The sequence below is a fragment of the Paramisgurnus dabryanus genome, chromosome 13 (genome assembly GCF_030506205.2).
Source record: "Paramisgurnus dabryanus chromosome 13, PD_genome_1.1, whole genome shotgun sequence".
Lineage (NCBI taxonomy): Eukaryota > Metazoa > Chordata > Actinopteri > Cypriniformes > Cobitidae > Paramisgurnus > Paramisgurnus dabryanus.
In genome coordinates this window covers 27,826,900-27,883,611 of record NC_133349.1, presented here as the reverse complement: position 1 = coordinate 27,883,611, position 56,712 = coordinate 27,826,900, and the positions used below count along the sequence as shown (strand labels likewise).

Sequence of the window (56,712 nt, the reverse complement as noted above, 5' to 3'; positions counted from 1 at the left end):
ATCAATGATTGTCTTATCGGCATGGAGTGTGCGCGCCAGCATTTTAGATAATACAAAACCTACTATGTTATTCCACTCAAAAGTGGCGTATTGATTTAAATAATCTTAAATAATTAAATATAAAAAATTAAACAATGCTAATAGTGTTCCCTCACAACATATAATTTTGCTTATTATTTACCCACTGGATAACTGTTAACTTAAAGGGGCTGTCCGTAAGTTGAGAAATTTCTAACCGTTACTGACACCAGTGGCCGTTAAAGAAACTGCAGCCAGTCTCATGCTCGTTCTCGATGGGCACACTCGTACGAGCATGAACACAACAACCAGAGTTGCCATAGCAACCACAGACAGCTCATTGAGATTCACCAGCATGTTTACAAATGTAAGAAAAGTTACAGTACTGTAAGGTTATTGTTTGACAGAACATATTTTAGCAAAATGTTGCAGTGCTACTTTATATTTTCAACAGAAGTCTACTTCTAAAAGTTTTGTAACACGACACTGTAAAACACACTCCCGACACTCACAATCTTAATGCACTCGTGCTCTGAATAAAGATAATTCATATAAGAAAGTAACTTTTGAAACGGTCCTTTGCTACATGCTATCGTTAGTAGGGATGGCCCGATACCATTTTTTTTTAAAACCGATACGAGTACGAGTATTTACATTAGTGTACTTGCCGATACCGAGTACCGATACCGATATATCTACCGCAAAAGTAGCTAGGCTAAAAAAAAAGAAGACAGAACACTATTTTAGAACACAGATTAGAAGACTGTTTTTATTTTCTTCTCTGCTTGTTTTAACAAGTTTAAAAATAAATAATAATGAGTAAAATAATAAATATAGGCAATTTCAAAAATAAATTATATTTCTGTGTAAACAAAATGCCTCAACACTGGCACTCTTCACAAATCTTCAGTCTTCACAACTGACAAAATATCAATAAAACATATTGTACAGTCAACAACGTCAACTCAAATATATAGCAATGAAACTAATTGCCACCATCTCCAGATTTCAATTTAACAAAATTTGAATGTAACTGTTGCGTAGTCTCAATTAAACATTTACATATTTCAACTAAACAAACATTAATGTAGCTATTGCAGTCTCAATTAAACTACTGCATATTTCAATTAAACATCAATTAAACTTTTTGGAACAGTAACAGTTCCCTTGTTTCAATTAAACAAACATTTCAGTCAGCAATGTGATCTGAACTAGCTTTAAGTGCTTTTTGGGAGAATGAGAGGCAGGTTCTTTTTGATGAACAAAATCATCTCTGCATGATCTGCTGTGATTCTGTTTCTGCTTTCATTCACAATATGTGACACCGAGCTGAACAGCCTTTCACTGTCAACACTACTGCATGGTGCTGAGAGGTATCTGGATGCCATTTTGGCCAGAGTAGGAAACCGCATTTTGTTAACTGCCCAGTATTGTAGTGGTTTGTCTTCTCTGGAAATTGTGGTCTCCCCTAGGTATGTCTCTAATTGTGCAGTAGAACCTACTTGAGCTCTGTTTAGCAAGACCAGTGCCTGCTCATCTGCTATTTCATCAAATATACTGTCCAGGCTGCTGCTTGCCTGGTCCCTGCGTGGTTTTCTGGCAGGAGGTTCATGCAGGTCATGATCCTCCTCTTCTCCAGACGAACTCAACAGCTCACGCATCAGCATCTCCTTGGCATTTGCAGCAGTGTTAGTGTTTGAGAAAAAGCGGTTTTTATACCTATAACAGAGGGAGAAAAAAATTAGGCTCTCTGACAATAGATATGTTTGCCTGCCTACATGATACCACTTTGGCTATTAAAAAAATAACAGCCTAATCAAAAAATGTATTACATGAAAATTAAGTACTAAAATGTACTTTTCAGCAAGACATAGGCAACTTTTAGTTTTCAACCCGCTAACCAGCCTAACACACAGACACCTACACACACACACCTACACACACACACCCACACCTACACACACACACACCTACACACACACTCACACACCTACACACACACGCACACACACAAACAAACACCTACACCTACATAGACACACGCATACATAGACACACACACGCATACACACACGCACGCACAGACACACGCACGCACGCACGCACGCACGCACGCACGCACGCACACACACACACACACACACACACACACACACACACACACACACACACACACACACACACACACCTGGGGTCGAGTAGAGTAGCGATGCTGTAGATAGGTTGTTCTTCCACATCGGAAAATCGCCTTTTGACAGCTGCAGCTAAGGTCCCTTTCATAGTTTTGATGCCATGGTCATCGTCGATCTCTCTAGACAAAAATCTCTGCAGTACAGTGACAGCAGGAATCACATCTGCTGCCATAGCATCAGAAGAGCTCACTTTTCGTGTTAACTCCTCAAACGGACCCAGAACAGTCATCATCTTCTCCAGCAGTGCCCACTGGTGTGCCGTGAGATTATCAGGGAGTTCAAATTCAGACACGAAAATTCCCAGAGCCCGTTTCTGCTCAATCAGAGACTGGATCATGTAAAACGTACTATTCCAGCGGGTCTGTACGTCCTGCTGTAGTCGTTTTGCAGGCTGACCGATCTCTAATTGAATGTCTTCAAGGCGGGAGTAGGCTAGAGGAGAATGTTTAAAATGGCCCACGATTTTGCGTCCGATAGCCAACGCATCAGCTACACTTTTCTGTGACAAAAGGCCCTCGTGGACCACCAGCTGGAGAGTGTGAGCGGCACAAGGTAGGCTGGGGAGTCCAGCATCATTCATTCCCTTAATCATATTTTTTGCGTTGTCTCGTAGCACAACGTGGACAGAGGTTTTCGGAATGCACCAGGTCTGAAGCATCCCATTTAACGCATTCGCTATGGCTTGGCTGGTGTGCGATCCCCGAAATGGCTTTGCTTGTAAGGTGGCTTGGCGAAGAGTAAAGTCGTCATCAAGCCATTGCATGGTTAAACTGAGAAGAGACGTAGGACAGACACTGCTTGACCAAATATCTGTTGTAAAGCTAAAAGCCGAAACATCCCGCAAAAGGCCACTGACGTGCTTTTTCACATCATTAAACACTTTAGGTAGCATAGCGTCTGTAATGTAATGGCGACTGGGAATTTCGTATCGCGGCTCCAGTATGCCAAGTAGATGTCGAAATCCTGTATTTTCAACAACCGACAATGGCTGGTCATCAAGTGCAATAAAGTATGCAATTCCCTCTGTTATTTTTAGTGCCCGTGGATTATCTCTGGACATTTTCTCGCGCTTCTGTAAAACCTGTGTTAATGTTGGCTGCTGAGTTGCTTTAGCTTTACTAAACTGTGCGTATTCAGCGCTATGATGCGTCTTCAGATGTTTAATGAGATTGCTGGTGTTAAACGATGTACTTTCTTTTCCTCCTCTCGACACCTTAGCTGAACATAACTTACAGTCTGCCTTGCTGCTGTCATCATCCCTTATCTTGAAATGAGCCCAAACCGCCGACATTATTCTTTCCTCAGTTTCCCTCTTAACTGACAAAGCACTCGCGGCGGGAAGTTTTGTTTAGCAAAAGGTACGTGGTATCGGTGCGTGGTATCGGCGAATTTTTACGAGTACGAGTACGAGTATATCAGGACAGTATCGACCCGATCCCCAATACCAGTATCGGTATCGGGCCATCCCTAATCGTTAGCATTACACCACAAAATAAATGCTATCGTTAGCATTACACCACAAAATAAATGCTATCGTTAGCATTACACCACAAAAACAATAACATAATATATTACAGATGCCCTGTAACTATGTCTTACCTTTGCAGTAAAAAGGAAACCTGCTCAAGGTCTGTTTTCATACCCAGCGCTGACCGGAGCTCCCTCCAAGAATCAAATGCCAATCCCATGTTTAATCTTGTCTCTTCCCCGACGCCCGTTCACGCACTATTTTGGCCTCACTAGATAAGGATTTTTTTTTAACTTACGAGGAGTTTCCGTGAGTGTCTGGATTGTGCTGGAAGTTGGTTGCTTCTTTCCGTCTACAGAGTCCATTTGAAACATGCTAGCGATTGCCGCTGTTTACTAATGACGGCCGTACGCGTCTATATGGAACGCCCAGGTAGACGAGCACGCGCATGACGTCACATTTTGAATTTCGCGCCAATTCGGACCCGACTCCTTCAAACAGAAAAGAGCCTACAGGCTGATAGAGACAACCGTGGAGGACACTCAAGGTGTCATTCTTTCTATTACATTATGGTTGCCTCATAAATATACAAATGAAAACTCTATCTTAAAGATTTTTTTAAGTAATAAGTTACATTCAGCCCCTTTAAATTAATACTGCAAAAAAATACTACTTATTGTTATATAAAATACTAAATTAATTATCTCTCTCTCTCTCTCTCTCTCTCTCTCTCTCTCTCTCTCTGTTAACTATGGGATATGCTCTGCTGATTTAAATCTGTTTCCTTAAGGAACAAGGATCAAGGAAAGGCAATATTTACAGTACTATTCACAGTTAATGTTTAAAGGCAATATCATCCGTTTTTATTTAAACCATTAGGGGTCCTGTCCATCACTGCTGGAATCTTTGTAAAGTCAATCTCTAACCAGCAAATATAGAATTGTAGTTTGTTTTGCTGGTCAACTGCTCCATCTGCAGAAAAAAATGATCTGGACCCTAAAAAAATGTAACAAGGCATAGATGTGTAATACCATACTAAAATGCTAGCTACGACAACACTTGAACAAACACACAGATCTGCAGTAAAATTTGTTATATTATAAATGTGCCTTTACTGTTTTAACATGACACACTCGATTATCCGAGTGTTTGGAAAGGTTACAGCAATAGCGATATGAACATTATGCTATGACAGGCAACCGCACATCCTAATTGACCTTGACAACATTTGAATTAAATTCATTTGTAAATTATTGTGTAGTATGAAAGCTGTGTTTTTATACAGAAAAACTCCTCCATTAACTTTTATGTTGCATAGTGGATTATATTGCATTAAATGTGTAGATGGAGGTGTTATCAGAAAACGTAGTAAATCCACTCAATCGGAGGAGCTGACCGGAAATTAGTCAGATGAATGCACACAAATTTTACTTAGTTGAACCTCAATATGTTTTCCAGAAATTGGTTTAACGCATCTATCCACTTGAGTCTATCACAGTCTAGCACTGCCATTTGAGAAATATTTTGACGCAGTGGCAACATCATAAATCCCAATGTGATTGATGCAGCTCAGATAGAGGTGCATATTTAATGAGCATTACTTTATTTTTAGTAGAAAATGTAACAAAGGAGCATAACATAATACAGTTGTACATTTAATGAGCATTACTACTGACACCAGAGCTATACTTGCTGAGCAAATTAAAACATCATAGTACAACACAGCAGAATTTTATTATTTGCGAATTTCATATATTCTTGTTAATTTCCATATCATGTCATCTAGAGGCTATGTGGTAACGTTAGCCCTATGCACACAGTTTATTCAGTCACACACAGAAATACGATAATAAAAGGCAGAAAGGGGTGGGGGTAAAGTTATGCCCTCTCATATATCTTTAGTTCAGGTAGCCAAGTATAAATCACATGCAGATAGACCCAGCAAACATTCATCAACAATTTACCTGCTTAGTATGCCTTATCATGAAAGCCAGGGCTGGCTACAAAAAGTGAATTGAACAAACGACTTACTCAAAAGAATTGCAGGCGACGAGTGTGGCTACTGAACCGTCTAGGTACTGTATCCTTCCATTGCTTGTGCATTTGTGTGTCAAATCTTTCTCGAATGCAAGCTGCACCAACCTGGCCTTTCTCTCGTGTAGCATTGTGCGTCTGTGTTCCGAAAAAACATTTTTCAAAGTGGAGAATGAATTCTCACACATTGCTGTTGATGCACCAAATGTTAATGCATGTTTGAAAGCAGTCAGCACACTGGGCATGGCAATCAGATGGTTGTGGTACGTTGAGAGGATGTGCTGTATGGTCCAGTCTCCCTGCATTGCTAGCTTTTGTGACATTAAAAACTCTTTAGCAACTTCAAACTAAAACTCAATTTTCTGAACACCACCATGTTTCCCCGACATAAGTGCAGCTCCATCACAAACCTGACTCAGAATTTTTGAGCTATCTAAGCCAACTTTGTTAAGCTCAGTCAGAATGGGGTCAGTTAATGTGTGTGTGTCACCTTTCTGAGCCGTAGCGATGCACAGTAGACGTTCTGTAACTTCGTAAGACTCGTTCACAAATCGAAGCACAATCGATATATTTTCACATCCTGTGGGGTCACGCGTCCCATCAACTTTCAAAGTGTAATAGGAGTCACCGACTTCCTCCACTATAGCCTCTATCACCACATTACTGAGTGTTCTTATAAGTTCATTTTGCATATCATGACAGGTGTAAGTGGCATTGCGAGGGATTGTCTTCACCACATTAGCCAATTCAGGATCCTTTTGGATGGTGTAAGAAAGCATGGAAAGGAAAAGTCCAGACCCTCCATCCGACATGTCATAAAAAGCGTCAATATTCCCCCGTAGTGGCAACTGGTTTTCAACCAAGAACCCAACCACATCTATTAGTGAGGACACATAATACCGGTTTTTCCTTAGTTGATCTGCATTGACAAGTGATGATACCTCATTCCCCATATTCCGACGCATCTCCCTCTCCTTCCACATTTGTGGTCCTTCGAAGTTTAATGTTTATGAAATCCACGGTCTTTGGCCATTGCGTGTTTCCAGTTACGATAGCCCACACTCGCGAAGGCATCCAATGTTCCAGATTTTCTAGTAAAGCTGAACATCCGACAGCAAAAACAAAATGCTGCGTCTGCCTTGACATTGTACTCCAACCACTCTCTGTTGTGAAACCATTTATTAGTGAATGATCGCCCCTTACCACTGTAAACTGTTACTGGATACTGTTTTAACACAAGAATTTGGACAGGCCTGTCAGTCCCGATATCATCAACCGCTGTCCGCTGACTTGGAGGGCTTGAAGATTGTTGCTCTATAGCTGCGCTAGTTACTTTTGGAAGTTGTCCGGAGGAAGCAATAGCAGATGGGCCAGCTCGACTCTCATAGACCGTTGTACTGGTGGCGGTGGTCTGAGTATCAGATGCTGCTAATTGAAGAGGCTGCGCAGGACTAAATCATTTTCGTAAATCCATTTTTTGTCTTTATTTAGGTTAACAATTAGCCGCTAACTGTCTATAATATAGACGGACAAACTTGAAATGGATTTTGCACGCTAAAAGTCAAATGTAACAAGTTTACTCAGCAACCAATAAGAATTGTCCAATAATGACGAAACTTAGTAACATGGCACGAACAACCGAAATTATGCTAAATAATTTTTCCTTTTATTTTATTTAAATAACAGTGTGTACATTTAATATTAAAATATTAACTAAAAGGGATTTTTAGTGGGCATCAATGACCACTGGGGGGGGCACAGCCCTCGAATGCCCCACCACAGCGCCGACCCTGAGTGCGGGTGAATCCGTAATCCTCTTTCCATGTCAGCTGCAGTTGCTGCTACCTAAAATAAACAAAATAAAACTATATTTCATATAAACATGATATAAAATAGAAATATGCCAGCTTTAATTAGAAGGGACTCAGTTTTTAAATGGTCTATGTGTGTCTGTGAGATGTGATGCAAATGTAGATCTTGCCTTAAATGTCCTGTTGCAAGCAAAATGGCACTCGATCCCCAGTCCTGGCTGAATATGAATGACTCTTCAAATGAGACAGAAACTGTGTTACGGTCCCACATTGAACTTCACAAAATTCTACATGCATTTCAATGTTTTACCACATTCCTGAGCCTGATAGTCCTTGTACCTGTAACGTTCTGTGATGTCTGTATATGTGGGACTTCGATGAAGAAAACTTAAAGAAAACATATGGACAGTTAGGCACACCACACTGAAATTGTGAATTATGCACATGTCTATGCTGTTTAATATGCTGCACAAAATGTGTGAGTGTACTGCTCTCTATATGACTGAACTGACAGCAAACCTGCAAAAGTCACAACTTTAACAAAATTAATGCTAACAGCTGTTTATAACTATCTTACAGGTCTGCATCCCTCTCATCAGTAAAAAACCATGAAGTGGAAAAACATATTCACACTTTTTGGACATAAAGTTATATGGTAACATGAGCCACATGTTTACAGCTCTGTTGTTTATCAGTTTCTTAGTTTATACAAATTAAGTTTTTGAATAGAGTTTGTTTCCAAATAAACTGAAAATGTCTCACTGACCTTCATTTCTATTTTGATTATATTGTTAACTTCTTAATAAACCACAAACAAACATGAATAAATTCCTTTTGTCCTCTACATTCTTTACTGTAGTTCCCTCTCACATTCCTGCCTAAAGGTTCATTATGCAGCTCATTTGCTAGTCTTTTGTTTCCTCAGCTGTCAATCAATCCTTCTCGCATACGGCCCCTCTAAACAAAAAATGTCTTACAATTTCTAAATCAATAAATTGTTTTATGTGAATGAGTAGGCAGAATGATTTTCACATCACGTCAAAGAAAAAACTCTACACTAATAGATTCTGTTTTAGAAAAGTCTTGTTAAAACATGTTTAGTATGGGTTTTGCGGACTTATATCAGTGACTTTTTTTAGTCACTTTTTTAAAAACCACACATAAAAAATTTTCTCTCAAAAATACAAACATGTACATACATGTAGCTCATAAATTATTGTAGCCCAGTTTGTGCTGAACGCAGTGTTATGAGACACTTGCCATTATTATGTTTTAAAGCAACTGAAAAAAGATCAAATGTAAGAGCATGTCAGAACCTCTGACAGTGTCCCAAAATGGTCGAACCCCAGAGGGTTAAAAGTTAATTTAAACTCAGCAATAAAGCATGTGAACAGCAACTTTGTAACGAGCTCAAGTACAAATATAAACACTACGCACACTTAATGTTACAGTTGAAACAAAAACACTTGTTCCTTTCAGTAGGTATGTGACAAACTGACGTATATACGCACAAGCATTTTGTTCCCAGGGCTGTGTTCCCAGCAGGCATTTAGCACCAGATGCGTTGGTGACTTAGGAAATCTGTCAAATCTTTGCTTTGTGAATACCTCTAAAGCCCATATATTAGTGACATAAAATACGGCATCACGTTGATTCTCACGTTAGAATTTCCAAGATTGTTGCCGTAAAAAGAAAGTTATAAGCGAAGCAAAATTTCTCTCGTTTTTGTCATCAAAATACGCTATGAAGGCAAGTATATTTTGTTTCAAACCCAGCACTTTTGATAGAATATACATTTAACTTGAATTACTGGTGAATTTGGGATTGATTGTAACATTCGCATGTGTTTTTTACGATCCACAAGTGACGTTGTCAAAAGCAGAATCGGCCATTCAAACATCTCTGTTTTCATCAAACCGTGCAGTTTTTTCCCCAAAGTAATCATACAGAATGAAGGATTGGAATCTCTAGATTACATTATTGGCATAATTTTGTCAAACATATAAATAAATACATGCATGCAACATATCTTTCATATGGAAAGATATGTGTGGATTGATGCTCTCGGTTTAATTAATTAGTGGTTAATCAAAAATAATAACATTTTTATATATACCTTTTAAAAAGAGGTCATCGTAATCTTGTCAACTGTGGTGTTTGAATTATTCAAATAGACTAATAAATGAGGAAGTTGTTGATATTTGATATTTTAAAGTGTTTGGTCAAGCGGAAGAGGTCATAGTTTTTCATAGTTTTACTGTTTTAATTGGGTACAAAAATGACCACTAATTTGCGAACTTGCAATGTGCATTTCCACAGTGTGCAAATCTGCAGATGACGTTGTGACATCATGTTGTCTAAATGTGTTTCTTATCAAACATTTTTAAACTGTAGGCTAGATGTGTACATTAACAGAATCTACATGCATATTTAATGGGCTGCATTTATTACAGTTGTGTTATTGTAAAGTGCCAAAGGTTCCCTTTCAGTCGGTCACTACGACGTCACGTCGTGACCGACGAATTGGGAACTCGCTTAGAGAGACCAATCTGCTTCGAATACTACTAAAACGCCAATGAACTTGGCATTGAGATATTTGCATAATGCTGGCGCCGCCCCGCCAGGTGCGTATATAAGCAGCAGGTGCAAATAGGGAAATTAGCTTTTATTCGCTTCGAAAGCCTGCAGTATCTGCTACTGAGAAGCTACTTTACTCTGTTGGGATTTGATTGCTGAAGTTGGTTGAACTAGCAGTATCACAGCGGACGCTTCGCTTATTCCACGGCTCTACATCTGTTTATTGTTTTGAGTTTAGTGTGTGCGTTGCCTTCCTGTGCGCTCATCAACTAAGCATCTGAGTGAATTTCCCTAAAAGAGTGATACGAGAGAGCTTTGTGCCTTGTTAAAGGCAGCCACTCTCTCGTATATGCGGAGATCAGCGTCCTTTTCAGGATAGCTTTTCGCCCGTGCGATCTTGGATGCGAGAAGTATAAGGGTTCCAGTGACGGTCACGAGCGCTGTCTTCGTGCTCAGGCATCGAGCACTCCGGGGCTGCGTTCGTGGAGAGTTTCTGTTCTCTCTGTGAGAGCATAACCCTCTTGGATTGCGGAGACGACTGTCGTTTCTACGGGAACGCTGTCCGCGCCTTTGCAGTGCTGACGCCGCCATGGTGCGGCTGTCAAGCGCTCGCAGGGCGCCCTTCGCGTCACTACGCTGAGTAGGACGGAGGATGCGTCCTCCACCTACCGGCCTTCTCATCCTCAGCCGGTTGGGGCTCCGGTGGAGACTGCAGAGTCGTGTTCTACGATGTCTGCCGAATCCATTGGACCTCCTTCTGGTCCCGTCACTTCTGCAGCATCAGAGGGGTGTCCATTTTTCCTCCGAGGCAGAGTCGTTCCGGAGATGGCGGCCGTGCCCGCTCGAGCGGCGGAGACGGTAGAGTTGGAAAGGTTAACCCCTCTCCGCCCGAACCGTCCCGCCCACATGATTGGTACTTCGGAGCTGCTCGGGCCTCTCGGTCCTCTCCTACTGTGCCTTTCTTCCCCGACGGCACGAAGAGCTGACGTGATTTGCGGCCGTCCGGCCGTTCAGCTTTCACCCCTCACCTCCCTCACCAACGGAGCCGCTAAGAGCGGGGACCCCTTCAGTGGAGCGGGATGCGTTCCTGGAGGGACCACCCAACCCTTCCCTCCCGTGTTTGTAGACAGTCGTCCGGTTACGGACGCTGCCCATCAGGCATGCCGGAGAGGCAGCTTCAGCCCTGCACGTAATAACGTTGCTGCAGGCTCACAAAGGATTTACCAGGGAGGCCGCGACCTTCAGTCGTGCGATGTCCACCTCAGTGGTTCAAGATCGCCACCTTTGGCTGTGTCTGGCTGACATGACGGACGCAGACGAGAACAACTTGAATGCTCCTGTCTCACAGACCGGCCTCTTCGGCGAGCCAGGGGAGTCGTACAGCTCCGCTGCGCAGACTGAGGCGATCTCCTAGGTCATGCCCCGGCGGAACAGAGCTGCCCTTGGTCCACCCCGCCGGCTCCTCAGTCTGCCTCTCGCCGTCGGCGTCCTGCGGCGACCACCTCCGTTCCCCTCCTCGGACCCCATCTCGGCAGCACAGGGGAACCGGTCGTCAGCAGCTCGCCCCGCCCGCTTAGCCGCTTCCCGTGAAAATCGGGAGTTTAAGTGGCCAGTGAAGGGCGACCCGGATTGGCAGAGGATCACTCTTCAGGAGATGGAGCTCCTTCCCCCGATAGCGGGTCGGGTGGAAAATCCTTGGTTTGCATATGTTCCACCGGCTGTTTAGCCGGTACCCACTAACCACACATAGAGTGCATTCCTCTTCCCTCTCCAGGTCTCCAGAGGATCGAGAGAGCCGTGAGCGGGCACACACCAGCTCACCCTACCTCTCCTCTATCGCCAGCGGGTGACCTGAGGAGTCCGAGCTCTCCGCTGAGGAGACCGGACCACCAGCACCCTCATCGGAGTCTGCGCTCTCCGTAGAGGAGACCAGACGACCGTTACCCTCAGCGGGCTCAGGTCAGTGTCACACACACATACTGTAGATGTTTATGCTGTCACAGCAGACGCACCGGCAGTCCCACCTGTCTCGCTTCGCTGCCCCACCGCGAGTACTTCGGTAGTGTCGTTATTTCTCCTCGTACGGTGCCATAGTACCCAAAATACGCGGCGGGTTACGATCGATTTGATTTACGCACCGGCTCTACGAAGGTGTTCTTTTTGGATGATAACGCCGAGGCTCGTATTTCAATATTCAGATCGGGTTGCAGCCTTAGACCTGTAAGACGTGTACTTTATGTGTCCATCTCCCCTCGCTTTAGACCGTTTTTTCGCTCTGCGTCGTGGGGTGGGCATATTAATACTAAGTACACCATTCGAGCTGTCTCTCTCTCTCCGTGTCTCCATGTGCTAGTCTCGGCATTAAAATGTCAGAGAGAGAGCGTTGTTCGCATTCTGCTTTTTCTACGTCGACTTATAATAGCCCGTTCTTGGCAGACGTGCGCGAACACAGAGAGTTGATGCTTCGGCATCTCGCTCGTTTAAGTCTTCAGGTCGACTGGGAAAGAGCAACTTTGCCCCGTGCAGAGGATCCTTTTCTCAGTATGGAAATAAGACTCGATCGACTAATTGGCGTGTTTATCAAGAGCGCGCAACCAGTCAGTTCTGACTTGCATCGGTTTAATTCGAGGGAAGTACGCGGTCCCTCTGAAACAATTTCAGAAGCTCCTGGACATATGACAGCATGCTGCGGCTGTGACACCGCCCGAGCTGCTTCATATGAGACCGCTTCAGCGTTGGCTTACGATCGAGTCTCGAGGAGAGCGTGGCACACCGACATACACCGTGTAAACATTGCACCTGCGTGTCATTTAAATTTTTCCCCGTGGTAGACCCGGCATTTCCGATAGAAGATATGCCCCTGAGGGGTCTCCTGGCATTCTGTATATTGCAATGCCCTCAGCACGGGATGATCAGCCACGTATGACGGGCTTGCAGTCTCAGGGGTGTGCATAGCACCCCAACTGCCGCGAGCGGTGCGCTGTATATCTGGGACTTGTACGCTCCGCTATGGAGATGCGAGGGAAGGATGTATTAGCCGACACCAATAACATTGCGACTGTTGCGTTATTTACCGTTAAGGCGGTTTTGCGCTCTTGTCACCTGTCGCATTTCGCTCGTCATCTCCTCCTTTGGAGTCAGAAGCATCTGAGGTCCCTTCGTGCCATTTACATCCCGGGTTCGCTCAGTACAGCGGCAGACGCGCTTCCCGAGCTGCGCCCCCGGCGAATGGCGACTCCACCTCCAGACGGTCCAGCTAATTTGGAAGAAGTTCGGTTGTGCGTAGATAGAACTGTTTGCGTTGCCGGACGATACCCACTGTCGCCTATTTTATTCACTAACCGAGGGCAGCCTCGGCGTGGATGCGTTGGCACACAGCTGGCCGCGGGGGGTGCGTAAATACGCATTCCTTCCAGTGAGCTTTATTGCGCAGACACTGTGCAAAGTCAGGCAGGACGAGGAGAGCCTTTATTAATCGTCCGTACTGGACGACCAAGAATTGGTTTTCATAGTTAATGCTCCTCGCGACAGCCCTTCCTGGCGGATTCCCTTGAGGAAGGACTTTCTTTCTCAAGGAGGGGGCACATTGGCACTCGCGCCCGACCTGTGCGATCTCCATGTATGGTCGTTGAGCGCGCGCAAGGTTTAGGTGATTTATCGCAAGCGGTATCTAACACCATCGACGCGGTTCGAGCACCGTCCACAAGACGGGCTTACGCGCTTAATGAAACCTTTTTCGTCACCCGGTGCTCTTTGCAACGCGAGGACCCCAGAGAATGCCCATTAACATTGTGCTTTTATGTCTTTAACATAGGTTAGATGGTAGGCTGTCCCTCCGCCATTAAAGTTGATATCGCCGCTATTTCTGCTCATCACTCACTTATCAACGGCAGATCAGTTGGCCAGCATGATTTAATTATTACATTTTAAGAGGCGCTCGCAGGCTAAACCCCTCGCGCCCTCCCTCTTTTCCTGAGACCTGTCCATGGTGCTGAAGCCTTCAGGTCTCCCTTTTGAGCCTTTGCAGTCTACGAGTCTGATGTTTTTATCAATGAAAACTCTGACCCTGATAGCATTGGCCTCCATGAAGAGAGTAGGGGATTTACATGCATTCTCTGTTGACGTTTTGTGCTTTTAGTTTGGTCCTGCTGTCTCACTGAGACCCAGACCAGGCTACGTGCCCAAAGTTCCCACCACTCCCTTCAGAGATAGGTGGTGAGCTTGCAAGCGCTGCCCCCGGAGGACGCAGACCCAACCATGGCTTTGTTGTGCCCCGTACGCGCACTGCGACTCTACGTGGTTCGCACGCAAAGCCTCAGGACCTCAGACCAGCTCTTTGTTTGTTATGGTGGCCAGCAGAAAGGGAAAGCTGTCACTAGCAGAGGATGTCTCTTTGGATAGTTGATACTATCGCCCTGGCTTATAATCTTCAGGGTATTCCTTGCCCCTTTAATTTGAGAGCGCACTCCACACGGAGCGTTGCCTCATCTTGGGCTTTAGCTCGTGGTTCCTCGCTAACAGACATCTGCAGAGCTGCTGGTTGGGCGACACCTAATACGTTCATTAGATTTTACAGTGTTCGTATCGAGCCTGTATCCTCTCGTGTTCTTTCCTCACCAGGGAGGGCACGGAGAGCAGACTCGCAAGTCGGCTTGCAGCCTCCGACTGAGGCTCCTAATTGAGTTTCAGTATGGAAGGCCATCAGAGCAAAAATGCGTAATGGTTTGAATTGCTCTTCCTCCGCTGCCTTGGCAGCCTTTGTTGCGGAGCATTGGCTGTCAGCCTTTCACTAGCTGTATTCTTACGAACCTACGTGTTTGGCTTAGGCTCCACATTGTGTCCCAACGGGTTCCTTTGTGAGTATTATTCCGTGGGGTTAATCCTACCAGCCCACGTTTCCCTTAGCAGAGCACTGCTTTGCTTACACAGCCACGGCTGTCATTTATACCTCAACTATGGTTGACTTTCGCCCACCAATAGCCCTTAACGGGGTGGTGGCTTCCGCAGCGGCCCTATACCGCTCAGATAGGGCGCTTCCCAGTCGCTGGCACTACTGTGGGGTTATGGAACATCTAGTGCCCGGCCTTCTGCCTTAAAACCTATCTCCTCCTCCTTAAGTGGAACCGGAGGGCTTTACGCAGACACTGGAAGAGGTCAGCCCCTAGTGGCGTTTTGGTAGGGATTCCCAATTCGTCGGTCACGACGTGACGTCGTAGTGACCGACTGAAAGGGAACGTCTCGGTTACGGATGTAACCCTCGTTCCCTGAAGGAGGGAACGGAGACGTCACGTCCCGTCGCCACAGGTGCTGCCACCTGCTGTTACGGCCGGTCACACTTTCCGGCTTTCTCAGCGAAAAAGAAGCTAATTTCCCTATTTGCACCTGCTGCTTATATACGCACCTGGCGGGGCGGTGCCAGCATTATGCAAATATCTCAATGCCAAGTTCATTGGCGTTTTAGTAGTATTCGAAGCAGATTGGTCTCTCTAAGCGAGTTCCCAATTCGTCGGTCACGACGTGACGTCTCCGTTCCCTCCTTCAGGGAACGAGGGTTACATCCGTAACCGAGACGTTTCATTTCCAAACTGCTACAGCTGACTTTTAAAATAAAAAAATACATAAAATAAAATAATAAGTGTCATCACATGCATGTTGTCCTGTAACATTCACATATTAGCCTATTCCAAAAATACAATATTGTAGACATAACTGTAAAATTTGCATTGGTCATTTAGCTTGCTCCCACAATTCATTGCAAACTACAGTAGCACTGTAATTTTCAAATTACCGTGGTCTATTGTAAATATTTACTGTAAAAATTACAGCAATTTGTTACATTTATATGGACCTTGGTATTTATAAAATCCTGCATACGGCCTTGCGTACAAGCATAAGAACTCTTTTTAACCAAGATAATAGACGACCACACTATTATCCTGGTTAAAGATCTACTAAAAATACATAAAAATGTTACATAGACATATCGGTATATTACACAAATATTGTAATTTAATGCATTTATTACCCAGAATCACAGGTTTTTCCCTCAAACTCAATATATTTGAATTGCCTGCTAAGCACTTCAAGGAACTATTAGTGGTTTACACAGATCACATGATGACCGAGCATTTGAACTTCCGGTGGCGCAACACTGTTTTCTCTATGGCTCTGCATGTTCTGTAAGGAATGTGCGTATCTTTCTGATTTTGTATAATGCAAATTGATATGATCGCGCTTTGCGTATTTGCAATGTAATCAGTGAAGAACAGTTCGTCATCAAAGACTACACTGAGGTTTCTGTCAGTTTTGCCAAGTTGATGCAGTACAAAACAAATCCAATAGATGACACTGTTGACTGCAGTCTGGTATATTTAATTCTTGATTGATAAGACATCATTCATAAAACAATTCACTATCTGCTTACAACTATTAACACAATCTCAAAACTCTACCTGCACAAACCAATTTACCAAAACCACAAACCAAATATTGTAGTCAAAATTATATTATTTTCTGTCCAAATCAAACTTTTATAACCTATACGATTATGCAGATTACAAATACACAGACTTCACCACAGAAAACACCAATAAGATTAATTCACATCACTAAAACCTCTTACTGGGAATCAGTCAAATTGTAAAGGTGAAGTTTTTTTTTAAATGACCAAAAATTAATACAAAAATTTTTTGTAATGTTTTATTACATTGTTATAATATTAAATAGGCTACACTTTCCAAAAAAGTCCATAGAACAGAGTTTGAAGTCTGTATGTTCATCTTTACTTTGCATTTTTGTTAAGTTCTGCAAAAATACAGCACATATGTAAGAACAGAACAACTACAGCAGCACTGAGCAAATAATCTATTTGATAGTTACAGTATGAATTTAAGGGTGTATAGCATATGATAAATTACTTTACACAGAAGAACTGTATATCAGTTGTATATCAGCATCTGACATGTTTTCTTGTAAAAATCTTTTATCAGGCGTTTTCATTTCAGTAGTTTTACTTTAATGCCAATGAAAAGGTTATTAGTCAGCAAGGCACAAGATGGAGAAAAGAAAAGGAGAAAGGAATCAGGAGAACAGATGACCACTAAATGGACACTTCAATTAAATTAAACTTTATCAAAAAATGTGTATGAGGCCATTGATGACAAAATTACCAATAATGCAAAGAATGACATTGTTTACCCCACCTGCTATATTTGTTTTAATTTCAAACAACAGAAATCTCACCAAAACAATTTTCCAAGTGGGCCAGAAATGTTTGAGTTCTGGCTGTTGTTTTGGCACACACACCACAAAGGCTTACGGCCCTAGATCCGGCCCTAAAGCTGCTTTTCTTAAGTAATTTAGATTCTAGCCGCAATCTTTCACACCTCCAGAAATCAGCCACAGCCAGATATCAGCCAAGAAAGAGCTCGAAGTAACACATTTACCCCAAAACATACCCACAACATATTCAGAAACCCCAGATGTCAGCCAGAAAAGAGCAAAAATTACCATATTTACCCCAGAATCCACATACAACCTATCCAAATACACTTTTAAAAATAAAGGTGCACTGTTAGATGTCGCTGTAGATTTAGCAGCACTGTACTGTAAAAATCCACAGTACTATACTGTATGTGTACATTACAGTACAGTACTGCAGTTCATAATGCATTCTGGGTAAATTTGTTTGAGCGGGAAAATTTTACAGTATATTTTGGTCTTGATGTAACCTTGCTGTAGCCATTGCTGTAATGTGCCAGGTGTACTTGCAATAATCAGAGAAAGTGCGCCAACGTCAAATCACACAGACAGAGGGAGAGCACAACTCTTGGCTGCAGCTGAAGGAGGACGATTGATTTCTGTCAGTTCGGTAAGTTTGAAATATTTCTGTTTCATGAAAACTTAATTTTTAGTTTAAGAATGTTGTCAATAGTTTGTCACAATATTGTTTTAAACGTGCAATGAGAGAGAAAAACGGTCGCCAACAAAGTTTCAATCTCCCTCAGAAAGTAAGCTAACGTTACACACAGATGTCTACCGCTGCTTTAACTCGCTTTACACCTTTTTTTAATGAATATAGGGTTGTTTTAACTAAATTATGACGGTTTGGTGAGTTTATATTGTGTTGAAAGTGTGGTGACAATGAAACTATTTTTAACGAAATGGACAAAGACAACCCGCCACCGCGGTCTTGCGGTCCCAGCATAACTGTCGTTTATCTCGGCGTTTCATCCGTTCAGTTAGCGTCAGAGAAAAGTATTAAGTTCGACTGTTTGGCAAGGCTGACTCGTGGTTGTAAACAGATAGGACTTGACACCCCGTACACAGCATAGTAAGTTACCGAACTACTCCACAGAAGTGAAAACAAGAAACCTCATATTTAACTGGATACATGCATCGAACTCATCGCAGCTTTAACTTCGACCAAATATAATTCAGACCTGGGCTCATCTTAATATCAGATGAACGAAAGGGATTGCCGCGCTTATTGTTGTTGTTATTATATTAACGTTACGGTATATCAGCAAAAGCAGAGAATATCTTCCCTTAAGCTTTTTACACGCCCAGTAAGTTGTCCAATACATTTTTATGGCATATTGTTTCCACCACTTCAGATGCATTACACGCTGTATATACGTTTCCAAAACACATCAAATCAATGCACGAAAAGAGAACGGGCTCCGCATTTACGTACCTTTGTCTTCTCGTCTCTGTCATCTGATCCTTCATCTCTGGATGTAAAATAGTCCATTATAACATCGTGTAGGAAACTGGCATCACCAGGATTGCTCAGATTTAGGCGATCATGTTTATCTTTAAAGTGAGCAGCTAGCTACTAACTTGTTAAAAAACTTTGCGTGAAATAGTGTTACACCGCAGCCGTCCGGGTAAAACATTAAAGGGACAGTCTTTTTACCTTGTCACTATAAATCGCTATTTTCTGCAGTAAACGAGACATTTTCAGAGATTTTCTGTAGACAAGATGTTATAGAATAATAATTTAAAAAAGACTTATTTAGATATTTATATATAAAATAACAACTATATATATATTTGTTTTACAACTGACTTAACACTTACAGTAATGTTTTATTTGTTAGCATAGCATGATATTAGATTTAAACACTTAATACATTTTTAAATCAATCACTTTGTCTCTGCACAATGAACATTATCAAATATTATTAATGTTGTAAAATATATTGTTCATTGTTAGTTCATATTAGCTAAGGCATTACCAAATGTTAAGGAATAAACTCTTATAGTAAAGTGTTACTAAGTTTTCTTTTACCATTTCCTTCACAATGTCTACTTATTTCTATGGCTAACAGATTTTGTAACATTTGTCTTTTTTACAGTCTTACCATTGCTTGTAAGCTGGATTGGGTAAGATGGATCATCTTTAAAGGCACCAGGCAAGTACATGATGTACAGTTACAAGTCATGTATTTTTTCGACTGCAATATTAAATGCTTTCACGTCACATGTAAAAGTACACAGGAATGTGCTGATCACTTTTTATTTGTAGTTTACATGAGTGTCATTGCACTTTTCAGGAGTTAAGGCAGATGTGGAGGCACAACGGGTGACACCAGACACACACCAAGCACATTGTTCGGTAAGTTTGCACTTTACCACTACAGTTTCTTTAAATACCCATGTATACACTCATTCACAATTCCCACACACAACACTGTAACACGACCATACACAACATGTACACAATTGTCTTAGTTTGCCATGTAGAAATATACAAACAGAAATATTCAGACTTTGGTTATAAGAAATTTAATTTAATAATTGTATTTATTTAGCAGAGGTGTCCCTGGACTTTATTGACAAAAGATTTTGTTTTCAGAATAAAAAGTTGTGTCCAAATCAGTAACAATTGTACTTTCTGTTCAGGACATTCAATCATGACAGGATCCATGTGGATGCTGTCCATTGAGGAAAGAGTTTGTTCAGCGGTAAGTGAATCTTCTGTATTTTAATGTAATTAGGTGTGGAACAGTAGAATAAGAGCAAAAGGTTTCAGAATAGGGGTAAATTCAAGGCTGAGTTAAATTTTTTAAGAATCTTTTTCTATCTTATATTTGTTGACTTAATGTTTATGATATTTCTAACAGGTTTCTGGATAGAATTAATTCCAAAGATGGGAAAAAGTGCACATGCAGACAAGGAGCAAGCAAAAAGACAAGGAACTTGGTGCAGAGAAAAGCTGTGGCCATTAACCCCCATGTGAACAGCTTCATGCAGTCCCTGATTGAGTTCGAATAGACGACTTCAAAGTAAAGGCCACTGTGGTCTGTCTGCCAGTTTAATGCATTTATTTTTAGTGTTAAATGAAATTCAAGTAGAATATTTAAAACTATGGGCCAGTGTTCTTTTTACCACAGTGAAATGTTACCTTTTAGTCGATGATGGACTTTAAACTGAAAACTTCAAACTATGGAACAGTGTTCTATTTGCCAGAGTTAAATATGTTACAGCAGGGGTCTCCAAACTTGTTTATACTTGTTGATTTTATTTTATGTTACTTGATTATATGTTTATTATTGTTTAAAATCTTGTTTTAAATATGTTTTGTTTCGATTAAATGTTTTTTAAATAAAATTTTGATACAAACATTGCTTGGATTGCCTTTTAATTCATTATGTCATGTCAAGGATAGCATTTTTACCATATTAATAACTATAGATTTAAACCTAAATCTCTAGCTATTTTATATAATATTATTGTATTAACTGTAATAAGTAATAAATAGTATTTATGGGTCAATATAGACATTACAGTAAATTACTGTAAAATAGACTACTGTAATAAAATATTGTAAAATTACAGTACAGTACTGCTTTGTAACTATACAGTACTAGTTTGTGTACTGTAAAATGGTATTACAGTACAGTACTGTAAAACCAAAATACAGTAACTTACTGGCAACCGTGCTGCCAGTACCGTACTGTAAAAATACAGGGAAATCGTTAACAGTGTGCTTAAAGTGCTTTACAGTGATGCCACAGAAGAAATTGTTTGGCTCCACAAAGAATCATTCAGTCAAAGACTCTTTAAAAGACCATTTATTTGTGGAACAGAAAGGTTTTTCAGATGTTAAAGGTTCTTTGTGGAACCATTCAGCCAAAAATGGTTCTCATGAAGCACCTTTATTTTTAAGAGTGTGGGTAAAAGACAGATTATACTGTATACTCTTAGCTGATTATTATACAAAAAAAGAAAAACTTGAAATGTTCAGAAATTTCATCTTGTCAGAATGATGATAGAAGCTCATTATAAAATACCCAGAATAGCCTATTAATAACATTATAAATAAAACCATATAATGACAAATAAATGATAACTTCAGAAAGCTTCGGAAATCTCCACAAGTTTACACAGGTGGAGAGAGTTTACTTGGAAAAGTAAATTACATTACTTTATTTAATGAAAAATTAGGCACATCTCAAGCTAGTAGACTAGCTGAAGACGTTATGGTCATTGTGCACACATATTTTAGAGTTTGGAGAAAATAAAATCTTTTTGGGGCTAGGTACACCTTTGAAGTATTTGGATATGAAATTTCAAAAACCCTATTTTATATTGCTGCCAGAAATTGAAGGCATAATACCCTACTGTAAAATAAATGCAGCATGGAGTTTAAACAACTTTGTTTTGCCAGTCAATTCAACCTACTATTTTAGGTTGTGATCCATGCTCGTTGTCTCCCCTCGTCTTTAGCAAACCCAAACATTTTATTTTCAACAAGGTATTTGTTACAGAGATCAGTTCAGCCTGAATCCATACAGATAAAAAAAATACAGACAAGAAGTTCACTTCGGTACAGATGTAACCGCGAAAACACACATGCATCCAATGAAATCGTCTATGAGCTATGTATCAATTATGCTTCTTCATTATAAAAAATGCGTTTACAGCCATTACAAAATCAATAAATATAAAACTTTTTTGGCCTCTGGGGTTTTTTTGTCAACTCAGTCAGTAATAATCAACATTGTCAGATGTAGGTTTTTGTTTATTTTTAAGGAAATATGCATTTGAACTACTACATGATATCATGTAACTTGAAGGTTGATGAATCAATTCTTATGGCCAACGGGAAGTGACTGAGCAAGTACATTTTCCCCAGTTTCCCCCCAGGGGTTGTGAAGGACTGCTATGGGTGTTTGCTTGTTCAAGACTTGCGTGTTACTCATTAGATGGTTAAATGCAGAAGTCACTTTCAGAGTCCTGTTTACTTCACTTCACCAGTAGAGTGTGGTTTTTCCTTGTTATTGTTTTAAAAACATGTACGTTTTATTCCAATGCAAAGGAAAATGGAAAAGTAAATTTCCTGAATAAACAGATACCATACATACTGTATGCAGAAATATATGGGAATTTGTAAAAGCTTCACAGGGTAAAATACAACTAGCTGGATTCAGCGAGGTGTGAATGCCTTTCATATCTTATTGACTTCCCTTACAGATCAGGGATTTTACCAGGATGTTCAAAGGGTTCACCAGGAGGTTCAAAGGGTTCACCAGGAAACTTCAGAGAAAAATCACATACATTGTAAGTCTATCAAACATTTTTAGTGTTTATCTCTCACTGCTGCTGTACATTGCTCTTTATCTCATTTGCTGGGGTTTGTAAGGGAGATTTCCTAGTGAAGTTGTTAACATTCAAGATGTATTGTAAAAGCTGCTGTCCAAATAAATATGAATTGAAAATGTTTCTTATCAGGTTTATTCATCCTTCATTACTCAAAGTATAGTCACTGTCTACTGTAAGTTTGGAACAATACTTTGTCTTTATAATATTAAACTTCCTATTTTTCCAACAATTGAAATGTTTATATATAGAAATATATTAATGGAGATTTTAGGAAGGGAGTCCCTCAAGAAAGGTTCATCATATTTGAGGGTCCTTGCAGGGCTTTGAACTAGATTTTTTTTCCCAATTGGTTCGTTCCGAAAAGAAACAGTTTTTTAACATTTCCTGTTTTCGGTTCAACCCTAAAATTGACATTCCTGAACAGGTTAGAACAAAAAATAAAGTTTCCGAACCGGTTAATAACGTTCCATCTCACCTGTGGGACATACAAATAAGTAGGCTGATCATTAGGACTTTAAACTTAAATTATTAGTCTACATAATAGTCTCTATCTTGTCATCAAACATTAAAAAAGGCTACATTATGTATCTGGAATAACTGTAATTCTGACATGCCTACATTTGTTGAGAGCACTTAAACACGCGCACACACATAGACGGAGGACGAATGCCAAACGGTGCGTTGGAAAGAAGATGCAGCATAAACAGTTGCTCCACATAAAGTGAAAATTATGTCGTTTTTCAGTGCTTTATTCACCAAATGTATTTTAATGAACTACAGTATGAGACACAGTAGCACAACTCTCTCTCAAGTTTATACATCAAGAGTTCTGATCTTTGAAGACCATAGGGATAATCACGTTTGATTGGAGGTGGACTGGACACATTTAACCGCATGTGCAACTGTGCGTACAGAAAATTGCTCACTTTAGCGCCTTTTTGTGGTTAAATTGTTTAAAATCACTTAAGTGTTAACGCAAGCCTTTGAAACACGTGCAAATCATCAACTTTCACTCTATTTGAGTAGGCTACTTGCTGGTGGCAAGCTTCTCATTTCTTCGTTAAGTCAATAATGACCGGAAGTATAATTCACCAAGTCATATTGCACAGAAATCTTGTCAAAGAACGCAAAAATATAACGGTATTAATTAATTTTTTGAAAGTCTCTTGTTTTGTTTCTGTTCCTTGCAAAACATCAAAAGTTTCTGGTTTTCATTTTCGTTCTGTGAACCGGTTCAAAGCCTGGGGTCTTTGGCATGCCAGTGCTAGTCAGCTAGTAGAGACTTTGAATGACCCACCTTATCACACTGTGTGATCCAAAAAGGAGGGTCTGACCCAGAGTTTGAAAACTTTAAATATTTCTTCATTAAAAGTTTAACATATGAAGCATATACTTTAAATTAGTGGTTCTCAAATCCAGTCCTGGAGTACCAGTGCTCTGCACATTATGTATGTCAGTTCCGGTTCAGTTAATGGAGATCTCTAGCCTGGTAGAACCATCCTCTGCTATTTTGCTTCACTTCATAGACAGAGTCTGGCTGGGCATAATTGACAATCGTTTTCCTTCTCGTGGGAGGGGCTTGTCTGAAGTTTAAAATCATTGGTCTAAACGTAAGCCCATCACATAACGTTTGTGTCACAAGGTGACGATCTTTTTAAGGGCGGAACCAGAGTTAGGGAAGTTTTGGTTCCGCCCGGAAGGTTTCCCCACCGGACCACATTAGAGGACGGACCTGCTCACTTCCTGGTTTCCAGGACGACAGAATCAGGGCTTGACGAGCCGCAGGTGAGAGAAATTAAGCCAGCGAAATATGATTGGAGGCCGTATGACATAAATAGCTCTGCTGAAACACAAAGAGGGAGTTCGGGCACGAGAGGGGATCGACGCGGGGAAAGCTCCTCTGCCTAGGGCAGAAAAGTAGATACGCACCTTTTGAAGAGCCCGCAGGCTCTGTTGATCCGGGCTGCGCTTGGAGCGCGCGGAGAGAAGACAGGAGTTGCCTGGGGCGAAAGAAAGGCGATACGTGGATGGAGAAAAGGAGCACCCCGAAGAGAGCAGTGTGTTGTGAAGTTTTAGTGTGTGCGGAGGAACGGAGCTGTGCTCGTGATAGACGTGGTGGCTGTCTACATTTTCTCTCTCTCTCTCGTTGCAGTCTGCGGTGAAAACGCTGGAGTTAAATGAAAACCCTACGGGTAGAAGAAACATTGGTCTAAGTGGCACATTTAAAGGAGTAAAGCAGGAAGGAAACAGACTTGTTTTGCAACGTAAACAAAAGCAGACCGCTGTGAGTATCAACTCTTGTGTTGAGCAACGTATAAAACTAACCTGTGCAATTGTTGGATACCTCCAGGAGAAGGAGGGCGGCCCTACCCCTGTAACAGCGTGGTGGGTGAGCTGCAGAAGCGTCCATCCGAGCAGCCACAGCAACGGACTATTATTCAGGTCATATTTCCATCGCCCTCGTCCAGCCCAAGTGAAGTGGAGGACGCCGGGCGTCCCTTGTTGTATACACCGGTAGTGCGGTGAGTGAGTCCTTGTAATTAGCAAACCTTTCACGTTGAAGTGGTGCTGTGTATTTGCTGTGGGTTGCTGTGTGTCTTGTCAGACGAAGCCCCGCATCATCCATATCTCACTGGGCAGAGGACGGAGAGGCTAACGACCTAGGAATACCAGCTATTATATGCAGTGTGCTGTTTGGAGCGTGAAGTGACGCAGATCAAGAGCTGTCAGCGACTGTGAGTACAATATTGGAATCATTCGTAGTGAAGACGTACCTGTGTCTGTCCTTGTCGCAGAGTCAGAGGCGAAAGAGTTCCGCCGCGCCGCGGTCTCTACAAAGGGGCGCCCCTGTCCAGGATTCGATCGCCCGACGGGCAGTGGGGATAGGGCAGCGCTCGACCCGGTGAGGCGGTGCGTTATCTTCGCCCCTCTGCTGGACCTACGGAGAAAGCCATACCTACCAAGAGCTGTAAACCGCAGACCAGGTGAGAAGCATCCAAAACCCAAGTAACAGTGCCTTTGTGTCCCAGCGGTCACCTGTGGAGAAAAAGGAGAACGAGAGTGAACATTAGGAGAATAGACTGTGGAAAGCGATACCTACCCAGAGAGCTGTAAACAGCAGAGTCGGTGAGAAATACTCAAAGTCCAAGTTAACAGTGCTTTTGTGTCCTAGCGACCACCTGTGGAGAGAAAGGAGAACCAGAGTGAACATTAGGAGAACAGACTGTGGAAAGCGATACCTACCCAGAGGGCTGTAAACAGCAGAGCTGGTGAGAGATACCCCAAGTCCAAGTTAACAGTGCTTTTGTGTCCCAGCGGCCACCTGTGGAGAAAAATGAGAGCAGCAACGAACGCTGAAAGAAGGAGCTGTGTGAAGACCCAGTTGGTGGCAAAGGAAGAGAGCCTGAAGTGGCCGTTATTTTAAGTTCCCCTTTTTCCCTTCCCTATTTTATTATTTTAAGTAAATTAAATAAAGTACATTTTAAATTATGCTTATCTTGTGTGTCTGGCCATTGGGGTGGCTTTGGGAATCTCCTCGAGGTGGAGAAAGGGGCGTGACCTTATTTACATCTGGGTCCACCCCTACCTGTGACATTTGGATATGATGTGCGTTAGGCGCCGGCTCAGCCGCATTGAATCTCTGCTGTAAAACACACGTATGATGTGAAAACAAACCCATCGAGCGAAATACCGGAGTTAACATGGCTATGAACGACTTTTGCAGATAATGTAAATAAATCGGGCCAGAGCTAGTTGAACACTATCCTTACGGTGTCTTTCCACTCACGTCTAAGTGGAGGAACGCCCCTCTCTCCGCTCAAACTCTTCCACCAGACAGCCATAACCATATGTAAATTAAATCTTCCTACCTTATTTTCTGGTTAAACAGGAACATAACCAAAGAATGTTTGCCCACGTGTCCTCCACCATTAACTGTGAACAATGAAAATTCCCTTCCATGATTTCTCAATCGTTTTGCACGTCAAGCTGTGCTGCACACAGTTTCTCGCTGATGATCGGTAATAGTTGATAAATTCAACTTTTCCCAAAACCTGTCGGGAGTAGGGCAACAACATAATCTCCATTCAAAATGTTTAACAAACACTTTTCTTGTTCGGGCTTAAGTTGGCAAGTGCCGGTACATTCAGCGCTTAGCGTCTACGTCACAGTTCTCAGCCCGCCCTCTGTTCATTGATTGGGCCGTTGGTCTTGAAGCCAGGGGAAAACGGTTTGAATTGGAGGTATCTCAGACTGAGTACAGAAGCGTAATGAAATTTAGCGGAAGTACAAAGTCTGACGTAGTCAGGCTAGGAGATCTCTACTAAACAGCTAATGATCTGGAGATAACAAAGCCTACTGTATACTGTAAGAAAATGCAGCATTTTTGTCAAATCAACACATATTTTTATGTTACTGTTACCAACCGGAGCGGGCTACTGATGCCCCTCCGGGCGTTCCACCTCGAGGAGGTCCTCAAAGCACCCCAATGACCAAACACATGTAGCAGGTAAGTAAAAGTTAAAACAAACTGTATTTAAATTATTTAAAACTTTGGTGGGAAAGGGGAAATGGGAAGCTAAAATAATCCTACTTCTGCCCCACAGTTGGTCCTGCAGGAGGGGAGAGGGCCAGGTGACAGAGACAGGGGCACTACTAAGGGGGAGACAGGGGGACGGAGCTCCTTCTCCTTTGTCTCTTGAACCCGTGGCGCCCTCCTCTTCTCCTGGAGGCAGAATAAGACAACAATTAGTGGATGCACTGATGTAGGGCAACTACCTGCTCTCTCGTGGGGTGGCTCCGCGGCTTTCTCAGCCGTTCCATGTCCCGCTCCGGCGAGTGACCGTGGTATATTCAGGTAAGTATGAGGGGAAGCTTCCTTCGTGTTAATAACTTCCTCTTCTGCTCTTTTTCCACAGGGCGGCCGACCCTTTCCTCCGTCCACTGCCTGCTGGGTTCCACGCTCGTCCCGGATGCCTGCTACAGTCACACACACAAGAGACAGGTTTGGAAAATCTCGTTAGAGTGCCTTTCTCCAGCACTGAGGTTTTACGATGACAGGCTGCTGGACTGAGAGCAACTCCACTTTGGTACTCCACCAGGCTGGCGGATACACAAGGTAAGTATAGACATGGCTAGGCGCACTGGACTGGATTTACAGGGTCACTCAGGTAAGTTGGCCTTGGACTTCACCCTGGGACTGCTCTACGGTTCACTGGGCGTACTGCCCTGAATCAACAGACAACTTGGGTACGTATAGCTTTAGCTTGGTTCTAGGGTTGCTCTGCGGTTCACTGGGCGTGCTGCTCTGAATCAACAGACAACTTGGGTACGTATAGCTTTAGCTTGGTTCTAGGGTTGCTCTGCGGTTCACTGGGCGTGCTGCTCTGAATCAGCAGACAACTTGGGTACGTATAGCTTTAGCTTGGTTCTAGGGTGGCTCTGCGGTTCACTGGGCGTGCTGCTCTGTATCACCAGACAACTTGGGTACGTATAGCTTTAGCTTGGTTCTAGGGTGGCTCTGCGGTTCACTGGGCGTGCTGCTCTGTATCAACAGACAACTTGGGTACGTATAGCTTTAGCTTGGTTCTAGGGTCGCTCTGCGGTTCACTGGGCGTGCTGCTCTGTATCAACAGACAACTTGGGTACGTATAGCTTTAGCTTGGTTCTAGGGTGGCTCTGCGGTTCACTGGGCTTGCTGCTCTGAATCTACAAACTCTTCAGGTAAGTATGACGGTTAACTTAACTCTCTCTCTCGATCACACTCAAGCATTCCAATTAGGTGTTACAATGTAGGTGAGAAAATTTGTACGTCACCTAACCTTGGTCTACGCCTACAGTGAGCGAATGCAGGCTTTACCCACTTCCAACCGGCTGCTGCTGGCTTGGTCATGGCCGATACCGTCTTGAGAGGCGGAGGGGATGTAGATGGGACTGCGAGTTGATGTCCGTAACAGACCCGTCAGCTCCTCTTCCCCTCCAGGGTTAGATCGACACCTAAATGGGCGGGACAGACGGCTAGGCCTCCTCTCCAACACAGGGTTTGCACACAACAGTAAGTTTGCGATTTCACAATTTCTCTACGTCCTTTAGCTTCACTGTGATCTCTCCCACAGCTTGTCAGTACTGTACTCACAATCCCCTGCGTTGCTTGGACACACAGGCGGGGGGTAGAAAGGTAAATCTACGAAGGTGATCACACCACGGCAGCTCCACGCCACACCACACTGCGACTGGCTTGACCTAGGGGCGGTACGGGCGACAGGAGACACGGCACAGCACTGCAAATACTTCAGGTGCACACACTTTAATAATTCACACTCACCCACGGCAATCCACACTTCTTAGTGACAGTTAAGGCCCATACCTCCACTCAGAGTCAAGTACTTCACTGGGGGGGAGACGTTGCAATCGCTGCCACAGGTGGTGGTCTGGGTGTCACAGTTCCCCACACAATGGTCTGCGTGTCTTACACAGCCACACACTCCACACAAAATAGTTTACTGTCCGTTACTTCAAGCGGTTTCCCAAGCCGCTTGACTCCAGGAAAACCTCTGCTCAGAATCGTACTTCGCTGTAGCCTTGAATGCACATGTACACACACACCGGTAAGAATACACTTCTTAAATGCAATTCGTCTTCCTCCAAACCTGTTTCAATGACTCGGTTCTTCTGTTCTTTTTACTCCACAGATCTTCTCTTCGAGTCCGTATCCTCGGCTTCGCCACATCAACCCACCGTTAAAATTGTTTAACTTAATTTGTTATGTCAACTTATCCCAGGTCAAAACTTAAAATAGTAGGTTGTATTGGCTTGCAAAACCAAGCTGTTTTAACTTCATGATGCATTTTTACAGTGTACATTACGAAACATACAGAACAGTGGTACTATAGGAATAGATATGAGAACAACTGTTGTAAATTATCAAGTCAATGTCTGTATTTGATGCTAAATTAATTCACCATAAATTAAATAATAAATAACTTTAGCATTGTCATTAAAATGCCATTAAAAATATAATTAAAAGACTCTGCATGAGAAGCATGATTGATTTACCCTGAAGTACAGATAATGATTTCCAGACAATTCAACATTGTGTTTTGGTCAATCATTAAAAAATTATAATGATTACTTAAACGGCCAACTCGATAAATATGAGGTAGACTTGGTCCCATTTTATCATTTTCAAAAATGCATGACTTAATATGAGTGTCTAGGTAAGACTGAATTATTTTTATTTTATTATTTTACTTAACTTGCTTTGTATTTTTTTACAGGACTGATAAATTATGTCTCTTTTCCTTTAAAATACTTTAAAGTAAACGCCTCAATCATGTTAATTGTAGACTTACTAAAAATAAATGATATTGTTTCTTCTAATCTAAGCAGAGCATGAAACTTAATGAAACATGATGGATGATGATGCAGATGTTGCTGTTGTTGGCATTGGATGCCATTTCCCTGGAGGTAAATGTTACAACTGTAGTTTGTTATTTTGTTTTGTGTTTAAATGAACTGGTATAACAGTGTAGCCTAACTTATTGTACTTTAGGTGAAGGACTTGAAAACTTCTGGCAGGTTCTTCTTCATGGAAAGAACTGTGCCGTCCAAATACCAAATGAAAGATTTGACATCTCTCAATGGTACGATTCAGATGACAGTAAAGCAGGAAAGACATATACAGCAAAAGCAGCACTCATTGATGGGTAAGTTTTCAGTTCTGATTCTCTTATACTGTACCAAGAAATCAATATATAACTACAAATAAAAGTCAATTAACAAAATTATGGTAATTACAGTATAAGAACTTTTGTATCCTTGCATTTCATAGGAAGAGCTAGCTGCTATAAGTTTGTCTAGCAACTTTTGAATCTTTGATTTAATATTTGCTTTTATTATTCATTTTAAAAGATTAATTTGAAAGAGAGAGAGTAAAGAAAGATTATTTTGAAGTAAAGATTTGTTTGAAAAAGTAAAGTAGAGTTTGTCATGGCACAATATTTAAGAAATCAACCCACACTGTAAAAAATATGCAGCATGAAGTTTAAACAACTTGGTTTTGCAAGTCACTTCAACCTACTATTTTAAGTTTTTGCTTAAAAAAAAATGACATAAATTATAAAATCAAGTTGAAATTGTTTAATTGATTAATATGTTGATTTGCCAAAAACGCTGCATGTCTTCCTTTTAATACTGTGCAGTTTAAATGAGTTTGACCACAAGTTCTTTGGGATCACTGATGCTGAATCGACGAACATGGATCCTCAGCACAAACTTTTGCTGCAGTGCACCTACAGAGCACTAGAGGATGCTGGGATACCAATGGAAAAGGCCAGTGGAACAAGAACAGGAGTGTTTTTAGGTGAGGTATATGAGTAATATGTAGCTATAAGATACGTTAAATTGTACTTTTATGGGTTGATATGCTATTGAAGTGGATATTTTCATGTTTTGATTGTTGGATTAATAGATTAATCCCACTTGACATAAATTTTCTAATTCCATGGAAAGTCTCTTCTGTGCATTTTTTGCATGTCTAGCCCAGTAAAATGCACTACTTATCCTAACGTTACGCCTGATGTCCATGTTTTGATGAGTTTTCGATAAGTACTTCATAGTTACGGAAATTAGTACTACAATAAATGTCAAACTAAAAACATATACATAAATCAGCACTACAGCGCTGTCCCCTAATGTGCTGCCATTTTAACAGAGGTTTGCACCATAAATGGTGCACTTAGCGCCACAGATTATAAACACTATAACAGTGTTAATTTAGTTAATTTTTATTTTTTGAAGCTGATTGTGTTTACAATGCGCAATATAACATGCGTTCATGTTTCTAGTTCAAAAAAAACTATTTTTCCACACAATTTAATAATAATAATAATAATAATAAACTTTATTTTCTATAGCGCCTTTAAAATTAGCATCTCAAAGCGCTACACAAGAGAAAAAAGAAACAAACAATTATACAAGCAATACATAAAATAAGTAAAATATAAAACCACACCAAATAGGAACATACTATCAGAATAAGTGAGTTAAAAGAGAGAGTTTAATTTTACGTAAAAACTACCCCAAAGAAATAAGCTTAAGGGAGGATTTAAAAACACTAAGCGATTCTGCTTGCCTAATTGGAGCAGGCAAGGAATTCCAAAGTCTTAGGGCAATTTCATCTGTCGCTCCATTACCCATAGATTTTAAACGGGTATGAGGAACAATTAAAAGGCCAGTTTCCGAGGATCGGAGAGCACGCACAGGGGTGTAGGCAACTAAAAGCTTGGTGAGGTAGTGAGGAGCCAAACCGTTTAAAGCTTTATATGTATACTGGTATACAGGTATATTGTACATGCATATTTTGTATATATGGTTTATTTACTTATATACTGCTGCTTTCACTGTCCCTTAAGATGGGCTGATGTCTTCCTTGTTCTATGAAGTCCCTCCTTTAGAAATACGTAAAGAGTTCTGATTGTGTAGTTTGTTTAGTGTGTTGTGATTCGACATAGCTTAGCTTATCCAGAGCCGTTTGAGCCAAAGCTGGCGGCTGGCATGTTTCTGTGGGGGGAGGTTAGTCAGAAACTCCTATTTTGACGTCATCCAACTGGGAAGTAGAGGGCTGTAGTCCAAACCGGTCGTTCACTGTAGCCTTTAAAAGGCAAATTCTGTTCAAGAAAATATATTGTTTGGCAGTGAACTTTGAGCTTTATCATTTTGCAGGTATTATTTATGCTCTAACAGAAACGAACTAAAGTTTGAAAAATTGGATCAGGAAAAAAGGGACCATTAAAAAAATACCAAAAAATATTTGTTAACAACCGTTCTTCTTAAGCCCGGTGCACACTGTGAGATTTCAGCCAGGATTTAGCTGTCTGGGACAAATTTTGAAATCCTAAACGATTTCTGGAATTCCAGGCTAAAATCTGCCGTATTTGATCGCTAGTTTGACATGTTCACAGACAGCCGATTAATGACCATTGCGATCAAAATTATCCTCCGACAAAATTCTGGCAGTGTCAGAAATTTTGAGATACAATCCTGCTGTGTGACATCTCCCTACGACAACCGGCAGCTCAATAACCAATAGAAGCACAGAACCCGATGACACAATTAGTGCGGCGACAACAACAAATCAATGCAGACAAATGTAAAAAAAAGAACCAGGTAGACTGTACAGCAGGAGGAGAAACTTGTGGAGTTATGGAAACAATAAAGAGTGTTTGTACAACGTGTCATCGCCACTGTACCATGATAGGATAAAAATGAAGCAGCCTGGAGAGAAATCGCGCTGGAAATTCAAATGCCAGGTACTCGTCTCCTTCGTTTTGTCTTCTTTTTATGCTCGAGACAAGTCATGATTAAAATGAACAGTAGATGTTGTTTCGGTTTGTTAGCCTTCGCTTCAGCTTGTGTTTTCCCAGCCGTCGTCAATCGATGACGTAAAACTGCGGATGCGTTCGTTTGCGTGCGTCCGATTTTTTAAACTCTTTAAACTCGTACAGTCTGAAATTGATGGAAACTGAGATCATATAGTGTGACATGGACTTAATTACGATCTTAATCGCACAGTGTGGCAAGCAACAATCATAAAAGACTATTTAAAATCGCACAGTGTATACCGGGCTTAAGACAAGATGATGAGACGAGATCATTAGATATTAACAGTGACTTAATCAGGATGCAATATCGTTGACAAGAAAACACGAGTAAAATGCAGTTAAAAAATTAAAAAAACCCAAAATCTCTCTTTATTTTTGTCAACATTAATTTCTGTTACGATCAGCTATAAATCGTGTATACCAGGGTTCCCCAAATCTTACCCTGGAGGGTCGGAGCACTACAGAGTTACGGTCCAACCCTAATCAAACGTACCCACCTGTGATTTTCTAGTGATCATGAAGGCCTTGATTAGCTTGCTCAGGTGTTTGATCAGGGTTGGAGCTAAACTCTGCAATGCTCCGACCCTCCAGGGTAAGATTTGGGGAACCCTGGTGTATACCGTGTATGCACAAAATAGACATAAAAATATGCATAAGCGATTTTCCACGTACATATCGGGATTTATAGAAAATAAACTTGGTGTAAATTAGTGGACACCTTGCTGCTGGTTCTAGCTAGCTTGTAATCTCAAATTTGTAAGTATAACTCAAATGGAGTATAAAGCGTTTTTACAACTTACCAGATTTTCCGACCTCCTCACTCACTTTCTTCCAAGCAAGATCCTTTTTATTTCTGTTTCTATAAAAGTACGAAGATGTGTCGTACAGCGGTTGGAACTGGATGATAATGAAATAAAATAAATAGCATTGATCTGGAGAAACTATCATAAGTAAATGATCCTCCAGCCCCAACCGAAAAGCAGCGATTTAGCATGGTATCACTCCAGCTCACCAGATGGGCATTGTCCATGAAATCCACCACATACTCCTCCAGAGACCGTCCATCCTGGAAGATGTTGAATAGGTGAAAGTCCTCCGGAGGAATCATGTTGTTTGTTGTTGATGGTCCGTTCTTCTCTTACATGTGCTGGGTGTATAATCCACTGACAATGACAAATATAAAATTAACATAAACTTTATTAAACACAAAAAGAGCTACGCTGGCATCACTGGGCAGAGAATGATTGCAAGTAGTGTGAATTGCGTACTATTCATTGTTTCGATCACTAAAGGGATTTTTTCAGATGTTATATAAAACAATAGCTTTTGTGATACTGATATTTTTACCACTGACATTTTAATATGCAGTTCCTCTCTTTTAGGTCTAATGAACAGAGATTTTGAGTTGGCCTCAATAAGAAAAAGCTCAAAAAGCATCAACCACACCTACAGTACTGGCACAGCGATGAGCATAGCTGCCAACCGCATCTCTTACATATTTAACTTTACTGGTCCCTCACTCTCCATTGACTGTGCCTGCTCCTCATCACTGGTTGCCCTTCACTTTGCTTGCCAATCCATGAAACAAGGTAGTGTTAAAAAATACATTAAACGCTTGTGAATAAATGTTTATTTTTGTTAGGTTTTTTTTAGAAATCATTTGAGGGACATTTTAAGTATCTATAGGACATTCATTTGCTGTGGTGGCTGATGCTTTTTTACACTGCCAGAAATAAAGAAATTAATGTCATTGTTAAAGGTGCATTGTGGGTTTTAGTGGCATCTAGCAGTGAGATCAACAGCTCAGTTCACAGCTCATAGCTCACCTCTTAGTTTTGAAACGCATATGGTAGCTGCTACAGGACAAACATGTCGCTGTCTGAGACAACATAGGGACAAAATGCGCGCTGCCACTTCTTGCCTTTAACAAGAACTATGTCTGTGGTCTTCCATTTCCTCACTATGTTCCTCACAGTGGACACTGACAGCTTACATCTCTGCAATAACTTTTTGTAGTTTATTTTAATACTACAAAACGACATAAAACAAACACAAGAATAAGTAATTTACTAAAGTATTAAGATTATATAAAAATATATGTGATTTAAGTTATGAAACTATATTTTTGACTAAACAGCTCTTAAAACTACATTTTATGACACAGAAAAAGTAATATTTTGAATATTGTGCATGCTTTAAGCTTCATTACCGTTGATGCAAAAATGCATTCTGGGATACTTGGCTGTCAGAAATCCACACAAGTCACCTCGTGATGCATCCTTGATAAAATGGGCGGGTCAAGAACACATCCGGGGATGTTATGTGAACTTGGCTTGATGCGACCTTTGATTTGAACAGTACTTGGGCCGTGACTGATGATGTCTTTACAAGTCCACAAGAACACAAGTACTGACAAGAATGCATATTGAGAAACGGCCCAATTGTGTGTTCCAATTAATGTGTGCTAAGTAGTTACAGGTATTCAAATCAACAAAATGACAAGGGTGCACAAATCCATGCACCTGTTTAATTTCATTTTGGTGCATATTGCACATTTTCTGTTGATCCAATAAACTTCAATTCACTCCTGAAGTATTACTGTGTCCTTCAATTATTTGATAGAAATGAAATCGCTGATGTAAACACACAAATATTTATAAATGAAAATCATAGAAATTGTCAGGGGTGCCCAAACTTTTGCTACAACTGTATTTGCTGAACTAATTTGCACTGCTCTTAATAAATTGCGTTGGTCATTATGGAAATCACTGTTTGCACCTGTGTTAAGTGTGCTTACAAAACACTTTTTTTTATTATTATTCCGCCCTAATTTTTGGCCAGCTCCAGAGTTGCTTGAGGACATGACATCACAGATCCATGTTGTTCTTCCTCCATATTGGATTGAACAGAAAAACAAACAAAAAAGATTCACAGGTCACAAATTTTGTCCGAACTTCACGAAACTGGACGTACGTGATCCTTGGACCAAACCTCACAAAAGTTACTAGAAGGATTTTTGATTTTCAGAAGCGTTTGCCTGTCACAACCCAAACGAAATGTGCGTCGAAGACGAAAGCAGGAAGTGGTCCATATCTCAGTAATGCTTTCACGTTTTGAAACCAAACTTTGTACATGTACTTGGGTCTCCAATGTGAGAATGAAAAACATAAAAAACATAGTTTTTCCCCAGCATTATTTACAGACATGTGTTCATAGGCGGTTCTGTGTTGCTGGCAGAGTGGGGAAGGGTCTGGCCTCTGTGTTGCTTTATTAGGGGCAGCAGAGTGCAAGTGCAAGCAGATGATCTCTCATTGAGATTGCGTGCTTGTTCTAGTGATGGGTCAACCCAGATCTTTTTAAAAATTTTGGGTTATTCTGAGTCACTCACTAAACTGATCTGGGTTGTGTGATTCACATGAGTCAGTCAAAAATGATTGGCCTTGAGGCTATGTTTAATAACAGATGGAGTTCTGTGTTTCCCCATATAACATTATTACTGACGCACAATCCTTTATCGCGCGTGAGGCAAGATGCCGCTTGTTCTGCATATCTCTTTAGTAAATAAGTTTCGCGGTCTACACGTGTGGCACTTGTATACTTACAAATACTTAAATTAAAATATATTTTAAATAGATAATTATATATTAATTTATTATAATAATATTTAAGTGAATAATTTTAATATATATATATATATATATATATATAAAATGTCAAGCAAATACTTTAATATTTTATATAAAACACTATACTATTTAGGAATTTAAATAAATAAACTACACTTTTATTATGCCACCGTAATATTTAATTTGGGCAATAAACTAAAGCACAGTATATGAAAAATAAAACTGATTTCATATGATCATAAGATATTCAAATATATATTAAATTGAACTTCACTTCTGGCTGTTGTTTTATACATGTGCTACAACTTTTTGGCATGTGCTACAAAATGGTAAACCTCTGTAGTACCACTGCAGTGATTTCTATAGAAAAAAAGGTAACACTTTAGTATGGGGAACACTTATTGATTATTAATTATGACATTTGCCTTAGTAAACTCCCAATTTACTGCTAATTAATAGCTAATAAGGTAGTTGTTGTAGACCAGGGGTCTCCAATACGTCGATCGCAATCGACTAGTCGATCGCAAAGGCAATGCCGGCAGATCGCACATAAGTTAACTGTATATGATGCTGCATGAGCATCGGAAAACAGAGGGCGAAATAGGCATTATTCACACCAAAAGCGTTTATGGCAGTTGCAGGTGCCTTTTTTTGAATTATATTCTATGGATAGGGAGTGTTTACGCGCTGTTTAAGCTATGTTTATGCGCGCTGAGCGCCTTGCGGTTTCTGCCGCTGGCCGCAGCACGCGCCTTTGAAGGAACGCTGTCCGCTCACCAGAGTGGAGAAGCGGCCAACGTCATTCGCGTCATTCCATTGTCCAATCGAATGAGGGGAGAGGCGGGCCTTACGTTGTGGTAATGGAAGTTTATAGTTGCTTTGAAGAACCGGACTCCACTCGCTCACTCTCTCCTGTGTTTCTTCACCTCTCATCCTCAAACAAGGTCAGAGCAAGCACCCTCTTTTTAAAGTTTCTGCTAATATGACAGTTAACAGCAAAAGAGCGCTCACGCTTCAATATTTGATTGACAAGATAGCTGACTCGGTGGTTGCCTAGCAATAGAAAGCCGCATCGCACTTCTGATACTGTTGTCTTTTCCTAGTTTGTTTCACTAAACTGCATCTCCGCTATTTTAAGCAGTACTTGACATGTACTCAATGACTTTTTCAACTCCTCAAAAAGAATGGAGTAGCCTAGCCTAATGGCAGTGTTGCCAGGTTTGCGGTTTTCCCGCACAATTGGGCTATTTTGAAAATACAGTTGTGGGAAAAATTTCGGAGCTGCGGGTTGCGGTTTTTTGGGCTAGTTTTATAATGTGCCGTGGCCACGAAAATGTTTATCTGTAGACTTATAAAATGAACGTTTTTGTTTTCCTAATGTGCATTTATCCCATAAGCAATTCATGTCAACCCAAGGACAGCTGCAGCGTTAGGAAGTCAGTGGAAAAGTGAGTGGAGGGGCGCGTTTTGCTCTTAATATCACGTCAGAAACAAGAAATTCCCTTACGTAAGGGGTTACGTCTATACTGAGAGGATATTTACAGACCACGTGAACCCATCTTTGTATTATCTTTTCAAGTTAAATAGAACATTTTAAATACGTAGATAGTATGTTAAAAGGGGAGAGTTCATAAGTTGTCATTGGGCTGGAAATTTTTCTTGGACCTGCAACCCTGCCTAATGGGGACAGCCTTTAATTCAATGTAGAGATATGCAGTATAGTCCTAATACACTTTTAAATTGTCATTAAAAAATGTAACTGTGTTTTTTAGCAGGTAGATTGTGTCGGCTTTATCATTTTAAAAGTAGATCACCACACAAAAAAGTCTGGACACCCCTGTTGTAGACGTTAGGTTTAGGTATTGGATTGGGTTAAGGGATGTAAAATATGGTCATGCAGAACAAGGCATTAATATGTCCTTTATAAGCACTAATAAACCGCTAATATAAGCTAATAAGACACTAGTTAAAAGTGAGAATTGGTCCCTATGCTAAAGTGTTACCGAAGAAAACTATTAACTGAAATTACAATGACATTATTTTCTTTATGCATTATTTGTTTTGGCTGTTTAAAATGATGTAAACATAGGGACATGGCTAAAAAAGCTTTGCGGTACAATAAGTAGGAAAGGTAGTCACACATCTGTGGCTAGAAAGTGTTAAATTCCGGGCACCATATGACATGACACTATAAAAACAAAGGCAATATTATATTATATTTTATTATAAAGACAATATTACACAAACAATATGTAGACAGTCATCACCCATCACCATTAGTGCTATAATTGATATGATAGGAACGTATTGAAACCAAACTCTGTACATGAACTTGGGTCTCCAATATGAGGATGCACAACATAAAAAAACATTCTAAAATGTTACGCCGCCAAACAGGAAGTCGTTCATATCTCAGGTACACTTTCACATATTGAAACCAAACTTTGTACATGAAGTTGGGGCTCCAATGTGAGGATGCACGAGATAAAAAAACAAAATCGGCAGCACCAGAGCAAGCACATTTTCGCAGTTCATCCAGAAATGCATTTTCTAGTTTAATTTGTGCTTTTTTAGTAAATAATCTGCATATTTTCCACTCCCATTTGTGCTTTTTGGAATTGTGCTCTCATGCTCTCCCCATTTAGTAAATCTGTCCCAAAATATTGACACCTGAGATAACAGTATGGTTAAAAACGTACCTTTTAATGATAAGGTTGACATTTGAATGGGTTTGGCCTTATGATCAATTATTTTGCGAATATATAATTCACTTATGTTTAATATAAATAGCCCTTCTTCTCTAGATAACTTTATGTGGAGGCACCGCTACTATTAGTTTGTCTGAGAGAGTTCTATTAGGTGCTTAGCCAAAATTATGATAGTCCAAGATGTTGATATTTTAATTTTTGTATTGTGGCATTGTGGCTCTGCTCCTCTTAACAGGTGACTCTGAAATGGCTGTGTGTGGGGGTGTGACTTGTATACTGGAGCCTAAAACTTTTGTGGCTCTCTCCAAGGCAAAGATGATCTCCCCTGAGGGCACCAGTAAACCTTTCAGTAGCAAAGCAGATGGATATGGAAGAGGTGAAGGCTGTGGTGTTGTTCTGCTGAAGCCTTTAAAAAAAGTAAGCAAAAGACTGTAATTTACTTTTACTCCAAAATTTTACTGTCCACTATATGTAACAACTATATCGTTAGCCTCATAGCATAATTGCTAAAAGTTATATTTCAATGTTTTTGGAAAACAAGAAAAAAACACAATATTTAGAAATCACATTATGCAATTATGCTAAGGCAGATAGTGTTTTTGGATACTAATAAGTGTTGTGCTTGGCTAAGGACATAGGCAGAAAGGCAGGATGATGCAGCAGCAGTGGAAGGACAGTAAAAGTAGGCAGATACCAATATTTGGCCAAAAAAATGATTTAGGCAATTATGCTATGAGGCTAACGATATGTGGTCTATATTTTGACAGGCTCTCCAAGACCATGATCATATTTGGGGGATCATTAGCAAAACAGCAGTAAATCAAGATGGCCACACTGTTAGCCCAATCACCAAACCATCTATGGTACAGCAGGAGGACCTACTTAGAAAAATCTACTCAACAGACACTGACCTGACTAGTGTACAGTACATTGAGGCTCATGGGACAGGGACTCCAGTTGGAGATCCAATAGAGGCAGGTAGTATTTCAAAAGTCATTGCCAAAGCAAGACCCAATGCATCTGGACCACTCCTCATTGGTTCTGTTAAGAGCAACATTGGACACACAGAATCTGCAGCAGGTGTTGCTGGGCTCATAAAGATTCTTTTGATGATGAAGCATGAAATCTTTGTACCATCAGTGTTTTACTCAGAAGAAAACTCCAGCATAGACACAAAATCTCTTAACCTGAAAATCCCGACCACAAAAGAGAAATGGATCAGTAGTCATAATGCAGTGAGAACTGCTGGAGTCAATAATTTTGGGTTCGGTGGAACAAATGCACATGCAATTATCAGACAGTATGTTCAGTCAAAAAAAACAAGAGCTCAGATCAGTAAAACACGTCAGTTCTTCGTGCTCTCTGCAGCCTCAGAAAAGTCCATGAAAAATGTAATTGAAGACACCACAAAGCAGATTAGTGCTGGGACAATAAGGGATTTACAAGCTTTACTGTACACATCTGCTTGTAGAAGAAGTCACTTGAAACACAAATACAGGAAAGTATTTCAGACATCATTTTTGACAGACCTGAAAGTGACACTTACTGCTTCTCTACAGAAAAAACTGGAACCATCAAAGACAGACTCCAAGTTAGTTTTTGTGTTTTGTGGAAATGGTGTAACTTACCGTGGTATGTGCAGACACCTTCTAAACAAGGAGTCTATTTTCAGGGAAGTCATCATGAAGATTGAATCTATAATGCAAGATTATACAAATCTGAACCTGGTAGAGAAGTTGGAAAGTGAATCTGATGATTTTTCTGACCCAAGTGTTGTCCAACCTCTCCTGTTTGCTATTCAAGTTGCTCTTGCCAGCCTTTTGAAGCACTGGGGCGTCAGTCCTGATGTTGTTCTTGGACACTCCATTGGAGAGGTCGCTGCAGCTCATTGTTCTGGTTTGTTGTCACTTGAAGATGCAGTAAAGATCATCCACTACCGCAGTTCTTTGCAAAGCACTGTGACAGGAGGGAAGATGCTGGTTGTCAGTAATATGGCTGTGTCTGAAATCTTGAAACTCCTTCCATCTTATTCAGGAAGTGTTTGTCTGGCTGCTTACAACAGTCCACAGTCATGCACTCTCTCAGGAGATGCAGATGATATTGACAGAATGCATCAAAATTTAAGCAACTCAGCAAGAGGAAAAGATATTTTCCTTCACATTCTGGATGTACCTGCCGCATATCATAGTCACAAGATGGATCCCATTGTATCCAGAGTGAAAGAGAATATAGGCTTATTACAAGAACACAGTCTGGTGGCTGAATTGTTTTCCACAGTGACAGGTGAAAGTTTGTGCTCCTCAGATTTTACTACTGGTGAATACTGGGCAAGAAATATCAGAGAACCTGTTGCATTTGAACAAGCGTTGAGGTCAGCAGCTAAAAACAAGAGGAATGTGATCTTTGTTGAGATTGGCCCAAGAAGATCTTTGCAGAGGTACATCACAGAGACTCTGGGAAATGACATCACTGTGCTTCCTTCAGTGCAGCCAGAAAAAGATCATGAGACAGCCCTTGCTACTGTATCCAAACTGTTTGAGCATGGAGTGAACGTGGACTGGGAAATGTTCTATAAAGGTTTTGAGACTGAACCAATTCCTTACCCACAATATCAGTTTGATAATGTGAAGAAAGCTGTGTTTTTCTCCGAATTCCAGTTGGTTGGTCCTACCAGCAACCACCCAGTAATTACACAGCACAGTGCAGACAGCTCTGTGTTTAGCTGTGATTTATCATCTGACTCAGTAGCTTTCCTCCAAGACCACAAGCATAATGGTGTTGCCATCCTCCCAGGAGCATTTTATGCCGAGTTGGGCCTAGCAGCTTTCATGGTATATGCAAAACCAAAGGTTCCACTAAGTTCTCTGCAGCTTAGCATCACATTCCAGAACCCATTTGTATTCACTCAGAATGCTCCAGACATGAAAGTAGAACTGGATCCATCAGACAATTTTGCACAGAACACGTGTGATTTCAACATACAGTCTACATCTGCTGTCTATGCATCTGGCACAGTAGAGGTAAAACCAAACAGAGTACCTGAAGAACAATTCATTTCCTTGGACACCATCTTCAAAAGATGCACAAAGATGATGAGTACTGAAGAGCTCTACAAGTATCTTAGTCATGTTGGTTTTGAATATGGCTCTGTCTTCAGAAATGAGACAGATGTTTATTGTGGGAAAGAATTTATGGAGTGTTTATCTGTTATGAAGATTCCGAAGGAGTTGTTGCCCCAGCTACATGACTATTACATTCATCCTGTCATCTTGGATTACATGCTGCAGCTTTCTATAGGAACTGTATTACAAAGGCTCTCACCAAGACCTCTGTTTCCTGTACAAATAGGTAGCTTGACTGTATTTGAACCAATGCAAGAGGAGATGTTTGTGTACTTAAAAACAGTACACGTGGAAGAAGATGGTTTTAAAATTTGTGGCTGCTTAACCAACGAACAGGGTAAGGTTTTGGTTGAGCTCAGGCATGTGCGAATCAGAATGCTAGGTAGTCACTATCGGGTAGTTAAAGAATACTTCTACCACAACAGCTTAAGCACCATCTCTGAAGATGCCAAATTGGATACATCAATCAAGGCACTGGTCTTTACTGATGAAGTAGGAATTTCTGAAGGTTTGCAACAGTACTTGCACTCAGCATCTAAATATGTAAGTTCCTCACAAAGCAAAACTCTTCTGGAATGTGGACTTGAACCTGTTTTGTTAAACCTGAAAATTTCAAGTATAAAGAAAACCTTCCAGGACATTTTGTTTATTTGGGGTGATGCAGATCTAACCTCTTGCAAAACAGAGATTATCTTGGATAGCATAGCAACATGTTGTGAGATTTTCAGAAGGATAGTTGCATATCTAAAAGAAGTTCATTTTCCAGGTGCTATCAGAGTAATAACCCATAGGTCCTCTGAGAGCCTAGTGGACCACATCAGTCCTGGGTTTGTAATGTTGGGCATGACAAGAGCATGTGCAGCTGAGCTGTCAGAACTCTCCTTTCAGTTGATTGACATGGACTCTGTCTCCTCTAAAGACATCAGAGCATTGGTTCAGGTCCTCAGTTCATACCCTTGTAACAAATATCCAGAGCTGGTGGTGCAGGATGGTAAGATTCTGAAACCTGAAATCACCCGCACACCATTGCTAAACATGGAAAGCCCTAAACAAAGCATTCATATGTCGAATAATGAAACCAGTTTCTTGCAAACATCTGATCCATTTGAAATGAGAAATATATCAGCTACTCCAGTTGATAATTCCATTGAACCAATATCTGAAAAAAACATTGAAGTTCAGCTCAGTAAAATTTGTGTGCATTCATCTGACTACTTTCCAGTCAGCATCTCTGACTTCACTTACGGCCACACAATGTATTGGAACAAACACACAACCCAAAACCATAAGCTTTTAGCTCTTGATTTCAGCGGGGTTGTCACAGCTGTGGGAAAAGATGTCAGGAAACTGAAGGTTGGTGACAATATTGTTTGTTGTTATCCTGTTGCTGCAAGCTCCAAAGTTGTTCTTCCAGCAGCTGTTTGCTACAAAGCAAAAAAACTTTCATTTCTGAAGGACAACCCCTGTGTCTCCTTTATAGTACTGGCCTGGAAGATCTTGCATGAGGTTTTACCCAAAGCCAAACAAAAAAACCTGGGAATTTTCTCATCTGTTCCTGACTCATCTCTGATAAAGGTGTTAACAGCTACTACACAGAGATCAGGTTGGGATGTCAAAGTAAGCACACAGGCAGATCAGCTTGCACATGATTTCAACAAGGTTAATGTAGCCGTCCTCATTCCTCCATATAATAAGGAGATAATTGAAACAGTTAACAATGTAGCTGTCATCAAAGATGTTGTTCTTGTTTATGACAACCAGCCAAATCTACCAGTAGATCCAAAAACTTTTGGAGGTTCAAATAAAGTCCACATTCATTATCTTTACATGTCCCAAATAATGCAGCAATGCTCTTTGGAGGTACAGATGCCACACATCTACCACTGGCTGAAATCTGTGCATTTGGACAGAAAGTCCTTGGCTTTGGACACAACAATATTTCAAAGAGTGAAATCTCACGACATTGATCTTCTGTTTGTGAAAGAATCTGAATCATACTTCAGATGCCAGATTCTTCCCATTATAACACTGAATAATGATGCTAAGAAGCAGCTGTCAGACATTACAGTGATGCCTAAACAAAGTCTTTTCCAGAAAGGATCTGTCTATATTGTCACAGGTGGCCTTACAGGGCTGGGATTAGAGACAGCGCTGTTCATTGCTAAGAAAGGAGGGAACATTGCAATTTTTTCTAGGAGTAAACCAAACACTCAGCTTCAGCAAGAAATACAAAATGTCAGTGATCATTACGGGTCTGTCATTAAGTGTCTACAGTGTGATGTTTCCCTATCAGAGCAAGTTCAACAGGCAATTGTTCAGATTGGAAAACTTTTTCCATCCAGTCCAATCAAAGGTGTTTTTCACAGTGCAGTTGTCCTCCATGATGGGCTCATTGAAAATCTTGACAAATCTCTTTATGAGAAAGTTATGAGACCAAAAGTGAACGGAGTGATAAACCTTCACCATGCTACTAAACACTGCGATCTGGATTACTTTGTGTGTTATTCCTCCATCTCTGCCTTTATTGGAAATGCATCTCAGACAAACTATGCAGCTGCTAATACATTCCTGGACTCTTTCTGCCAGTACCGCAGAAACATTGGACTTCCAGGACAGTCAATCAACTGGGGGGGTTTGAATCTTGGCCTTCTGTTGAACAAAGATCATTTCAAAAAATTTCTAGAGGCAAAGGGAATCATGCTTATGGAAGTCCCAGAAATTCTCGAAAGTCTTGAACAGAGCATCAGGATCAACAAACCTCAACAAGTTATATGCAAGTTCAACTTTAAAAACAACTGGAATAATGTCCTCAGTCAAAACAAGTCTTTGAATGCACGCTTGTCCAGACTAGTAGAGGAAGAGGTGAGCAAGGCCAGAATGACCTTATCCAGATCTGAGCGCACCATCACTTCACCACGTGAATATATGATGTCAATGATCAGTGAAACGACTGGCGTTGAATTAGATGAGCTGAATGATGATGCTCATCTTGTCGACTTAGGCATTGATTCAATGCTAGCGATGACTCTTCAAAATCATCTCTTCATTGATAAAGCTGTTAGTGTCCCTCTGGTCACTCTACTGGATCCAAACAGCACACTGTCAACTCTCATCAAAATCCTGGAGGGAAACCCTGTAGAAGACTATAAGAGCACAGATGAAAGCATATCCACATACCTTTAATGATTGTTGGATTCCTCCAAAGCAGTCTCTCTTTATTTTTATTGCTAAAACAATTAATTTAGCTGCATTTTTTTTCTTATTTTATCTTGACATACCAGGAAGTCTATTGTTTCTGGATAGGACCTACCTATACTCCTGCTACTTTTATAGCAGGTCATGTGATTAAAATATCATCCCAACCAATGCTTTTAAACATATGGGAACCTATTTTAACGATCTAAGCACATGGTCTAAAGCACGGCACACAGTCTAAAAGGGTTGTTCCTGTACTCGTAATGAGTAATGGGTGTGTTTTGGGCGTAATGTGCAATAAACCAACAAGAGTCTCATCTCTCATCCCCATTAAAAGCCAGCTACGCTTGTGCCATGACGATTCCCTATTCAGATTGGGGAATTTGTAAACTGAAAAACTAAGTGGAGCAAGACCACCACCAGTTTAAAATTAATGTTAAAAATTCTGTTGTTTTTATTTGTATTGAAATTATTTTTTATATTAAAACCTTTAAAATTTGGTTTCTTTCAGTCATGGAAGTAAAAATAGCAGGCATTTAATTGCTGCAAATGTATGTATAGCCTACATGATGAATGTAATCTCAAAGAATAATTTACAAATATGCAAGAAAAGGCTTGTAGTCTAAAAATACTTTATTTGTAACAAACAGGAGATAAACAATTTACAAACGTGTGGAGAGCCTTCAGCACTCGGACAGCACCGTGAGTGTTTTGAGAAGCATTACTTACAGTTTTTCTCAGTCGCTTTGGTACATTTCTCGAATCATACTCACAATTTGCAAAACAGTAAGTGCATTTCTCAAAACAATTCGTACAAATAACAAAACACCATGGATAACCTGCAAAAGCCACTCTCTTACTCAAAATCCTCAGTTCATCTCTCAAAAGTAAATATCTGTGTCAATGAACATGTCAGTGCCATCAGAATGACAAGTCATTGTGTCATTGTGTACGGATAAGACAGTCAAATTGTTTTGTCATGTTGTCAATATAACAGTTTACTCTGAAGTGATTTCCTGATGTAAACTATGGCTAAAGTTTTGATGACAATTATTGTCAATTGTAGGTTACACCTTAGTGTATGTGTGAGTGTAATTGCAAGAGAATGGACAAGTTTCAAATTTACACTCTTACTGATTGTACTGTATTGTATTGACAGAACATGTCATTGAGATAAAGAAATGAAAAGACAGCACTGAATAGCACACACAAAAAACCTAAAGAAGAAATGTGAACATAGGACAAACTGTACATACTGTGCTGTAGAAATTACATTAAGGAATTACAATCTTCCTACACCTCTTGACGATCCTGTCTGTTGGGCCACAAATTCTCATCCACATCACAACGAACGTCTTCTCTTGCAATGCAGCATGGAAATAATCTTTTTAAGTGTCTTTTCCAGCCTCTGCAGGCATTTGCTGTGATGTCGTCACATGCTGCATCCATGGCAGCCAGAAGGGTCATTTGTCTATGTGGCTGACGATCATATACTTTCCATCTCCATGCTGAGGAATGGAGAGTAGGGTGGGAGGAACTCCATCAGCATCCTGTCATGGGCAGCAAACCATTGCCTGATGATGTTGGAACGATGGAAACTGACATTGTCCCAAACGATCACATACTTTGGCAGGTAATCTCCAAGCTGACCCCTCTCTTGTTCAGGGATGAGATCCCTGTAGAGAGTGTTTAAAAAGGTGACAAGACGCTCTGTATTGTATGGCCCAATAATGGGAATGCGTCAGCACACCATTCTCAGAGATTGCAGAACCCATGGTTATGTTCCTGCCCCGTTGGCCTGGCACATCAACTGTAGCTCTGTGGCCGATGATATTTCGACCACACCTTCTACGTTTCGTTAAGTTGAAGCCAGCTTCATCCATGTAGATGAAGTTGTGCGGTGGCTCACTTGCTTCCAGTTCCATTATACACTATATCCAAAAGACACAAAATGAGTTTTATGAATTACATGCATTTTCATTTTGGACAAGATACAGTTACATCAAATGTATACAGTACATATTTGCTATGGCTGTATAAAAGAAGATGCAATGTGTAAAGTTCACACTTACTGTACTCTATATCACTACACAACATTGGTCACCAATCCTGGTCCTGGAGGGCCGGTGTCTCTGCAGAGTTTAACTCCAACCCTAATTAAACACACCTGAAGCACCTTAATTAGCTGCTTCAGGTGTGTTTGATTAGGGTTGGAGCTAAACTCTGCAGAGACACCGGTCCTCCAGGACCAGTACTGGTGGCCGTTGCTATACAATGTTGTACTGTTTGTTTACTCTGAGGTACAGTTGCTGCTTGCTCATACATGTTTTACCTGTACATATTGGTAACGCAGCTCCTTCACTCTTTCACCATTTCTTTCAAACGGAACAGTGTAGAGCTGCTTCATATTCATTTGGTGTCTTTTCAGCACTCTATCAATGGTTGAGATGCTGACTGTTTGGATGTTTTGAAAGATGTTGTTGTCCTCTATAATGGCACTTTTTATCTCCCTTAGTCTTATTGCATTGTTTTCTATTACCATGGTGCAAATGGCCTCCTCCTGTTCACGTGTGTCTACCCCTGTAAACTTGTCTTGCAGTTCTATGTGGTTAAAAAAATTTGTAATGAAAGTACAGTGTACAATGCCTATTGTTAGATTACATACCTTTTCTGTTGACGAAAAGTCTGAATAATTGAGGACCCCCTTGTTCTTCCAACATTTGGCTGCACCCTTCGACCAGCCTCGGCCATTGTAAGCCCATGATTGAGACATGGCTAAGAGTGTGGCTCTAATCTCATCAGTAAAGCGCATATGTCCTCGGCCTCTTCTTCCTCTTCCTTGGTTTTGCCTTCCAAATCCTCCACCATGCAGCCTCACTCCTCTTCCTTGTCTTCTCTCTGGCTGTTGACCCTGTCCAATTCCTTGTCCTTCCATTGTCAAACATTGTAACATTGAGTGCGTTTACATGCACAGTCTTACGGCAATTATGCTTAATAAACTGATAACACGTGGGGTCATGTAAACGCGTAAAACTGTTTTCTTTAATCGGAGAAAGCTCATAAACGGCGTAAGCAAAAACCGATCGGCACAGGTAGTTTTTTGCCAATTACGCCGATTTCGCGTGGCATGTAAACACCTTAACCGGCTTTCTCACGGTTTTGTCCATGTGCGCATGTCTCCGCGTATGAGAGATAAACGTCACACGCGGAAGTAAGCGCAAAGTAACGCATAAAAGTCTCCGCTTGACTAAAGCAGTTGGCAGAGAAACTGTGAAAATAGAAGCTTATGTTACATTGACAGGTTCTGTAGACACGAGAAGAGATACAACAGTACAGCTTAAGACAGATATTCCGTTGGCTTTTTGATCGACTATTATGTACTATAGGTGGTGACGTCACTGCCTGCAAGAAAACTGATAATTCTTCAAGTCCCATGTAAACGCAGTTGTCTGCATAGCCGGGTTATTGATTTGCATGTAAACGCATGAAAACAGTTTTCTGTAATAAGCAGATTTTTGATAGTTATCCGCTTATTCTGTGCATGTAAACGTACTCATTCTGTTGCTCCGGCTATATTTATATATATATACACCTGCTAGTTGATGCTTCATTAGAAGCACCTTTGTTAGAGAAAGTCAAGATTCACCTGGGAGCAATTTACCAATTCAGGACAGATTTAGAAAATAGTCTAATCGAAATATAGAAAGTATTGAAATATGCTTGACATATTGGGCCCTATCTTGCACCCAGCGCAATTGACTTTGTCAGTGACGCATGTATCATTCGTATTTTGCGCCGGCGCACAGCGGGGTTTTTCCCTCCACAGATGCACGTCAGCAAACTAGGGAATGAACTTGCGCTCCCTGGGCGGTTCAGCGCAAAAAGGAGGCGTGTTGCGGCGCAAACCATCTCTTATGCTATTTTGCAGTTTCAAAAAACAATTGCGCTACTAACCAAAAAAAACTAGTCTAAAGTCAGTGGCGCGTTGCGCGTGGTTCAATATGCTATTTTAAGGGCGCATGCTTGACCATAATGTATAGCGTGCACAACGCGCATTGCTTATCTAATCTACACAGATGCAACAGTTATTTTTGCAAATCATAAATTGTTACAATAAAAAATATTAATACATGAGATAAGGGAAATCATTAAATCATAAATTGTTACAATAAAAAATATTAATACACGAGATAAGGGGAATCATAGTGGTGAGCATTGTGGTGATAGTTTTTATTTATTCTCATGCAAATAACGATTAAAATATTTTCATAACTTTGTTGTGTGGCTGTATTACGTTTATTTTATGTAAATAATAATTAAAATGTTTTCATAAGAAACCTTAATGTATATGAACTTGATTTGTAAGAGTACTTTGGGGTTGGACCTTGCTTGCGTTTCTTGGGTCCGATTTCAAAGCCCCCAAACCCTTTCAGCGGTGAGGGTGGACGCAGCGATGTCCTCTGCTGGCGTCAAGTCCTGAGGCAGATCCACCTCCCGTTACACGGCGTGCCCGATTTATGCTGGCAAGCGTGGGATTCCCCCGTACAAGGACGTCGGTCTCCTCGGCTGTGAACCGCTCCTGGCGTGCGCCTGGTAAATCTGCATAATAATAGCAACCCGCCATGGAACTTGCGCCCTTGCGTTTAAAGGGAATGTTGGCTAGCGTTCTGATTGGTTTATTTGACGTTACGCCCAAACAACACCTATGAATAATGAACCTACTTCAGACCAACCCCTTATTGATTTGCGCCCGGCGCAAGAGTTATTTCTCACGCCGGGAAAATAGCAACAGCGCCCAAGATCCGCCCACAAACTCACTTGCGCGTTGCGCTTCGCACTTGCGTTTCAGATCGTTAAAATAGAGCCCATTATGATAACTTGTTCAACCATTTTGCATGTAAAGACTTATGCTATGATATGAACATGTGTCTAAATGTTGCGAGGGATGAGACTATTCAACAGACACCCATTATAATACATTTTGATCAAAAAAGACATAAGCAATCAATAATGTAGGAAAGAACAGAGAATTGTACATAATCATTTGCATGGATGTGGAAAGCATTTGCAACTTGTTCAAAGAAATGAGAAACTGCTTTTTTGATGTGCACAAGTGACACAATGATGTGAGAATTGAACATGCAGTTTTGAGAATTTCAATTCTGAAATGTAGCAAAGCGACTAAGGAAAAACTGTGAAAATGGTTTTCATCTCATCATATCCACAGGTACAAAGTCATCATATACAATAAATCCATGGGGTAGCATTAAAAAAAAAAAACATTTAAAATAGATGCTATATTTGCATTTGTTTTAAAGCAAAATATTTAATTAATCACCAAGCTACAGGTGAAGCAGCTCTTTACGCCTTCTAACGCCTCTTAATCGATCCTCATTTATGTCCAATTTATGAGACTCAATAATATCTTACATTTGAATCATTTATTTTTTTATGTTTAAAAACTTTTGTGTGCTTTAAATTTGTGTAATAAGCAAATGTGCTTTGTCGTCTTATATAAGCGCATATTAATGCACTCTTTACATAACAACAGTATTGGGCATAGTTGCCTCAAAATAGCAACGCGCCAACAATGCGCCTGAACACACCTTGTTTTCAGACCAGAACGCCCATGAGCAGCCAAATCGGTGCAAATGCATTTGCTATATTAACAACGTGATGCTGGACGGGAAGATGATAACTGCGGCGCTGAAACTAGCAAAGAAACTCTTGTTGCTCATTACACTGCACGCTGGGTGTATGATAAGGCCTTTAGACTGCAGACTTGTTATTTTCTTCTTCAGTTTTTCCTTTATATGTACTTAATTATTATCTTTGTTTTTTTTTTGTTTTTGGTTCTTGTGCTGAGATTGCACTATGTATAAAATAAATATAGATGTATTCAAGTGCATACTGATCAGATTAATTTTAAAATAGCTTTTTGTGTCTATGTTTAATATAGTTGATTGTATGGAGTGCTTCCTTGATGATTGGATTGTAACGTTAGCTTTTATCTGGCTATGAAGCTTGTAAACCTTTTAAATTTCAAGTTGATCTCACAGGTAACAACACAGATTTAATGAAATCAATTCAAGTGTTGAAATCTTTTGAGTAAAAGTATTTCCAAGAATTTTATTTACGTGTTTTTAGTATGTTAAGTCTCACTTAAATGCTTGATTGTGATAAATTCTAGAATTTCTGTATAATTAACATCACCTAATCAACAGCTTTTATACATAACTTCTAATTTCATAGCACTCTGTGGTACATCATCTTACATATAGTAAAATAAACTCTTAAAATCAACTTAATGAGACTATTTTTTGCATATATTTGTTAAATAGCCATGAAATAAATAAGAAAATATAGTTATAATACTACATCACTCACTACACTATCTCATGAAACAGATTGTTACATGAACTAGAAGATACATCTGTATACTAAGATATCTTTAAAATTGCTTGCCAAATTCAAAATAAAACATGTATTTTACAACATTTTAACATTTGTTACCAATGTTTTAATACAAATACAATTGTTTATTTATCTTTGTTTATGTCAATTTAATAAATATTCAGAGGTGTTAAAGTACTCAAGTATTTTTTACTTCATTAAAGTTTTTAAGTATCTGTACTTTATCATGGTTTTTACTTCATGGCTTTTACTTCAATATATTTTAAAGCATAGTACCATACTTTTTATTTCACTACATTTCACATTAAATATCTTTTAATTCTTAATTCATTACTCAAGTAAAAGTTTATATACTGTAAAATTATATAAGATAGTACTACATTTTGAGTTAGTTCAACTTTTAGTTGACACAACATTTTTGAATTAACTAATAGTTTTATGTTGAATAAACTGAAAATTTTAAGGCAGCGTGAACACATATTTTTTTAAGTCGAAACAACAAATCTTTTTAAAACTGTATTAAAGTACATTTCATAAAAACAAGTGTTTTTAGTCAAGTAAAATATTATGGATCAGAATGTAGTAAAGTGAAGGTTTACAAAGAAAAACAAACTAAAAAAGTACAAATATTTGATACTTAAGTACTTCATACTTGGAAATAGTTCACACAAAAATTTGGCCCAAAATTTACTCACATTAATGTTATCCTACGTGTATGTGACATCCTTTCCAGCTGATCATATTTAGAGTTATATTATTCTGGCTCTTCCCAGCTTTAATGGCACTGGATCACTGCAAAAACGCCAATCCATAAAATCCAGCCAATATGATAATACAATGGCCAGCTAGGGTACGTTTCACGTAAGTTTCATGTACAACAGAACATAAATGTGGTTTGTGTTGTTACAATGGCTAATTATAAACATTATAACAATTTAATATAACCATTTTTTAAAGATTTTTTAAAAAAGTGAATAAAAAATATCTTAGTTTTGATAATAAATACATAAAAGCACTGGTGTGGTGCACGGTATATGCATATACCCACTTCTTTATCAGTCAGCATTGTGTATATTCACCTCGAAATCTTATCTGATCCGCATTATTTAGTACTATTACCCAAAATCATGACAGTCTAGCACATAAGTAGCAATTTCAGGTTATGATGCTCAAATAATAAGTCTTGGTTCAAGTAACATAAAACAATGAGTCAATGCTTAAACTTTGAATTGACTAAATTTGCTTTAGTCTTTGACAGATTCAAACATTTCAGTTGAATGAACTATAAACTTGTTGAGCAAACATACTTTTAGGGGCAGTTTCTGGGACAAGGTTTAGATTAGTCCAGGACTCGGCCTTAATTATATTAGGACATTTAAGTAGTTTTTACAAATATACCTTACAAAAAACAATACCGCTGTGCATCTTGAAACAAAAGAATGGCACTGAATATATGTTAAGATATGTCAGTGCAAGATGTTTGTTAATTAAGACAGCTCAAACATGCATTTTAGTCTGGGACTAGGATATGCCCTGTCCGAGAAACCACCCCTTAAAGTTTGAGTCAAGTTTAGGGAAAAAAAATCTCTCAACACAAAAGACAAAAATTGAGTGAAGATAAAATACTAGTTAGTAAACTAGTTGCTAAATAATATTTAGTTGAAAGTACTTTAATGATTTCTGACTTCATTTTTTACAGTGTAGTAGCCACGTTTCAAGCTTATAATCCATACGACTCCAGTAGATTAATACAGCATGATCTCACAAGAAATCGTACATATTTTACGAGTTGGCTAATTCGTATAAATTCGAACCCCTAACCCCGCAACTAACCCCAATGTCCCAGGGGTCAAGGCAAATTGTACCAAAACTTACGAATGTGGTCGTATTAATTAATATGAATTAGCCAACTCATAAAATATGTAAGAATTCTCGTGAGATGGCATTGGTTAATGTATTTTGAAGAAAAAAGAATACATTTGGGTTCTGTCTACCTCATTCATGACAATTTGTGTAATCTTGCTTACCATGAACATCAAATAATTTGGACTTATTCTATAGATTTAGTTTTACGGTGGCTCTGAACCGCATAATATGAAAAATAAAAAAATACCTATCTCGCTGTTACGATCCCAGATGGCGTTCTAGGGGTATAGATGGGATGTAACAATATGAAATGATTGAAGTTTTATTTTGGTTGCGTGTATGGGAGCCAACGACAAAGACAACAAAAATAGTGGGGAAAAACTGTTAAATTTATTTATATACAAAAGGTGTTCAGTGGTGTGACAAGGTGATAAAGGTGATAATATTTACAATATTTACAAGAAACAAATAACAAAGACACAAAAGGGAAAGGGGCACGAGCGGTGCCAAAACAAAAAAATAATCAAAACAAAACCGTTATAACTAAAGTTTAACCCTCTTACCTACAAGGAAAAGTGTAATAAGATAAATCTTCAGCGTCACACGAAAACAGCAGACAAAGATTTTAAATAACTTGGCTTGTATTTTTGGGGCAAAATGGGAGTGGTAGAGGGCCCAACCTCATATTCTTCCATAGGGCCCAGAATTGCTAGTGGCGTCCCTGACTATCATTAAAGAGTTTGAATTAATGGATGTGTGGGAGAATATGAATCCGACAAATAGATAGTATACAATGTAACTGGAGCAAGATTAGATAGAATATATTTAAGCAAGACAAATATTAATAAAGTATCTAATGTTATCATTTTCCCTAATGTTTTTTTTTTTGATCATCATGGTGCAACCATGGATTTTAATATTACCACTTTAGAACACCCTAGGTTTTATTGGCATTTTAATTCTAAATTACTGAGGGATATGTCTTTTTGTGAGCAGTTTGGTTTTATTGGGAAAATGTGGAAATTAAATAAAAGGAAATTTTGAAAAACTAACACAATGGTGGGAGGTGGGAAAAACACAAATAAAGTTTCTTTGTCAAAATTTTTCCTACAATACTACTGTGTGTGTTAAAAAGAAAATTGAGCAGTTGGAGAAGGAAATTATATGTATGGAAAGTGCATTGGACATGAATGTTTCGGATGTATCCAATGATTTAAAGAGTAAGAAACTTGAATTAAGATCTATCTTGGAGGAAATTGAGACATCCGGGGCATTGAGACATCCGGTTTGTGACGTCACGCTGAACAGATCGTGCATCGTAGCTCCGTCGAGTTCATCATCTAAAAGCTTTTTTTTACCATCTTATTCCTATTTATATAATATAACTTATTAGTTTTACATAGGAATACTTTACCGTGACGATTATTGAGCAGTACTACCACGTGAAACTATTTATCACTAATAAACAGTTAGCATATAGCCCGCTAGCATCCTCACGGTGGAGGCTGAAGCTAGCATTTTCCGATCTAATGGCGGATTCATCTGATATATGCTTTTCTGACCTATCCTCACCTGAGCGGGAAGCTGTGGAGGAGTTGTTTCCCGGTTTTAGCAGATCCAAGGCGAGGTACAGCGCCCACTTCACCCTGCCTTCCGACGTCCACAAGCGAGCAACAAACATGCATTCCACGCGATGCAGCTTCACGGACCGTGAACGACATGAAAGCGATCGGGAAGCTGTGGAGGAACCGCTGCCCGGCCTTCGCAGATTCAGCAAGCCAAACATCACCCTGACCCCAGACGTTCGCAGGCGACCGAGGCGTGTCACAACCGAACACCCCACGCGATGCAGCTCCGGGGACCGCGTTCGGGTAAACGAAGACGCCATCGCCCAGCATGAAAGCGGTAAGACTCCGCTTGTTATTGTAACATGTACTACTTGCCACATGTATAGTTTAGCTTCTGCTGTTAGCATAGAGGGGTTTACATGCACTAAGTGTATTGAAGTATTAAGGTTAACTGAGAAGGTTGCTGAACTAGAATCGCGCATCCGAACGCTAGTTGAGGATAGCAAAACCGCTAATGTTACTGTCGCAAATAATCTATCGAGCGAAAAGACTAATGGCTCGGTTCCGACATCAGATGCTAATATAAATATTACAAATACTATATCGAGCGCGCATAGTGTTTATCAAAATACACATGGCTCGGTTCCGTCATCAGAGTCAAGTCGGCGGTCAAACTGGGTGACTGTTAGGCGGCATAGTCATATAAGGCGTCCTTCTAAGACCCATAACGTAACGACAATTTCTAACAGATTCGATCCCCTAAGGAGTATACCAGCTGAAACACCTTTTAAAAGTGCCCTGGTCATTGGAGATTCTATACTCAGGAACACTAACATTGAGGCACCAAACACCATAGTCGACTGTATACCGGGAGCCAGAACGTCTGACATTAGATCCAAACTTAAAGTGCTGGCTAATGCTAAGCGGAAGTTTTCTAAGATTGTTATTCACGCCGGCACGAATGACACTAGGCTCCGCCAGTCGGAAATCACCAAAGATAATATTAAGGAGATGTGTGAAATTGCAAAAACAATGTCAGACAATGTAATATGCTCTGGTCCCCTCCCCGCCTACCGGGGAGATGAAACACATAGTAGATTAGTGTCTCTCAATGGATGGATGTCA

The 56,712-nt window shown here is 40.3% G+C and overlaps 2 protein-coding genes and 1 long non-coding RNA gene across 3 annotated transcripts; 2 read left to right on the top strand and 1 right to left on the bottom strand.

The window, feature by feature from the left end:
• Positions 1-1,235: 1,235 nt before the first annotated feature.
• Positions 1,236-3,501, bottom strand: LOC141279934 (zinc finger BED domain-containing protein 4-like). The gene is made up of 2 exons (XM_073811498.1): positions 2,207-3,501; positions 1,236-1,737 (listed from the first exon to the last, which is right to left on the bottom strand). Exons 1-2 carry the CDS (start codon positions 3,499-3,501, stop codon positions 1,236-1,238), a joined length of 1,797 nt encoding a protein of 598 aa, XP_073667599.1.
• Positions 3,502-19,171: 15,670 nt separating this feature from the next.
• Positions 19,172-20,860, top strand: LOC141280034 (uncharacterized). Its single transcript, XR_012334833.1, has 4 exons — positions 19,172-19,516; positions 19,658-19,719; positions 20,007-20,068; positions 20,228-20,860. It is a non-coding gene; the product is annotated as an uncharacterized lncRNA (long non-coding RNA).
• Positions 20,861-29,898: 9,038 nt separating this feature from the next.
• On the top strand, positions 29,899-47,818 carry LOC135728173 (phthioceranic/hydroxyphthioceranic acid synthase-like). Its single transcript, XM_065246315.2, has 7 exons — positions 29,899-29,923; positions 30,096-30,173; positions 30,259-30,412; positions 30,908-31,068; positions 34,471-34,677; positions 39,658-39,839; positions 40,190-47,818. The coding sequence occupies exons 2-7, from the start codon at positions 30,116-30,118 to the stop codon at positions 45,725-45,727; spliced, it is 6,300 nt and encodes a 2,099-aa protein (XP_065102387.2). The 5' UTR covers positions 29,899-29,923; positions 30,096-30,115; the 3' UTR covers positions 45,728-47,818.
• Positions 47,819-56,712: the final 8,894 nt, after the last annotated feature.

Bases quoted from the DNA above. Each gene is read 5' to 3' on its own strand.
- LOC141279934 (XM_073811498.1), bottom strand. From the start codon at position 3,501: ATGTCGGCGGTTTGGGCTCATTTCAAGATAAGGGATGATGACAGCAGC. The intron at 1,738-2,206 runs GTGTGTGTGTGT...CCTCTGTTATAG, and splicing joins GCTACTCTACTCGACCCCAG to GTATAAAAACCGCTTTTTCT.
- LOC135728173 (XM_065246315.2), top strand. From the start codon at position 30,116: ATGATGGATGATGATGCAGATGTTGCTGTTGTTGGCATTGGATGCCAT. The intron at 34,678-39,657 runs GTAGTGTTAAAA...TCCTCTTAACAG, and splicing joins TTGCCAATCCATGAAACAAG to GTGACTCTGAAATGGCTGTG. The intron at 39,840-40,189 runs GTAAGCAAAAGA...ATATTTTGACAG, and splicing joins TGCTGAAGCCTTTAAAAAAA to GCTCTCCAAGACCATGATCA.